A 72089-nucleotide genomic window follows, 5' to 3' on the forward strand; every position below is an offset into this window, starting at 1 on the left:
TGTGAAAATTTTAAACTCTCCCTCATTTTGAAGGAGAGCTTTGCTGGGTAAAGAATTGGCTGGCAATTTTTCTCTTTCAGAATCTTAAATATGTCATACCACTGCCCTCTTGCCTCCATGATGCCCGCTGAGTGGTCAGTACTTAGTCTTATGTGGTTTCCCTTGTGTGTGGTGAATCGCTTCTCTCTTGCTGCTTTCAGAATTTTCTCATTCTCTTCAACATTTGACAATCTGATCAGTGTAGGTCCCAGAGTAGGCTTATTCGGCTTTATTCTATTTGGAGTTCATTGGGCATCTTTGATTTGCATATTCATGTCATTTAGAAGGGTTGGGAAGTTTTCCCCAACTATGTCTTGAAACACTCTTCCTTGCCCTTTATTCTTCTTTTCTCCTTCTGGGACACCAGTGATTCTTATACTGTGCACTTCATGTTGCTCATTATTTCCCTGAGATCCATTTTGAATTTTTCAGATTTTTTCACCATTTGTTCTTCTAGATGTTCACATCCTCAAGTTCACTTATCCTTTCTTCTGCCTCTTCAAATCTGCTATTGTGTGTATCTAGTATATTTTTAATTTGATCAACAATATCTTTTATTTCCATAATATCTGCTATTTTTAAAATTTACTTTCAAATTCTTCTTTGTGCTCTTCTAGAGTTTTCTTGATGTCCTTTATGTCTTTAGCCATCTCGCTGAAGTTGTTTTGGAGATTTGTATGTACTTCTTTTCTGGCCTTTTAATTTGTTTGTTTGGCTTGTCCATGTCTTCTAGATTCTTCAAGTACTTTATGATTTTTTGTTGGCTTCAGGGCATTTGCTTGTCTTGATAAGGTTATTCCGGGAAACGCAGGATTATTTGAGCATTTATATGTAATTTGGCAGAGCTACAGCTTGCTGGAGTGCAGTTTCCCCATCCTGTCAGCAGGTGGCGCTCTTGCCCCACCTTTTACTCTCAAGTCAGCCTTCCCTCAACTTCTATACACTGGGCAAAGTCCAGACTAGGAGGGGAACCAATCAGTTCACCAGTTCTCTGTGTGCACTGGGGACTGTCTGCCCTGGGGGTGCAAGTGGACCCTGTGCAGTTCAGCAGAGAGTCCTTTCAAGGGCACCCTCCAGATCAAATGTGCCCCGTTCCCTGCCTGCCATGGGCCCCTGAGCCTCTGGGGTGTGGAAGGGGCTCCTGATGCTTCGGTATGGCACCCTCTCTTCTCCCCACTTCCTGCCAGTGCATCCCCTGGACTTCTTGCGGGGAGAGTAAATGCTGCCCCCCAGGTTCCCTCCTGGGAGCTCCTGGCTGTATGGCTGTGGTGGATCTTCTCCTCAGCTAACTGCCAAGGTAGTGCACCGGAGTGGAGAGCTATTGCTCACTCCCTTGCCCAGTGGCCATCTTGCTGCTGCCGATCCTAGGAAGCAGTCCCAGCCAAACAAACTCACCCCATCCCTCGAGGTACCATCTCTCCACATTTTTGTCCAGTCCCCACCACATACTGTAGGAGTCTGTCTATGGCCAGTTACACCCTGAAACCACACTCCTGGGTGTTCTTCGTCCCCTCTCTAGTTTCTTTCACAGAAGTCCACTGCCCCATTTTATCTTAGGAACAGAACTCCACTTTTATTCCATGTCGCAGTACACTGCTCAAAGACTGCATTTTCCACTTTTTACAGTTAAGTGTGATCATGTGATTAGATTATGATTATGTATGTAAGCATGAAAGAGATATGAGTGCAATTTGCTGGGTGGGTCAAGCAGGAAAGCTTCTTAAAGGGGGTCAGATAGCTGGCATGTGTCTTTTTAAATCTTTTGATTCTTTTTGCCCTTCTCCCTTCTTCCTGTTTTTTGTCTAGGACACAGACATGAGGGCTGGAGGATCTCTGGCAGCCTTCTTGTGATTTTGAGGCAAATGAATGGATGTCACAGGCTGAGGAGGATAGAACAGAAAAGTATGAGAAGCCAGGAACTTGATGAGTTCCCAGGGACACTATATCAGCCCTGGGCTGCCTACATCCAGATTTCATTACCTTGAGAGAAAAATAAACTTCCATCTTGTTTCTCTATTATTTCCAGTCTCTGTTCCTAGAAGATAAATAAAAGTCAAAATTGATAATTAATTGGTACTATAAATAGGGTACTGAACAGTAACAGAATCTAAAATGTAACATTGGCTTAGGAAAAGTGGTTGGGCATTTGTTAGAAAGCATACACCACTGCAGGCTGGAAAGCTACTAACTCTGGTATTTGCAAATCACTTAGTAAAATAGTTATCCATTGTACCTTAGAAAGCAGTTAGGAAAAGTTTTGTTTTGTGCTGACTCCATTATGACACTTTTAACAAAGTCCTAACTGAGATTTGAAATCAGACTTGTGTCAGTCTATAAAAATAAAAATATGGAAAACCACTTGTGGTAGATTGAGTTATGTTTTTTTTCCCCAGGGGGGAAAAACAAAAACATGTTCTTAATCTTAATCCATTCCTGTGGGTATGAATCTATTGGAAGTAGACCTTTTGAAGATGTTATTTATAGTCAAAATGTAGCCAACTGGCTGTAGCCATTTTCTTAGGCTCCAGCCCACCTGCACACGGCTGGACAATAAAACTCCTTTTGTTCAAGTTTTCGTCTCTTCTCTTCTCAATTGAAAAACCTAACATATTGGTGCCTGTGCTGGTTTGGATGTATTATGTCCCCCCATACGCCATGTTCTTTGATGCATTGTGGGGGCAAATGTATTTAGTCTTGATTAGGTTGTTTCCATGCAGATGTGACCCACCCAACTGTGAGTGACACCTTTGGTTAGGGTGTGACCTCTGAATGTTTCCATGGAGGTGTGGCCCTGCCCATTCAACATGGGCCTTGATTAGTTCACTGGAGTCTTATAAAGGGGCTCACAAACAGAAGGACTTCAGAGCAGCTGCAGCTAAGAGAGGACAAAAAGCCCAAGAGCAACATTTTGGAGAACGCCATTTTGAAACACCATCTGGGAGCAAGCAGACGCCAGCCATGTGCCTTCTCAGCTAACAGAGGTTTTCCAGATGCCAATGGCCTTTTTCTAGTGAAGGTACCTGATTGTTGATGGCTTACCTTGGACACTTTATGGCATTCAGAATGTAACTTTGTAACCAAATAAACCCCCTTTATAAAAGCCAATCCATCTCTGGTGTTTTGCAAATGGCAGCATTAGCAAACCGGAACAGTGCCAAAACCCGGGATCAAGAAAAGGGACGAAATCTCTATCAGATGGGTCAGAACCCACTTGCCTGACTCCAACACACACCACCGGCAAATCGCCTCAGGGTAAGGAGAAAGCACCTTCTCTCTCTCTGGCACTCTCTTTCTGTGTTGCCTGGGACTATATTCATAGGAATCCTAGGGCTAGGTGAGAGTTGCTACTGCTGGGTCCTGGACCCTAGGGGTGAAGAGGATGGTGGAACACCACTATCCACTCCTCCATCACTGCACTGGAGCTTGGAAACTCTCAAGGGGGGATGCACTCTTTGTTCCTAAGCTTGAGAGCTAGGATTTCTCCTTAACCTATAAACCTCAAAGAACTCTGCCTCAGGATAGATCTAAAACCTGAGAAGCTCATTTTCTATTGTAATTCTGCCTGGCCACAATATCCACCTGGCCAGAAAATGGAACCCTTGACTCCCAAAGTCTTTTAACCTTAACAATTATTGTCAGCATCTCAGCAAGTGGAGTGAAATCCCACATGCCTAGGGCTTCTTCAACCTGCACAGGTGCCCCTCCTCTCTCCCCCTCTCTCTGCCCCTTTCTCTGCCAAACTTGTCCACTCATCAAATCCTTCTCCTTCTCCTCCCAACTCTTCCTTCAGTCCTGCTGAAAACCTTCTTCTCATTTCTCCTCCTCCTCCTCCTTACACGGCCCCTCCCGGCCAAGCTGAAATTGCTGTTAAACCACGGCCAGTGAACAAGCCTCCCCCATCTCTAAATTCCACCTCAGAGTCTCAACCTTCCTTTCCTTCCCCACAAAGGACCCACTCCTCTCGACCTCAGTCTATGTTCTCCTTGCGAGAAGTGTCTGGACCAGAGGGTCCCATCCACGTCCATGTTCCCTTCTCTCCCTCTGTCTCACCTTTCTCAAATTAAACAGTGCCTAAACTCATACGCTAAAAAAAAAAAAAAAAAAAAAAAACTGCCCCTTTTTCTCTGCTGTCTCAGAAACGCCCTCCTGCACTATGCTAATCTCTAGCCTGACAAGCCTGAAGCTACCCTACTCCTAAATATACAATTTGTCAATTACTAACAAAGGCCTTTATAAAAACCCTCAAATCCTGTCTGCTTTGCAAACAGTAAAGTCACTCACAGGTCCCCCTCACACACATACACCAACCCCCCCCCAAAAAAAAAATCTAGCCAACTGAATTAGGATGGGTCTTAATCGTATTTACTGGAGGCCTTATAGAAGAAAGTCACAGGGATGAACCATGTGCCAGTTTGAATATATTGTGTCCCCCAAATGCCATTATCTTTGATGTAATCTTGTGTGGGCAGATGTTATCAGTGTTAATTAGATTGTAATTCTTTGAGTGTTTCTGTGGAGATGTGCCCCACTCAGCTGTGGGTGATGACTCTGATTGGATAATTTCCCTGGAAGCGTGGCCGCACCCATTTAGGGTGGGCCTTGATCAGTGGAGCCATATAAATAAGCTGACAAACAGAAGGAATTCAGTGCAGCTGTGAGTGACATTTTGAAGAGGAGTTACAGCCAAGAGGGACACTTTGAAGAAAGCACAGGAGCTGCAGATGAGAAACAGTTCGAAGACAGCCATTGAAAGCAGACTCTTGCTCTGGAGAAGCTGAGAGAGGACAAATATCCCAAGTGCAACTAAAGGGTGACATTTTTGAGGAACTGCAGCCTAGAGAGGAACATCCTGGGAGAAAGCCATTTTGAAACCAGAACTTTGGAACAGATGCCAGCCACGTGCTTTCCCAGCTAACAGAGGTTTTCCGGACACCATTGGCCATCCTCCAGTGAAGGTACCCGATTGCTGATGTGTTACCTTGGACACTTTGTGGCCTTAAGACTGTAACTGTAACCAAATAAACCCCTTTTTATAAAAGCCAATTCATCTCTGGTGTTTTGCATTCCGGCAGCATTAGCAAACTAGAACAAACCATAAGCTGGAAGTCACCAGAACCTGGAAGAAAAAGGAGAGGATGTTGCCATGTGATGGAAAAACCAAGGGAACCAAGGGTTTCCAGCCAATTAGAACACTACCAACCTCGCAAGCAAACAAGCCTTCTAGCCTCTGAAATTGAGCCAACAAAGCCAATCCATTATGGGTTTTGTCAGTTTTGTCATAGCTAAGGAAAGCACTTTCTGCTTAGGGTACACAAAAAAAAAAAAAAAAAAAAGAAAAAAAAAGAAAATCAGGAATAGAAAAGTTGCCTGAGTCTCACTATTTGGAGGCTTTATGGATTAAAAAAGTCAAAAGCTTCTAACCCCAGACTGAAGCAGTTAAGAATGGTAGCTGCTAAATAGCCACCCTCACGGAAGATAATGCTGTGACCCCAAATCATTTTCAAGGACCCTGTTAAGAATTCTGTGCCTTACAATGGTGCAAGACATCCATCAAAGATAAGATTAACGGTATTATATTCCCCTTCAAGCCATCATTAATACACAAAATATGAGAGTTTTTAGGCTTCATATGACTTGTAAGATCTTGGCAGTGGTGAATCATGCTTAATAATTGACAGGAAACCTACCAATTATTCTGAAAACTACATTAAAAGACAAAGAAACAAACACATATACCTGGCCTATAACAGCCTATGACTGTAACTCCCTAAGACATTCTGGGTCCCAAACCCAACCCTCTGAAAGTAGCTGCCAAAGCTGTGTAGCCCCCAAAGAGAACATTAACCACAGTGCCCTCCTCAGATGTGGCTTGAAGGATGATGAAAAAGGAGCAGTCACCACAAGGGCAGACCCAGGGACCATGGAGAACAATGGGGGCTTCCCCAGAGGGCAGAACCTGAAGAAGCTAGAGAGACCAACCAAGGAACTTAGTCCTTCATCGGGGTAGGTAGTCCTCACCCCCTAGATTTGATATATGATGTTGTTCTGGTCATCTATTGCTGTGTAAAAACATAACACCCCAAATCATAGTGACTTAAAATAAGAAATATTTAATTTCTATCATAGTTTCTGTGAGTACAAAAGACTTGGCTAGACATTCTGGCTCAGAGTGTCTCATGCGGTTATAGACAGACAGTAGCTGAAGCTGGAGCAGCTAGGGACTTACTAGGCATTCCCCCCCCCCCCATTCATGTATTCTCAGGGATTCTCTATGCAGTTATCTGTGGGGGGATATTTGAGGGCATAGGAGACTCACAGGGTCCTCCACATTGTAGTTTTCTGATGTTTACAATGCCATCTCCAGCTGACCTTTTGCATAGTACATTGAGCTTCTGGCTCACAAAGTATCTTACCATTGAGGTCTTCTTGCCCCTGTTGGTACCTGTGCTGGTTTGAATGTATTATGTCCCCCAAAACGCCATGTTCTTTGATGCAATCTTGTGGGGGAAGACGTATTAGTGTTGACTAGATTGGAATTCTTTGATTGTTTCCATGGAGATGTGACTCAGTCAACTGTCAGTGAAACATTTGATTGGATAATTTCCATGGAGTTGTTACCCCAGCCATTCAGTGTGGGTGTTAATTGGATCACTAGAGTTGCATAAAGGAGTTCACAGACAGAGGACCTCAGAGCAACTGAGAGTGACATTTTGGAGGACCTGAAGCTTACAGAGACATTTTGGAGAACACAATCCAGGAGCAAGCAGATGCCTAGAGAGGAACGTCGTGGAAGAAATCCATTTTGAAACCAGAACTCCAGAGCAGACACCAGCCACGTGCCTTCTGAGCTAACAGAGGTTTTCCAGACGCCAATGGCCATCCTTCAGTGAAAGTACCCTGTGTTGATGCCTTACCTTGGACACTTTATGGCCTTCAGATTGTAACTTTGTGAACAAATAAACCCCCTTTATAAAAGCCAATCCATTTCTAGCATTTTGCATAACGGCAGCATTAGCAAACCAGAACAGAACCCCTGCCCCTGCAGGGTCCCATCCAGATGGCCCAATCCTGGGTACTTTCCACAGTGTCTTCTCGGTCCATGGGAAAGTCCCATATTTCTGCCATGCCAGATGCTGATAGTGCAGCCTTCTCCATAGTACTGCCATCCCATGTCCTGGCTCCAGCCAACCGCCCACATGTCCCACATACCAAGCCATTCAGCAGGCACTCATATCTATATTTATATACATCTCCCACATGCCAGGAACTCATGTTAAATTCTTCCAGAACTCTCTCACACTGCATTGCTTGTGCTTGCTCTTTGGCAGCATTTGGACAACAGTTTCACCACCTGGAAAACATCCAGCCAAGGAATGAGGTGCACATATCTGTTTCTTGCAGGCACTCCCAGTCTGTATGAGTTGATCTCTTGTTGCTCTCCTTACTTGTTTTTGTGGCTTCCCCTCACCTCCCTAAGAATGGGGAGGGGGAATAACAAGGCACCCCAGAACAGACTGACAGCTCTATCTCTACAACTCTCATCATTCCTTTGTCAAATTTCTAATCTTTTATCTATACTTGAGGTAATGATAGAAGCTATCACTGTTAGAGGAGTTACGCTCTCTTCTGTATGTAAAAAAACAAAGTCTTTCTTCACGATGTGGGGCTACTTAGATGCTATTCTTCTCTTCCTGAAGACTCAGCTCGAACTACAGGACAGCAGGAAAAATCCTTTTCAAAATCATGTAATATATTCACTGCTGCATTTTTTAAAATACATTTTTGTTGTGAAATTTAGGATATATACAGAACAATGATAACTTTCAAAATATGATTTAACAAGGAGTTAGAGACAAATTTCAAAGAATGTTATGGGTTACAGTGCACTACTGCATTTAATTTTCACAATGCACCCTGTGAGTTAGAGAGATGAGATAATTAAGACTTAAGGATGTTAAAGAACTTCTAGTTAATTATAGTGGATTGAGCACACATATTTATCTCTATTCCCCACCCCTGAGAACTCTCATAAAATGGTAGTAAAGAACTAAAAAAGCATAAAAGCACAAGGATAAAGAGAGGAAGGCTAGAGCAAATGAGAGAGAATTTCAAAAAATAGAAAGCCATCTATGTGAGGCAACTGACGTAAGTTTGAAGATTTTCCACTCTACTTGTGAGGTGGTGAGTGGAAATCTAAAAAGGAGCAAAATAACTGGCGTCTTGGAACCCAGAAAGGCTTACACAAATTAAAAGCTCTTAGTCCTCTAAAAGCAGGGGCAGGAGGAATGAAAAATTCTGCTTTGGGCATAATGAATATCCAAGAGAAAAGGACTTCAAGAGCAAAAAACTGGTCCCTCCCTCCCTCACCCATGGTGAGGTCCACCAGATGACAATCTCCTCCTGCTTCACAGAGACTCCTATCAGTTCTTTCATACCTTATCCTTAGTAGGAACAGATGGACAAAAATCATCTGATTGTTGAAGCCAGCCTGAAGTCAAAAAATAGAAAAAGTAAAAGAGCCTTGGGGTAACTGAGATAATGATAATGCATTTAATATCTTCTGAGAATTAAGAGAAGGTCTTACACCCATGATACAAGAAGAGGATTTTTTTTAAGGAAAATTTGACAATAACAAAGATTTCTTGGAAATATAAAGTATGAAAGTAGAAATAACGTTTAATAAAAGGGTTCTAAGGTAAAGTTGAGGAAATATCCCAGATTGTAGAATAATAAGACAAAGAAATGGAAAATAGGAAATAAAAAAAAAAGAAAATTAGAGGTTCAATCCAGGAGATAGAATATCTGACTAACAGGAGCCCCAGAAAGAGAGAAAATATAAGTAGTTGGAAGAAAACTATTAGAAAAATAATTCAATAACATTTACAAAACTGAAGGACATCTATTTCCAGATTGATAGGGCTTATTAAATGCCCAACATGATAAATCTTTTTCATAAAAGGGCCATCATGAAATTTCAGAGTAGTATCAAGAGGAACTTCTAAAGGCTCCCAGAGAAAAAATCAGGCCACATACAAAGGATATTCAGTTGCATACTTAAAATGGCACTAGATTTCTTAATAATACCCCTGAAAACTAGAAAACAATAGGGCAATACATTCAAGTTTTTAAATAAAAAATATTTTTAATCTAGAATTTTATACTCTGCCAAACTATCAATCAAGTGTAATGTGGGAGAATAAAGACATTTTCAGGATAGAAAGACACAAAAAACATACCTTTGGTGTTCCCTTTCTCAGAAAGGTACTAGATGATACATTCCACTCAAACAAAAGGTGAAACAAAGAAAAATGAAAATATGGGATCCAAGAAATAGGTGAACCACACAGAAGAGAAACAAAGGACATTCCCAGGATGAACAGGGGCCAGAACAATAGCTTTACAGCAGGCCTAGAGCAACAATCCAGACTGCAGCAGAGCTCAGGAGGGTCATTGACCAATTCGAATGGAGAGTTACACTTCTCACAAAGGGAATGAAAACAAAACAAAGCCAAAAAAAAAAAAAAAAAAGACAATTATAAATTCCAGGAAAAACAAAAAATGCATAAGAAAGCAAATATAATCACAATATTCATGTGGCTTAGTTATGAGCAAGACTTACATAGTCATAATCATATAAATAATAGATAATAATTTAACCAAAAATTATGATCTACTATTGGGAAGATGGAGTAAGAAGTATAGATAATGGCTAAAATCAAAATATTAAGAAATAGCCATATAAGTATATTATTTAGTAACAAGGAAGTAAATACAGGAAGTAATCGCTAAAGGCTTGAAATTGTTTGCTTCTGGGAGTAGAACTCAAGAGGGCAGAGGGCTTGGAAAGGGGCCCACCAATATTTATTATAAGCCTTTGACTTTTAAAACTATATATATTAATTTGTAAAAAATAAAAATTACAACAAATAAGAAGAAAGCAGTGCATATGGATTACTACCACTTGTGTTTATAAAAGAAGGAATATGCTTATTTATGCAAAGAATATTTTGAAAAGGATAAATGAGAAACCAGAAAAGTAATAGACTTTAGAGAGGGGAACAGTTGGTGAACAGAAGTGGGAAGGAGACATACTTTTCCCTTTCTACCCTTTTTGTCTTTTTGTGGCCATTTGTACTATATTTTGTATTTTTCTTTCAAAATAAATAAAATACTTTTAATTACATATATTTATTTTTAAAAGAGAGGTAAAGGTAAAATGATTTGTCAAAAGCTTTATAAGTCTCTAAGTCACAACTTCAGCCAAGGCATGTCTGACATCAACATAGCCCTTGGTGTGTAGTGTGACTTCTGATGTAGAGAAAATCCCGCTCAGTCTTTAAGACTGAGGGGCCCATTGAAAACTACATGCAGGATGTTGAGGGAATGAACTACCATCCCTCCTCTTCCTTTCCCTTTCAGGCCAAGGCTAAATCTTAGCTCTAGAAAGTCTTAACAACCCTCACTCATCTCAGGCAATCACTTACATCCTCAACTCCTACAACATCCATTTTTCCACTCAAATGACACTTAACCCCAAACTGTTTAAATTGTTAGGCTTTTCATATATTTGTTCAGTTGTATTGTAAGCTTCTCCAGGGCATGGATAAACCTTGGGAGAGCATGAACGTTGTCATCAGACTTGTGTTTGCATACCAGTTCCACCAACTTACTGGGCACATGACATCTCTCTACACTTCAGTTTCTTCTTCCAGAACATGGAGACCATAACAATTCCCACCTCATCAGGTTTCTGCGAGAATTAAATGAGAACGTGAATACGTATCTTGCATCACGCATGGCGCATGGTAAGTATTTGCGCTGCACACTGTGATCCCCTTTCAGGAATGAAGGACTTACTTCCCCAGCTGCTGCAAGTACAGCTGAGCAGACCACCCTCAGCTGTAACACGGGGACTGCTTCAGCTGAAGCGTGCCACCTTGCCCCAAGTCACCCCTCTTCCCTGGAGGACCGAATCTGATGATTTGACATTGGGGTATTAAAGGCCAGTCACCTCTCCCTCAATTTGGGACAGCTCCGAAGGGCATTCTCAACCTCAGAACTACTTGAAGGGTTGGCTGAGGACTCCCTCAAGCCTGCATGACAGCTCAACTTCTACATCTGCCCAATCCTGTTTTCTTCTTTTTCCTTCCACAGATATTCACTACAAGAGCATTCCCAAGAAATTATGCCTGTGGATAAGGGTTGAGTGAAATTGAAATTTAACATGAGCCTGGCTTAAAATATTCCAGGGTTGGAGTGTAAAGTGGCACACACTATCTGGAAAGCATTTTAGCAACACGTACTTCAAAAAAAAATCTTTAACACGTTCCTGCTCTTTGACCCAGTACTACCACTTCTAGAAATTTGCCCTAAAGAGAAAATCAGGGAAATACAAAGATGTACACACACAAATGTCTATTGAAGTGCTTTTATAATAACAAAAAATTGTGAATAATCTCAATACTCACAAAGAGAGGTTAAGTAAACTGTGGTACAACCACATTATCAGGTCATTAAGAATGTTCCAGTCTGCTAATGCTGCCATTTTGCAAGACACCAGAAATGGATTGGCTTTTATGAAGGTTTATTTAGTTACAAAGTTACAGTCTTAAGGCCATAAAGTGTCCAAGGTAAGACATCAACAATAGGGTACCTTCACTGGAGAAAGGCCATTGATATCTGGAAAACCTCTGTTAGCTGGAAGGCACGTGGCTGGCGTCTGCTTGCTACCAGGTTGCATTTCAAAATGGCTTCCTCCTGGGACATTTCTCTCTGGGCGTCTGGGGGTAGTCTCTCAGCTTCTCCCAGGCAAACTCTGGAGTAGCAAAAGTCTACTTTAATGGTCATCTTCAAAATGTCTCTTTCGGCTGCAGCAGCGAGCTCCTTCTATCTGAGCTCTTACAGGGCTCCAGTGATTTAATTAAAACCCACACTGAATGGGTGGAGCCATACCTCCATGGAAATAATCCAATCAGGGTTACCGCCTGCAGTGGGGTGGATCACATCTTCATAGAAACAACCCAATCCACAGGTTCCAACCTAATCAAGACTAAATACATTGGCCCCCACAAGATTGCATCAAAGATCATGGTGTTTGGGGGGACATAATACATCCAAACTAGCACAGTAGATAAACAGGATAAATGTCACTGATTGAGAACTTACTGTGTCTCAGGCACTGTTCAAAGCCATTTTTATACATATTACTCTTTTTTAAAAGGCAGCTTTATTAAGATATATTCATATACCATACAATCCATCCAAACTGTACAATAATGGCTTTTAGTATAATCACAGAGTTGTGCATTCAGTACCACAATCAATTTTAGAACATTTTCTTTACTCCAAAAAGAAAAACTCCATACCCTTTAGCAGTCACCTCTCAAAAAATACACCTCAAGTCACCTCATGTAAAAAATACAGCATTCCCCAAAAAACCCCTGTTGTTGATGTTTTGCATTGGTGTGGTAACTCTGCTATAATTGATGAAAATATTAAAATATATAAAATAGTTTGCATAAGGTGTATTTTCCCATATACCACCCTATAAACACCTTGTAATAGTGATATACATTTGTTATAATTCATAAAAGAGCATTCTTATATTTGTACAACTACAGTCATCATCCACAACAGGGTTCTCTATGTTATACAGTCCATATTTTAGCCTCTAACTTTCCTTCTAGTAACACACACAATCCAAAAGTTTCCCTTCAACTACACTCACATACATAATTCAGAGCTGTTAATTGCACTCATGATAATGTGCAGTCATCACCACCACCCATTTTCAAACCTTTACAATCAAACTAAAAAGAAATTCTGTACCAATTAAATATTGGCTCCCCATTATCTACCCCCAATCTATCCCCTAGTGACCTATATTCTACATTCTAACTCTATGAGATTGTTTATTAGAATTAGTTCATATCAGTGAGATGATACAATATTTGTCCTTATGTGTCTGACTTATTTCACTCAGCATAATATCCTCAAGGTTCATCCATGTTGTTGCATAACCCAGAACTTCATTCCTTCTTACAGCTGAATAATATTCCATTGTATGTATATACTACATTTGTTTATTGATTCATTGGTTGATAGACACTTGGGTTGCTTCCATCTTTTGGCAATTGTGAATAATACTGCTATGAACATCAGTGTGCAAATGTCTGTTTGCATCCCTGCTTTCTGTTCTTCTGGGTATATACCTAGTAACAAAATTGCCAGACCATATGATAATTCTATACTTAGCTTCCTAAGAAATTACCAAACTGTCTTCCACAGCAGCTACACCGTTCTACAATCCCATCAACAATGCATGAGTGTTCCTATTTCTCCACATCATCTCCAACACTTGTAGTTTTCTGTGTTTCTTTTTTTAAAATAGTGGCCATTCTAGTATGTGTGAAGTGATATCTCATTGTGGTTTTGATTTGCATTTCCCTAATAGGTAGTGATGTTGAGCATCTTTTCTTGTGTCTTTTGGCTATTTGTGTTTCCTCTTTGGAGAAATGTCTATTCAAGTCTTTTGCCCATTTTAAAATTCGGTTGTCTTTTCACTGTTGAGTTGTAGGGTTTCTTTATATATTCCAGATATTAAATCCTTATCAGAAATGTGGTTTCCAAATACTTTCTCCCATTGAGTAGGCTGCCTTTTCACTTTCCTGACAAAATCCTTTGAAGCTGAAAAGTTTCTAATTTTGAGGAGGTCACATTTATCTACTGTTTCTTTTGTTGCTTGTGCTTCGGGTATAAAGTCTAAGAAACTATTGCCTACCACAAGATCTTGAAGATGATTCTCTGCATTTTCTTCTAGGAGTTTTATGGTTCTGCTTCTTATATTTAGGTCTTTGATCCATTTTGAGTTGGTTTTTTAAATTCGTGCCCCATGGTAGCCAAAAAGAAAATATCAGAAAAACATGCACAAAAGGAAATGAGAAGGGAATCCCCAAAGGATGGCCTACAAAAAGTCAACTAAATACAAAAATGGAAGTAATGGAAGAATTGGGGGACAAAAAAAGGTGTAAGACATCAAAGACCAAAGAGAAAATGGCAGAATTAAGTCCTCCATTATCAGTAGTTACTTTAAATGCAAATGGGTTAAACTCTCCAGTCTAAAGGAAGAGATTGGAAGAATGAATAAAAAAGAATGACCCAAGTATATGCTGTTTACAAGAAACTCAACTTTAATTCAAAGATGCAAGTAGGTTGAAAGTGAAAGGATAGAAAATATAACATGCAAATAATAACCAAAGGAGAGTAGGTGTGGTTATACTAACATCAGACAAAACAGACCTTAAGTTAAAAAGTCAAAAGGGGGAGTCGGGCAAGATGGCGGCATAGAGAGGAGTGGAAGCTAAGTAGTCCCCCTGGAACAACTACAAAAAACCAGAAACAACTAGTAAATAATCCAGAATAACTGCGGGGGGACAAACGAGACCATCCATTCATCATACACCAACCTGAATTGGGAGGAATGCCCGAGAACACAGCATAAAATCTGTAAGTAAAACCTGCGGAACCAGGTCGGGAGACCCCCTCCCCCATAGCCCGAGCTGTGGAGCCGCGTGGTGCCAGAGAGAAGCTCTCTCCCAGCAAGTGAATACAGCTCAGCTGAGCTCCAACTGGGGTTTTAAGTAGCGAGTGTGAACTGCTCACTACAGGTACGCAGCCCCAAAAAACAGACAGAGGCTTTAGGTGACGACTGACCTGGGAGAGCCGGAGGGTCGCCTTGGACTGGGTCTGAAGGGGACTACCTGTTTCTTTTTTGGCTCAGTGGAGAAAGCCCCAGTCATTTTCAGTTTCCAGGGCTGTGACTCTGGGAAGGGTGGAGACACCACAAGCAGAGAGCGAGACCATTGAAATGCTAATGACCTCCACCTGAGGGGTCTCTCTTCTCTAGGAGGAAAGGGGTGGGGCCCTTTCCATTCAGAACCAGACCCCAGAGCCTGGGGGAACACGGCCATACCTCCTCACACCAGTCAAGAATTACAGGCTAACAGGCGTCACCTGCTAGGCAGAAAAGCACAGTGACCCGAGGCATCAAAGGGTGGAGCAATTTTCTAAGACACACCCTCAGGGAAACCAGATACTGAATATTTCTTCCCTCTGGGACCTGAGCCTGTTCTGGTCTTGGAAAACCTGATTTGGATAACCAAGGAAACTATGCCTAGACAACAGAAAATTACAACCTACGCTAAGAAAAACAAAGTTATGGCCCAGTCAAAGGAACAAACGTACACTTCAACTGAGATACAGGAATTTAAACAACTAATGCTAAATAAATTCAAAAAGTTAGAGAAGATATTGCAAAAGAGATAGAGGCTGTAAAGGAAGCACTGGACATGTATACGGCAGAAATCAAAAGTTCAAAAAACCTGCTAGTAGAATCTATGGAAATGAAAGGCACAACACAAGAGATGAAAGACACAATGGAAACATACAACAGCAGATCTCAAGAGGCAGAAGAAAACACTCAGGAACTGGAGAACAAAACACCTGAAAGCCTACACGCAAAGGAGCAGATGGAGAAAAGAATGAAAAAATATGAGCAACGTCTCCGGGAACTCAAGGATGAAACAAAGTACAATAATGTACGTATCATTGGTGTCCCAGAAGGAGAAGAGAAGGGAAAGGGGGCAGAAGCAATAATAGAGGAAATAATCAATGAAAATTTCCCATCTCTTATGAAAGACATAAAATTACAGATCCAAGAAGCGCAGCGTACTCCAAACAGAAGAGATATGAATAGGCCTACGCCAAGACACTTAATAATCAGATTATCAAATGTCAAAGACAAAGAGAGAATCCTGAAAGCAGCAAGAGAAAAGCAATCCATTACATACAAAGGAAGCTTCATAAGACTATGTGCGGATCTCTCAGCAGAAACCATGGAGGCAAGAAGGAAGTGGTGTGATATATTTAAGATACTGAAAGAGAAAAACCACCAACCAAGAATCCTGTATCCAGCAAAGCTGTCCTTCAAATATGAGGGAGAGCTCAAAATATTTTCTGACAAACAGACAATGAGAGACTTTGTGAACAAGACACCTGCCCTACAGGAAATACTAAAGGGAGCACTACAGGGTGATAGAAGACAGGAGTGCATGGTTTGGAACACAATTTTGGGAGATGGTAGCACAACAATGTAAGTACACTGAACAAAGGTAACTATGCATACGGTTGAGAGAGAAAGATGGGGAGCATGTGAGACACCACAAGAAAGGAGGAAAGATAACGACTGGGACTGTGTAACTTGGTGAAATCTAGAGTATTCAACAATTGTGATAAAATGTACAAATATGTTCTTTTACGAGGGAGAACAAGCAAATGTCAACCTTGCAAGGTGTTAAAAATGGGGAGGCATTGGGGGAGGGATGCAATCAGCATAAACTAGAGACTGTAACTAATAGAATCATTGTATTATGTTTCCTTTAATGTAACAAAGGTGATATACCAAGGTGAATGCAGATAAGAGGGGGGGATAGGGGAGGCATGTTAGACACTTGACATTGGTGGTATTGTCTGATTCTTTATTCTACTTTGATTTAAGGTTATTTTTCCTTTTGCTGCTTCCTAGCTGTCATTTTTTTTTTTTTGTTTCCTCTTTCTTTTCCCTCTCTACCTTCTTTGACTCTCCCTCCTGCCTTGTGGAAGAAATGTAGATGCTCTTGCTTAGTATGAGCAGAATGTTCAGTTAGGATGAACTTAAATGTTTGGAAATGAACAGAGGTGTTGGTAGCAAGATGTGAGAATAACTAACAGTGCTGAATGGTGTGTGAATGAGGTGGAAAGGGGAAGCTCAGAGTCATATATGTCACCAGAAGGAAAGTTGGAGGTCAAAAGATGGAAATGTATAAAAGTGAATCCTATGGTGGGCAATGTCCATGATCAACTGTACAAATACTAGAAATCACTTCATGAACCAGAACAAATGTATGACAATACAATTAGAAGTTAATAATAGAGGGGCATATAGGGAAGAACTATATACCTATTACAAACTATATACTACAGTTAGTAGTAGTTCAACATTTTTTCATAAACAGTAACAAACGTACTATATCAATACTAGGAGTCAACAATTGAGGGGGATTGGTTAGGGATAGGGGAGGTTTAGAGTTTCCTTTTCTTTTTTTCTTTTTTCTTCTTTCACTTTATTTCTTGTCTGGAGTAATGAAAAGTTTCTAAAAATTGAACAACAATTAAGTGTGATGGATGCACAGCTGTATGAGGGTACCCAGGGGCAAGTGATTGTACACTTTGGATCTTTGGATAATTGTATGGTATCTGAACAATCTCAATAAAATGAAAAAAAAAAATCAATAGCAAAAAAAAAAAAAAGTCAAAAGGGGCTTTCACAGGATAATATCTCTACTGGGGAATCTAATAATGAGGATGCTGACTCCTCCTCTCTATGCTGCTCTCATATTTTCTGTTCTAATAGTAAAGAACCAGTTATTCCTTCTGATATAGAAGCATATTTAACAGAACTTTTACCTAAAAACACTCAAGTACAATTTCCAAATGATAAAAAGTGGAAAGGCCTTACTATAATTACTGGAACAGACATTTAATACTATTCAAGTCCCATATTAGAAGACTATATTGAAGGAGAAGCTAAACAGTTAAAAGAACTGTGAATATTTTCAAGAAAGCAGAAAGGCCCTCTCAACCTTCTTAGATATAGATAACATGTAATCCCCAGTCCTCTGTGAAAACAGGATGGGCTGCAGCTGTTACTTTAATCATAGAGAAGTCGTAAATAATGTAGCAAAGTTGAACACAATCCTAATCAAATGTATGTTTATTGATATGATGTAATTGCTAAACTTATCAATAGAATAAAATAAAAAAACTATATTAACAAGTTAGAGACAAGTAATAGTAATCTCTTTTCTAATTTTTAGGTTTTATACAAGTAAAACTATGCTATGTTGCTCTTACAGAAATCATAACTTAACTAATAAAAATTTTATCAGTAGAGTTTTACAGGCATTCAAGGCTAAGTCTCTGATAATGTGGATACTTTCCTTTGATCTTGAACCACTCATGGATTGAGATGCTTCGCTTTGTAAAACATTCATGTTCATGAAGCATCATTTAATGTAAAAATAGAATATGATTTGATTGAATGTAAATCAAAAGTGCTATAAGTTCTTTGTAACTGAGACAAGGGGGAGCTCTCTGATCTTATGTCCAGCTTTGTCTGGAAGAACAGAGGATCTCAGGCTTGATAATGTATCAATTAATTTTTGTATTATAAATTTGTTTCTTTTACCTTAAGTGCTCCTTTAGTAAAAATATGTTAAAAGTGAATTCTTGTCTGGAGTGCTCTTTTAAACTATTGTCTGTCCCTATACTCTTAATCGAGTGGAAGGTTACTTGATGAAGCCCAAACCAATAGAATCACCACCCGATTAGGCTCAGGCCTTTTCTAATGGAGATCGTAGGTTTGAGGTATAAAGAGAGGAACCATGACAGGGCAAACTACACATTCTTGAAGGGGTCAATTCATCCAGAAGATATAACAATTATAACCACATACGCACATGACAACAGAGCCCCAAAATACATGAAGCAAACAATAACAACTCTGAAGGGAGAAATAGATGGTTCTACATTAATAGTAAGAGACTTCAACACTCCACTTTCAATAATGGATAGAACATCTAGACAGATGATCAGTAAGTAGATAGAGGATTTTAACAATACTATAAACCAACCAGACCTCACAGACACATATAGAAAACTTCAGCCAACAACAGCAGAATACACAATCTTTTCTAGTGCACATGGATCATTCTCTAGGGTAGACAATACGTTAGGTCACAAAACAATTCTCAATACATTTTAAAAGATTGAAATCATCCAAAGAATCTTCTCTGATCACAATAGAATGAAGCTAGAAATCATTAACAGTGAACTGTATAATTCACAAACGTGGAAATTAAACAGTACACTCTTAAACAACCAATGGGTCAAAGAGGAAATCACAGGGGAAATTAGGAAATATCTTCAAATGAATGAAAATGAAAACACAACATGCCAAAATGTATAGTATGTAGCAAAGGCAGTGCTCTGAGGGAAATTTATAGCTGTAAATTCTTACATCAAAAAAGAAGAAATTGTACCCGGCCAGCGCGCGCGCGCCTCCTACCTTCCCTCACCCTGCCGAGGAGGCTGCACCATGGGGGCGCCCTTTCCCCACTGCGACCTGTCACCCACCTCATCTTTGACATAGGTGGCCTCCGTCTGGATACCGAACGGCTCTATTCAGTGGTGTTTCAAGGAATATGTGGTCGCTATGACAGTCAATACACCTGGGATGTAAAATTCCTCGTGATGGGGAAGTCGGTGTTAGAAGCAGCACAGGTGATAATCGAAGTCTTGCAACTTCCAATGACCAAAGAGGAGCCGGTGGAAGTGAGACAAATGAAGCTAAATCAGCTGTTCCCCAAGGCTGCCCTGTTGCCAAGTGTGGAGAAACTCACCATCACCTACCAAAACACAACATACCTTTTGCTCTTGCTACCAGCTCAGGGTCCGCCTCGTTTGAAAAGAAAACAAGTAGACACAAAGAGTTTATCAGTTTGTTTCACCATATCGTTTGGGAGATGTTCCTGAAGTGACGAGTGGTAAACCCGATCCTGCCATGTTTAACTTGAGCCAAGCGATTTTCTCCCGCCCCGGCGGAGAGGTGCCTTGTGTTGCAAGACGCCCCCAATCGGGTGGAAGCGGCCCTGGCAGCTGTGTTGCAGGCGGTCATGGTCCCCGACGGGAACTTACACCGTGACTTGATGCGAAAGGCCACCGTCGTGCTCAGCTCCCTGCAGGACTTCCAGCCGCAACTGTTCCGTTTGCCGCTCTGTGAGTGACAGGGTCACCGCCGCCGCCCTCCGCGCCCTCCGAGCGCTCTGTCCTGTCCGGTACAGCCGAGGAAGTGATGAAAGCTCCCGGAACGCAACCTACCCAGCCTTCCCTGCCTTCTCTGAACCCACCCTGTCCCCTTGCCCCAGGAGCTGTCCAAGTCCTTGGGAAGGTTACCTTCCTGGCCGGGCTGGCCTGGCCCACTCTCTAAAGGGTTGGTAAACCCTCACTTGACAGTTGAGGGAAGCAAAGGAGAGACAGCCCCAGAAATTAAGATCAGTCTTGAATCGCCATTGGAATAATCAAACTGATTCCACTGTGCTAAAGTGAATATACACACGAACATATTCATATCTACATACAAATGTGTATATATATGCATTCTTATATGTGCATATATCTGTGTGTATATGTATTGTTATATATATGTATATTTATAATTTACTTTTCCAAGACTAAATGAAATTATATTTGCATTCAATTATTTTCTTTTTAGTTTGTTAAACACTGGCTGGAAAATGTAAAATACGTATATATATTTATATGCTTTTACGTGTATATATATGTATATGTACTTATGTATGTATATATTATACACTGCTTCATTCTCCTCAGCAACTGAGAAAAATGAGATGGTAATTCTACTGAAAAAGTCACGTTATTGATGACACCTAAGAAATCATTTTCCTTATTAGCAAAAATTAAAATTCTTTTTTGCTCCCTCAAAATGTGTTTTGGACCTTTACTCAGAGACTAACTCTGAGTCTATCCTCAATACTTTTAGTCTGAATATAACTCTAGCATATGCCTTGTATCAACACCCTTGCCAAGTAAACATACTTGAGAATGTTTACTACCTCAGAAAAATTATTTTCCTCTTTTAAGAACATTGGTTTCCTAACATGTTCTTTGGTAGAAATGTGTTTTCTTTCAGAATGAACACTTGGTAAAACCAAGCAACAATTTATTCATATTGAGAGTTGAGTGGTTAACCCCTTCTTGTCGATTTGCTCAGCCTTTGGGATTTGTCTCTAATATGTCAGGGGAAAAAGCAAAGACAGAGGGATTTCAGGGTGTTCATCTGGGCCACCCCTCTAGTGTTCTGGCGTGTATTCTAAGTTATAGAAACTGTAGTGGCTCATGTGCTTGTCTGTCCAGCAAACTCATTTCAGGTTTCTTACAGTCAGTGCTCATGCCTGCTCTTTGAATTGTCCTTCAAACCAGTTGCAGTATCTTATCAGTCCCCTCACTTATTTTGTGAAATAAAATCTTTGACACACGTTCTTGTTAAAAAATAAATAAATTACAATAAACACATTTATATAATAAAAATAAAAAATATTTCAAATCAGTAGCCTAAACCTCACACCTGGAGGAACTAGATAAAGAAGAGCAAACTAAACTCAAAGTTAGCAAAAGGAAGGAAATAATAAAGATTAGAGTGGAGATCAATTAAATAGAGAATAGAAAAAACAATAGAGAGAATCAGTGAAACCAAAAGTTGGCTCTTTGAAAAGATTAATAGAGTGACAAAACTTTAGAGCGACAACAGAAAGAGAGAACACAAATAATAATCATCAGAAATGACAAGGGGGACATTACTACTGACCTTACAAATAAAAAGAATTAGAAGAGGAAACTGTGAACAACTGTACACCAACAAATTAGATATCCTAGATGAGAAAGGGAAATTCCTAGAAATGCACAAATTACCTAAATGACTCAAGGAGAAATAGATTGCAACAGACCTTCAGCAAGTAAAGAGATTGAATCAGTAATCAAAAACTTCCTAACAAAGGAAAGTCCAGGCTTCACAGGTGAATTTTACCAAACATTCAAAGAGGAATTAATACCAATCCTGCTCAAACTCTTCAAAAAATTTGAAGAGGAACCATTCCTAACTCCTTCTAGGAGGCCAGCATCATCCTAATGCCAAAGTATGATAAAGATATCACAAGAAAATTCCAGGCCAATATCCCTTAGGAATATAGATGCTAAAATTCTCAACAAAATGCTAGCAAACTGAGTCTAACAGCACATTAAAAGGATTTTACACCATGACCAACTGGGATTTATCCCAGGAATGCAAGGATGGCTCAACATAAGAAAATCAATTAATATAATACACAACATTAATAGAATGAGGGAAAAAACACATGATCATCCCAATTAGTGCAGAAATGGCATCTGACAAAATCCAGAACCCCTCCTTGGCAAAAGTCCTTAGAAAACTAGGAATAGAAGGAAATTTTCTCAACATGATAAAAAGCATATATGAAAAACCCACAGCTAACATCATACTCAATGGTGTAAGATCAAAAGCTTTCCCCCTTTGATCAGGAAAAAACTTGCTTTCATCACTGCTATTCAACATTGTACTGGAAGTTCTAGCCAGAGCAATCAATCAAGCAAAATAAATAAAAGACATTCAAATTGGAAAGGAAGAAGTAAAACTATCCCTATTTACAGATGACTTGATTCTATATAGTGACAATCCCAAAGAATCTACAAGAAGACTACTAGAACTGATAAAAGAATTCAATAAAGTTGTAGGGTACAAGATCAACTTGCAAAAATCAGTGTGTTTCTATATAACAGCAATGAACAATCTGAAAAGGAAATCAAGAAAACAATTCCATTTACAATAGCATCTAAAAGAATAACATATCTAGGAATAAATGTAACCAAGGAGGTGAAAGATTTGTACATTGAAAACTACCAAACATCGGGGAAAGAAATGAAAGAAGACCTAATAAATTCAATGGATTTAATCCTATGTTCATGGATTTTAAGACTAAATATTATTAAGATGTCAATACTACCCAAAGTAGTGCTCATCTGAGCTACAGATTCAACACAATCCCAGTCAAAATTCCAACAGCATTTTTTTTTGCAGAAATGGAAAAGACAACCATCAAATTCCTATGGAATTGTAAAGGGTCCTGAGTAGTCAAAACAATATTAAAAAAGAAGGAAGTTGGAGGACTCACACTTCCCAATTTCAAAACTTACTGTAAAGCTATAGAAATCAAAACCGTGTGGTACTGGTATAAGGACAGACATATAGACCAATGAAATAGGATTGAGAGTGCAGAAATAAATATCCATTTCCAACTGATTTTTTACAGGGATGCTGAGTCAATTCAATGGTGAAAGAAAAGTCTCATCACACACACACACAAAATAAAGTTGGATACCTACTTCACATCAAATGCAAAATATAACTCTAAATGGATTAAGGGCCTAAACATAGTACTAAAACTATTAAACTCTTAGCGGAAAACAGGAAAATCTTCATGACCTTGGATTTGGCAATGGATTCTTAGATGTGACACCAAAAGCACAAGCAATAAAATAAAAATAGATTAATTGGACTTCATCAAGTTTAAAAACCTTTGTGCATCAAAGGACATTATCAAGAATGTGAAATGACAACCTATAGAATGGAAGAAAGTATCTGATAAGGGCTTTATATCCAGAATAACTGAAGAATTCCTACAATTCAGTAATAAAAAGAAAAACGACCTAATTTTAAAGTGGCCAAAAGACTTGAATAGACATTTTCCAAAGATGGTATCAAATGACAATAAGCACATCAAAAGCTGTTCGACATCATTAATCATTAGGGGAATACAAATCAAAACCGTTATGAGATACCACTTCATAATCAGTACAATGGCTATAATTAAAAATCAGAGAATAAGTGTTAAGTATGTCAAGAATTTGGAACCCTCATACTCTGCTGTAGAGTGGTACAGCTCCTGTGAAAAACAGTTTGGCAGCTTCTCAAAATTTAAACATAGAATTACCAAAAGACCCAACAAACTCACTCTGAAGTATATACCCCCAAAGAATTGAAAACAGGGATTAAAAGAGATACTTGTATACCAACATCATAGCAGCATTATTCACAATAGCCAAAAGGTAGAAATAATCCAATGCCCATCAATGGATGAGAGGATAAACAAAATAGTATATACATGCAGCATACTATTATTCAGCCATATAAAGGAATGAAGTTCTGATACATGCTGCAACATGGATGAATTTTTAAAACATTATGACGAGTGAAATAAGCCAGACTCAAAAGGACAAATATTGTACCATTCCACATATATGAAATATCTAGAATAGCAAAATCATAGAGACAAAAAGTAGATTAGAGGTTACCAGGTGCTAGGGGGAGGTGGGAATGAAGAGTTATTGTTTAATGGGGACAGAGTTTCTGTTGGGGTGATGAAAAGTTTTGGAAATAAATAGTGGTGACGGTTGTACAACAGTGTGGAGATAAATAATGCCGCTTAATTATATTAAGTTAATTAGTTAACTTTAAAATGGTTAAAAGGGCAAATTTTATGTTGTATATATTTACCACAATTTTTTTTAATGGTGTCATAATGAAAGCAAAATGGAGACATTTTCAGGCCAATAAAGGTTCTTCAGGTTGAAAGAAAATGATCCCAGATGGAAAACTACAAGAAGGAATAATGACCATTGGATAACGTGTCACTCTTATATAACTTAAATTATATATATATATATATATATATATATATATAACTTAAATTATATATATATATATATATATATGAAATATGACCCATTAGATTCTGAATTAAGTGACATGTGCCCTTTTATGATTCCTAGAGACTTCTCTCTCACCCAGGGCATGGTGCAGCTAATGCTGAAATTTGAGGAGCCTTGGTGGACCTGGCTGCAATAGGTGACATGACATCTGGGAAATTCATCTGGAATCTACAAGAAGAAATATCCAGCATCAGTTTAAGTCACAGCTTTTATGACTAGAATCTATAGAGCAACAAAGTAATTAATTCCTGACCCTTAGATATGGAAGGAAACCCCATTTTGTGCCATGTAAGATTGGTATCACCACATCTTATTTGGAGGTTTCTGTTGAAACTTAATGTTATTTAGTGGAATAATTTCTATGACACTCTGAAGTTCATATATGATACAAATGATATTCTAGATTTCAAATCTTTCCTCAAGAAAGAAAACCCTGTGAAATATCCAGACTATATTTTCTTAAATACTTCTGATATCAGCTTTTCTGTATCCATATTTAGGACATTCCATTGACCTTCTAGGGTGAGAGGACTGCTTCTTTAGAAACTTTCCTTGTACTACCTTAACATGGCTATATCTGTTCTGAGTTACACTTATTACACATATAAAAGCACACCACTTTGTTGCTCAGATGTGGCCCTCTCTCTCTACCTAAGCCAACTTGAAAGGTGAAATCACTGCCCTCCCACCTACGTGGGATCAGACACCCAGGGGAGTGAATCTCCCTGGCAACGTGGAATATGACTCCTGGGGAGGAATGTAGACCCGGCATTGTGGGATGGAGAACATCTTCTTGACCAAAAGGGGATGTGAAAGGAAATGAAATAAGCTTCAGTGGCAGAGAGATTCCAAAAGGAGCCGAGAGGTCACTCTGGTGGGCACTCTTACGCACAATTTAGACAACCCTTTTTAGGTTCTAATGAATTGGGGTAGCTGGTGGTAGATACCTGAAACTATCAAACTACAATCCAGAACCCATGAATCTCAAAGACAGTTGTATAAAAATGTAGCTTATGAGGGGTGACAATGGGATTGGGAAAGCCATAAGGACCACACTCCCCTTTGTCTACTTCATGGATGGATGAGTAGAAAAATAGGGGAAGGAAACAAACAAACAAACAAAGGCACCCAGTGTTCTTTTTTACTTTAATTGCTCTTTTTCACTTTAATTATTATTATTGTTATTTTTGTGTGTGTGCTAATGAAGGTGTCAGAGATTGGTTTAGGTGATGAATGTACAACTATGTAATGATACTGTGAACAATCCAATGTGCAATTTGTTTTGTGTGACTGAGTGGTATGTGAATATATCTCGATAAAATGAAGATTTAAAAAAAAAAAAAAAAGCACACCAGCATGAGATGCTTCTGAACAATTAAAACTACAAAGCCATAAAATAAATAAGAATTTTGGGTCACATCCATGGCAGGTAATATTTATCACAATTGATACATAAATGAATAGATGGATGAATGAATGGATGAATGAATGAATGAAGTCATACTGGATTTGAATCTTGACATTCTTTGACATTGTTCTCAAACTGCTATCATCTTTGAAACACAAAGCAAACTAAGGATTTTATTGATTTTATTACCAAAATTTGTGATAAAATGTCAAAGTGACATTTCCTAAAAGCAATAGGTCATTAGAGACATTTATTTTGTTTCTGATGTGCTATTTTTTCCATAAAATGCAGAAATTTTCTACACATGTTATGGCATTTCACAGAGGTCTCTGTGCATTAGAAGCATGTATTAAATGTGTATAAATTGCCCATTCTCTCACATATGAAAATAATGTTTTTCCAATATCTGTCAGTTTACCTGAGATGTTGATTTTAAAATGTAGATTATTTACCCTGCCCAAGATGTGCTGAATCAGCATGTCTCTGAAAACCAGAAGTGACATTTGACTGATCTCCCCATGTTTTTCTACATACATGGACTATTTCCCTAGGCCTGCCATACACGTTACCACAAACTGGGTCTGTATTCTCTCAGGTTCTGGAGGCCAGCAGCCTGGAATCAAGGTGTCGGCAGGGTGTGCTCCCTCTGAAGTCCCTAGGGAAGTATCTGTTCCTGCCTCTCTCCTAGCTTCTGGTGGTGCTAGGCAATCCTTAGTGTTCCTTAATTGTAGATGAATCGCTCCAATGTATTTTCAATTATAATCATTTATATTACATTAAGCTTATGCTTCCAGGACAGGAGGTTACTTTTCTTTCATAGCACCAATGTACATTTAGTATTAATTTTATCCATATTACAAACAATACCTCATTTCATTGTTTCATCATAGTGGTCCAGACTCATTTGTTGTATTGCTCTGAGCTCTCTATCTGTACTTCCCAGATAATAGCCTCATACTTTATTCATATTTTAACTCCATTTGATTCCCAGGAATATCAGTAGAAGAAAAGTATTGCTGAAAATATGACATTGGCGTATAAGATAAAATCTGAGGAAAAATTATGATGTTAATAAAAGCTATGTGAAAATTGAAAGAGGGAAATTACAAAGATTAGAGAGTAATGAGCTAATTATCCAACTCAAGGAATTAATAAAGTAGTGTAAACCCAAAGAAAATGGAAGAATATGATAGAATTCCAGGCTGAAATGTATTTTCCCTCAAGATTTTTGAATACAATTTCAATGTGTTTTTATATTTATTGTTGCTAACTATAAGCCGGATTTTTTTTTCCTTTCTTTGATTAGTAATCTATCTTTTCTTGCACTCTACTATGCCTAGGTGGGATGAAAGGAGAGGAAGAATTAAAACTTGTAGGGGGGTATAAAGGGCAGGATTTCAACACTACTTGACAATAAGGATGGAAGAAGAGAGAAATACCAAAGATGATTTATCCCATTAGAAGATAAAATAAGAAGAATAGGTATGGCGGGGGGAATAAGACAAGATCAGATCTGGGTTTGGGGTGCTGCGGGGCACCCAAGTGAAGATTCTTATGGCAGGATGGCCCTATGGGTACAAAGCTCTGGATGGGGAGCTAGGTTGAAGGTACAGATGGAGGAGTCATCCACATAAAAATGTGACAGATGGAGACCAGTGATCAAAGAGCAAGAGAGTATCGAGTTAGAAGTAAATCCAGGAAGGAATCCTCAAGGAATACTAAGCCTCAAGGAAAGAGCAGAGAAAGAGGAGCCTAAAAAGAAGGTTGAAAGAGAGGGGCCAAGAAGATGGGGGTGGAAAGAATGGAAGGAGTGCCTTACAGAAGCCTGGAGCAGAAGTGAGTTTTAAGAAGAGCATGCCCACCAGTATGTAATGGTATGAAGAAGGCAAGCAAGATAAGGGTTAGATTTAGTGAGGATGCCATGGCCAGAGGGGTTCCTTCAAGGATGGAGGGGGTGGAGGAAGAATGATTGTAAGGAGTTGAGGAGTGACTGGAAGATGAGGAGGTGAGAAAGGAATGAGACTGCTCTTTGCACTAGCTGAACTGAGAAAAAGAGAATGCTGAGGTGGTGGCTAAAAACAGGAGGGGGGCACTTTGTTGTGTTTTTTATAGGCAACGTTTGAGTTTTTCTAACTACAAAAGTAGTTTCATATTCTTTTCATAATATTGGAAAGGACAGAAAACCACAAAGAATACACAATTCTCCTTCAAACCCAGCTGACAGAGGTGACAACTGTTCATCCTTAGGTCTTTTAATTCACCCAAACATTTTTGAATCAAAATTGGCTACTTTGAAGACAGTTTGTTTCATTTAATCTATCATGAACATTTTCCCTTTGAATAAATTATCTATAATATTTTGATTTTTATCATAAAAGAAATAGATGTTCGTTGTAAAATAAAATGACAAACAGAATATGGAGAAACTTCCGGGAAGATGGTGGAGTAGGTGAGGCAGAACGCGCTTCTTCTCCATGAAAGTAACTAAAGAGAGGCTGGAGACACCAGGGACTGCAGTTCCAGGGTGTGACCGCCCATAGAGGGTCCCCCACAGTACGTGAAAGGGACACCAACAAAAACGGAGCTGCTGGAGGGATGCAATGTGTTCCCGCTGGTCCGCCTCCCAGCTGACAGCAGGAAAACCACCACCCGGCAAGGGAGTGAGCAGCGCCTCTCCGCTTCCATGCACCTACCTTGACAGTTTGCTGGGGGGTGATCCTCCACGACCAGACAGTGGAGAGCTCCCATGAGGGAAACTAGCTGGCAGTGTTTTCTCTCCCCCATGAAGTCCAGGGGTGGGTGCAATGACAAGCAGGGAAGGGAGAAGCACCATACCTGTGATCAAGAGCCTTTCCCACACTCCAGAGACTCCCGGGCACATGGCAGGCAGGCAGAGCCTACGTTCCATCTGCAGGGTGCCCTTGAACAGACTCCCTGACTACCTGCTCTGGGCCCACGTTGCAGCCCCAGGACAGGGATTCCCCAGTGCAAACCGAGAATGCGTGAACTTATTGGTTCTCCATGCGGTTTGGACTCCGCCCACCACATACGAGTTGTTCAGGGAAGACCTACTTGAGACTGCCCCCTGCTGGTAGGTTATGGAAACTGCACTCCAGCAACCTGTGCCTCAAGAGTACCACCTCCTAGTAGGATTGGGAAACTGCATGCCAGCCAACCAAATAATTCCTAATGTAAATGCTCAAATAATTCTGCACATCCCAAAATAACCCTATCAAGACACACAAATGCCCCAAAGCCAACAGAAAATTATAAGTCACTTGAATGATCTAGAAGATACGGACAAGCCAAACAAAAAAATTAAAAAAACGCAAGAGACACAAAATTTGGAGCAATTAATTAAAGAAGTACAAAAAAATCTCCAAAAGAGCTTCAATGAGATGGCTAAAGACATCAAGGAAATCAAGAAGACTACAAGAACATAAAGAATAATTTGAAAGAGCAAACAAACAAAAAGCAGACCTTATGGAAATAAATGACACTGTGCCTCAAATTAAAAATATACTAGAGACACACAATAGCAGATTTGAAGAGGCAGAAGAAAGGAAAAGTGAACTTAAGGACAGAGTAATTGAATGTGAGCACACAAAAGAACAAATGGGGAAAATTTGAAAAATTTGAAATGGATCTCAGAGAAATGATGGATGTGAAGTGAAGAAATATAAAAATCATTGGTGTCCCAGAGTAGAAGAGAAGGGTAAAGGGCTGGGAAGAGCATTTCAAGACATAGTTGAGGAAAACTTCCCAAACCTTCTAAATGACATAAATAGGCAAATCAAAGAGGCCCAATGAACTCCAAATAGAATGAATCCAAATAAATCTACTCTGAGACATAAACTGATCAGATTGGCAAATGCTGAAGAGAAGAAGAAACTTCTGAAAGCAGCAAGAGAGAAGCAATTCACCACATACAAGGGAAACAACATAAGACTAAGTACTGACTACTCAGAAGGCACCATGGAGGTGAGAAGACAGTGGAATGACATTTTTAAGATTTTGAAAGAGAAAAATTGCCAGCCAAGAATTCTTCATCCTGCAAAGCTCTCCTTCAAAATTGAGGGAACAGGAAACTACAAATGCTGGAGGGGATATGGAGAAATTGGAACTCTTATTCATTGTTGGTGGGACTGTATAATGGTTCAGCCACTCTGGAAGTCAGTCTGGCAGTTCCTTAGAAAACTAGATATAGAGTTACCATTCGATCCAGCGATTGCATTTCTCGGTATATACCCAGAAATTCGGAAAGCAGTGACACAAACAGATATCTGCACGCCAATGTTCATAGCAGCATTATTCACAATTGCCAAGAGATGGAAACAACCCAAATGTCCCTCAACAGATGAGTGGATAAATAAAATGTGGTATATACACACGATGGAATACTACGCGGCAGTAAGAAGGAACGATCTCGTGAAACATATGACAACATGGATGAACCTTGAAAACATAATGCTGAGCGAAATAAGCCAGGCACAAAAAGAGAAATATTATATGCCACCACTAATGTGAACTTTGAAAAATGTAAAACAAATGGTTTATAATGTAGAATGTAGGGGAACTAGCAATAGAGAGCAATTAAGGAAGGGGGAACAATAATCCAAGAAGAACAGATAAGCTATTTAACGTTCTGGGGATGCCCAGGAATGACTATGGTCTGTTAATTTCTGATGGATATAGTAGGAACAAGTTCACAGAAATGTTGCTATATTATGTAACTTTCTTGGGGTAAAGTAGGAACATGTTGGAAGTTAAGCAGTTATCTTAGGTTAGTTGTCTTTTTCTTACTCCCTTGTTATGGTCTCTCTGAAATGTTCTTTTATTGTATGTTTTTTTTTTTTAATTTTTTTTCATACAGTTGATTTAAAAAAGAAAAAAAAGTTAAAAAAAAAAAAAACAAGGAAAAAAATATGTAGTGCTCCCTTGAGGAGCCTGTGGAGAATGCAGGGGTATTGGCCTACCCCACCTCCATGGTTGCTAACATGACCACAGACATAGGGGACTGGTGGTTTAATGGGTTGAGCCCTCTACCATAGGTTTTACCCTTGGGAAGACGGTTGCTGTAAAGGAGAGGCTAGGCCTCCCTATAATTGTGCCTAAGAGCCTCCTCCAGAATGCCTCTTTGTTGCTCAGATGTGGCCCTCTCTCTCTAGCTAAGCCAACTTGAAAGGTGAAATCACTGCCCTCCCACCTACGTGGGATCAGACACCCAGGAGAGTGAATCTCCCTGGCAACGTGGAATATGACTCCCGGGGAGGAATGTAGACCTGGCATCGTGGGACGGAGAACATCTTCTTGATCAAAAGGGGGATGTGAAAGGAAATGAAATAAGCTTCAGTGGCAGAGAGATTCCAAAAGGAGCCAAGAGGTCACTCTGGTGGGCACTCTTACGCACAATTTAGACAACCATTTTAGGTTCTAAAGAATTGGGGTAGCTGGTGGTGGATACCTGAAACTATCAAACTACAACCCAGAACCCATGAATCTCAAAGACAATTGTATAAAAAGGTAGCTTATGAGGGGTGACAATGGGATTGGGAAAGCCATAAGGACCACACTCCACTTTGTCTAGTTTATGGATGGATGAGTAGAAAAATAGGGGAAGGAAACAAACAGACAGACAAAGGTACCCAGTGTTCTTTTTTACTTTAATTGCTCTTTTTCACTTTAATTATTATTCTTGTTATTTTTGTGTGTGTGCTAATGAAGGTGTCAGGGATTGATTTAGGTGATGAACATACAACTATGTAATGGTACTGTGAACAATCGAATGTACGATTTGTTTTGTATGACTGTGTGGTATGTGAATATATCTCAATAAAATGAAGATAAAAAAAATTGAGGGAGAGCTTAAATTTTTCACAGACAAACAAATGCTGAAAGATTTTGCTAATAAAAGACCTGCCCTACTTCAGATACTAAAGGGAGTCCTACCAATAGAGAAACAAAGAAAGGTGAGAGAGAGAGAGAGAGAGAAATTTAATACACACATATAGAACATTACATCCCAAATCACCAGGACACACATTCTTCTCCAGTGATCATGGATCTTTCTCCAGAATAGACCATATGCTGGGACAAGAAACAAGCCTCAAAAAAATTTAAAAAATTGAATTTATTCAAAGCACATTCTCTGAACACAATGGAATACAAATAGGAGTCAATAACCATCAGAAACTTAGAAAATTCACAAACACCTGGAGGTTAAAAATGAGGGGGAGATGAAAACATCCCTGGATAATCAAAAGCTGAGGGACTTCATCACCAGTAGATCAGTCCTATAAGAAATGCTAAAGGGAATTGTGTAGGCTGAAAGGGACACTAAACAATTGACTGAAACCACATGAAGAAGTAAAGATTTCCAGTGAAGATCACATGGCAAATATAAATACCAATACCACTGTATTTTTGATTTGTAACTCCACCGTTTACTTCCTACAGGATCTAAAATACATAAACTGTAATGATAAATCAGTGGTTTTGGACTCAACGTAAAATATGTAATTTTTGACAAGAATTACATAAAGGTGGGGGAAAGGAGGAGTATAGGAACATAGCTGACATGTCCTATTGAAGTTAAGTTGGTATCAAAGAGAAACAAGACTGTTATAGATTTAAGATGTTAAATTTAAGCCCATGGTAAACACAAAGATAGTATCAGAGAATATGACCATAGAGATGAAAAGTGGAGTATGGGTTATGAGAAGTGGGGGAAGGGGCAATGGGGAGTTAAGAAATGAGTGTAGGGTTTCTGTTTGGGGTGAAGGGAAATTTCTAGTAATGGATGGTGGAAGGTGATAGCATTGCAACATTCTAAATGTGATTAATCCCACTAATGGAAGGCTAGGGAGGTGTTGGAATGGGAAGATTTAGGCTGTATATATGTTTCCACAATTGAAAAAAAAAGAAAAAAAGACAGTCTAAATAGATAATGACAATTAAATGCCAAGAATGATCCTGGATGGGATTTGAGGATGGAGGAGAGGCGGCTCAAAGGGACACAGTTGGGACATAAGAAATAAAAAAGGAAATATAGAATGTAAGCTTTGCATCAATATTGAATTTCTTGAACTTCTTAGCTGCGCTTAATGGGATTGCATAAAAGAATGTTCTTGTTCATGGGAAATGTATATGTGAATTATATTGTTTGTTCAAGATGTGTGCAGTTTGCTCTCATATGTTCAGAAGACAGAGCAATAGATGATGGATGATAGGGAGGGAGGGAGGGAGGGAAAGAAAGAAATGGTGGTGTGACAGGATGTTAAAGTTGGTGAATCTGGGTATCGGGGGAGGAGGGCCAAGGTATGCTGGAGTTCTGTGTATGGGGTTTGTATTGTTTTTGCAACTGTTGCCATAAGTTTTAATTTATGTCAAAATAAAATTTTAAAAAAATTGAGAGTTAAAAATTTTCACAGACAAAAAAAAAATGTCACAGTAAAGTATAAAGGCTCAAGGTAAGGTAATGTGTAGATTGAACTTGGTGCTTATACACTGACAGGAAAGCACCAGAAGGCAGATGTTGAAGACTAAGGAGACTGGAGAGGGGGCATACTTGATGAGCCAGGATCGGGGGGGGGGGGGGCTGGAACGAAGGGGATCCAGAGCTTCTTGCCTAATGGCTTTGTCTTCTGCTGAGAGTGATAGGGGAGATGAAGGTATGATGTAGTTGCTGCAGAGAAATGGTGATGGACTGATCAGGGTTACTGAGGGCTGCTAAGCACGAGGGAAAAAGCCATTTAATGGTGGCTCACCATCCAGTGAGATGGAGCTGAGTTTTGATCCTAGTTCTGCCCTCTAAATAGCTAATGTCTTTAGCCAAATTATATAACCTCTCTAAACCTTAGAAGTTAAGGTGAAAAAGTTGAAAATGTAGATGGCTGAAGAAGAACTCAAGTCTGAGGTTTAGCTGGGTGAGTGTGGAGTAACAAGTTGCTTGGGAAATGAAGTTTTTTGCAAGATGGTGGTTTAATTTATAGATTATGAATGCTTTGCTCATTAGAGATGGAAACAAACCAAGGAAGAAGCTGATAGTGAAAGAAAAAAGGGGGCGAGTTCAAATAATTGGTTATTTTCACTTGTTTTCCTGTATACAAAAATAACATTTTTTACTGTGAACATTTTGAAACATTCATAAAAACAAAAGCCCCTTGTGTCAGTTTGACTGTATTATACCCCCCAAGAAAAAGCCAGCATCTTTAATCCAATTTTGTGGGATATTTGGATTAAGTTGTTTCCATGGAGATGTGATCCACTCAACTGTAGGTGATAACTCTGAATTATTTCCAAGGAGGTGTGGCCTTGATTTAATCATTGGAGTCCCATATAAAAGCTCAGACAGAAGGAGCTCGCTGCTGCAGCTCAGAGAGACATTTTGGAGACGGCCATTGGGAGCAGACTTTTGCTGATGTTTTGGAGATACTAGCACAGAGTTTACCCTGAGAAGCTAAGCCTAGAGACATTTTGGAGGATGCCATTTTGAAACACAACATGGGAGGAAGAAGATTCCAGTCACGTGCCTTCCAAGCTAACAGGTTTTCAGGATGCCAATGGCCTTCCTTCAGTGAAGGTATACTCATGTTTATGCCTTGGTTTGGACACTTTTATGGCTGTAGAACTAACTTTGTAATCAAATAAACCTCCTTTATAAAAGCCGATCTATTTCTGGTATTTTGCATAACAGCAGCATTAGCAAAACAGAACACTCGGCCTTCCCAAATTGTATTCCACTTCCCAGAAATAACTGCAACAACATTTTCATTTATGTCTTTCCAGTCCTTTTATTAAACTGGGATACAATAGGTATTGCTTTGTGACCTACAGTGTGATTAAATGTTTAATAGCACAGACATTAGAGCCAAACCTCAAGTCCAGTCTTCCACTCCATCACTTCCAAGCTATAGAACAGTGATTCTCAAAGTTTTTGGTTTCAGCACCTCTTTACACTCTCAAATACTGAGGACTCCACAGAGCTTTTGTTTATATGAATATTGGTATTAATCATATTAGACATTAAAACTAAGAAAAATTTAAATACGTATTAATTCATTTAAAAATAACAGCAAACCCTTTGCATGTTAACACACATAAGTTTTTATGAAAAGTAACTATTTTCCAAAATAAAGTATATAAGGAAAATATGGCCTCACAAAAATGACTTGAAAAAAGAAAGGAATATTTCAAGATCTGTTTCAGATAATTGTGGATATTCTTCGATACTACACCAAAACTTTTACATAGTAGTTTCTGAAAGATTAGTTGCAATGTGGAATCTAAAACTATACCAATGAACTTTTTGTAAACTGCTAATTTGCATTCATTGCTCTTTCATACACTTGGAATAGGTCATTTGGAGAATATTGGCTCACTGCATAATGCAGATTTTCCAAATGCTGTCATATTACAATATACAATTATTATATACAATGTAAAAATTGTTAATATCATCATCCATCTCAAAAAATTTTGAGGCTGTCAAATAGCTCACAGTGGTACATACAAGTTTTCCAAAATTCAAATGTTCACTTGACAGCTCAAATTTTCTCATTAACCACAAAAACTGTCATTTGTTTTCCTTAAAGTCAGAGGTTCATTTTGTTCATTTTTGAGAAAACGCTTGCCAAAAATCCAAGTTTGAATAAACATAGTTTGTCTGGCAGTCATTCCTTTAGTAAAAATGCTGTTCCATGAAAAAAAGTGACTAGTTCATTTTCAACTCAATCACATAAGTTCTTTTCCTCAAGACAATCATTGTACTTTGGTATGCAGCAAAAGTGCTTTGTGATACTGCAGACTTTATCTCAGAAAATATTAAAGATGTACTCAAGGGTCAGGATTTAATAATTTAATGTTTCACTGCTTCATCAAGGAAAGCTTTTTGTTCTGTTTTACTGTATGGGGGGAGCAGGGAGGATACGACTACCACTGCAATTTGGTGCACCTGCCTTGGATTTGTGCTAAAATACCAGAAGTTTGTTTTTTTTTTTTTAACCTGCAGATTTTATTGAGATATACTCACATGCCATATATTCCAAAGTATACAATCAATGTCTCACAGTATCATCACTTAGTTCTGCAATCATCACACTCAATTTTACACCATTTTCATTGCACTAAAAATTAAAATACCAGATAGACACAAGACAAGAAAACCCAAAACACCCTATATCCCTTATCCCCCTGATTACTGACCCTAGTATTGGTGTGGTACACCTGTTACTGTTGATGAAAGAATATTAAGGTATTACTGTTAACTATAGTCTGTAGCTTGAATAGGTAGTTTTTCCTCATATATAACTCTATTATTAACTTTTTGTACAAGTGTCAACATAGTTCATGCAAGACTTTATATTTGTAGCCTTAATTGGTGACATACATGACTCTAAACAACCCCTTTCAACCAGATTCCCCTACAATACAGCACTGTTACTTATAATTCCAATAACAAGCTACCCTTACCTCTATCTATTCCCAAACATTTAAGTTCAACCTTGTTAAAAATTTTGTACGTATTAGGTAACCATTTCCCCTTCTCGAGCTTCTGTCTAACTCTAGGTACCCTATGTTCCACATTTTAAGACTCTTGAGTTGACATGTTGTAGTTAGCTCATATTAGTGTAATCATACAATATCTGTCCTTTTCTGTCTGCCTCATTTCACTCAGCATTATGTTCTCAAGGTTCATCCATGTTGTCATGTTTCAGGACCTCATTCCTTTCTTACTGCTGCATAATATTCCATCATATGAATATACCATGTTTGTTTATTCACTCGTCTGTTGATGGACACTTGGATTGTTTCCATCTTTTGGCAATTGTGAATAATGTCACTATGAACATTGGTGTGCAAATGTCTGTTCATGTCCTGGTTTTTAGTTCTTCTGGGTGTATACCAAGTAGCAGAATTACTGGGCCATGGGGTGACTCAGTATTTAATTTTCTGAGGAACTGCCAAAGTGTCTTTACATCCCCACCAGCAGTGAATATGTTCCTTTTTCTCCACATCTTCTCCAACACTTACAGTTTCCTGTTTGTTAAATAGAGGTCATTCTTGTAGGTGTGCGGTATCTCATTGTGGTTTTGATTTGCATTTCCTTAATACCGAATAAAGATGAACATATTTTCATATGCTTTTTAGCCATTTGTATTTCTTTGGAGAAATGTCTGTTCATATTTTTTGCCCATTTTATAATTGGGTTGCTTGTCCTTTTATTGTTGAGTTGCAGTATTTCTTTATATATACTGGATATCAAACCCTTATCAGATATATGGTTACCAAATATTCTCTCCCATTGAGTTGGCTGCCTTTTCACCCTTTTGACAAAGTCCTTTGATGCATGTAAGTGTTCAATTTTGAGGAGTTCCCAATTATCTATTTTTTCTTTTGTTGCTTGTGCTTTGGGTGTAAGGTCTAAGAAGCTACCTCCTATCACCGTCTTGAAGATGTTTCTCTATATTTTCTTCTAGGAGCTTTTTGATATTGCCTTTTAGATTTAGGCCTTTGATCCACTTTGAGTTAATTTTTGTATAGGGTGTGAGGTAGGGGTCCTCTTTCATTCCTGGATATCCAGTTCTCCCAGCTCCATTTATTGAAGAGACTTTTCAAGATACCAGCAATTTTACCCAACATTGCTTTTGCATCATCAGTGCAAATGTCAACACAGTGGAAACTGCAAATAACATCCTATTATTATTATTATTATAAAGTTTTGACCTCACAAGCTGAAAGGGGACCCCCAAGGGTTCCTGGACCACACTTTCGGAACTACTGCTATAGAGTAAGTTAACTACCTTCTTCATGTTTTACTTTCCTTATTATAAAATGAGATTAATACTTTCACAGCTTCCTCTTAGGATTGTTGTGAGAAATAAATTATTTAAAACATGTAAAGTACAGAGAACAGTCTCTGGCACATTGTGCTATGTAAGCATTTGCTAATACAATCACAAAAACAGTATCATTCACATTATGTAATGTAATCAATGTCATTAAGCGTTCTTCCAAACATGAATTTATTGACAGCATATTGTTCCACATTAATGCACCATAATATTTGGACATTAGGTTGTTTCCAATTTTTCAACATCCTCTGTGGCATCCTTTGGCACTTTTCTGATTTTCTTAGAGTAATTTCCCAAAGCTTCAGAACTGCTCATTTAAAAAGTGTACATATTTCTTGATGGATTACTGGAAAGTGTACAGGGAAATCAAAGTGAGAGAGCTGAAAAGATAGGAGTCTATGGGCCGGGGGATATATGACTTCAGCAGGAAGGCCTTTTTTTCAGCTTTTTATTTTGAAATATTTCCAAACTTATAGGACAGTTACAAAATAACACAAACCCCAAACAGAGAATTCCAACATACCTTACACTGCCCCACTCACCAAATACCCAGATCCACCATTTAAACAGTTTAGCACATTTGCCATATCATTCTATCCTTCTATTTACCAATCGATTTTCTGAACACTTGAATATAGGTTGTATACATCATGCTCCTTGAACACTTAATACTGTCATGTAGATTCCCTAAGAACTAGGATATTCACTTAAGTAATCACCTTAAGTGCAGCTACCAAGTTCAAGAAATTTAACATTGATATACAGCTTACAGTCTATATTCCAATTTTTTCTTATGTCCCAGTAATGTCCCTTTGAGCCTTTTTTCCTCCCCTGCTAGATCCCAGATTCCATCCAGGATCATGCACAGTATAGCATTTGATTCATTTGATTGTCATTGTCTCTTTGGTTGTTCTCTCTCCCTCTCCTTTTCTTTTTCTAATTGTGGTAACATAAACAACATAAACTTTCTGATCTCAATCACTCCCAAGCCTACCATACAGTGGGATTAATCATAGTCACAATATTGCAGTACCTTCACCCCCCTCCCTTATTAAAACTTTCCCATCTCTCCAAACAGAAACCTTATACCCATTATGCATTAACTCCTCATTTTCCCTGCTCCCTGTCCCCTGGCAACCTGTACTCTTAATTTTTGTCTCTATGAGCTTGCATATTCTCCCACATTTTCTTTGTGGTTACCATGGGCTTAAATTTAACATTCTAAATCAGTAATAATCTTATCTGCTTTGATACCAATTTAACTTCAACAGTATATACAAACTGACTTCCAGGAAGACAGCAGAGTAGGTGAGGTGGAACGGGTTTTCAACTAGAAAGCAACTAGAAAGGGGCCAGAGGACACCAGGGACCATGGTTCCGGGGTGTGACTGGCCATAGAGGGTCCCCCACAGTACATGGAGGGGACACCTGACAAAAACAGAGGAGAGACGGCAGCTGGAGGGACATGGTGAGTGTATTCCCCATTCAGACCACCCCCCCACCCCCCAGGCCAGCAGCAGCAAAACTGCTTCTGGGAAAAGGAGTGAGCAGCAGCTCTCCACTCCCGTCCACTTACTTTGAGTTTGCTGGGGGTGATCCTCCTCAGCCAGACAGTGGGGAGCTCCATGAGGGAAGCTGGCAGGTGGCCAGCAGCAAAGAGCAGGGAAGGGAGAAGCACCATACGGGTGACTGGCAGCCCCTTCACACCCCAGAGACTCGAGGGTGCAAGGCAGGCAGTGACTGGCAGGCAGGGCCCACATCCCATGTGTGAGGTGCCCTGCCTACCTGCTCAGGGCCTATGCTGCAACCCCAGGAATGAGATTCCTCAGTGAACATGGAGACCAGTGCACTGACTGGCTCCTCACACTATCTGGACTCCACCCACTGCACAGGAGAAGTTCAGGGAAGACCTACTTGAGAGTGCCACTGGTGGGTAGATAGGGAAACTGTACTCCCACAAGCTGTGCCTCAGGAGCGCCACCTGCTGGTAGAATTGGGAAACTGCATTCCATCAAAACAAATTATACATAAATGCTCAATTAATTCTGCACTTCCCAAAATAACCCTATCAAGACAAGCAAATGCCCCAAAGCCAGCAGAAATTACAAAGCACTTAAAGGATATAGAAGACATGGATAAGCCAAATGAACAAATTAAAAAGCCACAACAGACATAAAATTTGAAGCAATTAATCAAAGAGGTACAAACAAACACCAATATTATGGCTCAGGACATAAAGGACATGAAGAAGACTCCAGAAAAGCATAAAGAATTGTCAAGAGTAAATTTAAAAATAGCAGATCTTATGGAAATAAAAAATAGTCGATCAAATTAAAAATATTCTTGAGACACGTAACACAAGATTTGAAGAAACAGAGGAATAATTTAGTGACCTCGAAGATAGGGTGATGAACGTGAAAGCTCAAAAGAACAAATGGTGAAAAAAACTGAAAAACTTGAAATGGATCCCAGGGAAATGATGGACAACATGAAGCACACAAATATAAGAATCATTGTTTCAGAAGGGAAAAGAAAAGTAAAGGGCTAGGAAGAGTATTTGAAAAAATTATTGGGGAAAACTTTCCAAGCCTTCTAAATGATACAAATATGCAAATTAAAGATGCCCAATGAACTCCCAAAAGAATAAATCCAAATAAACCTATTCCGAGACGTACACTGATTAGATTGCCAAATGCCGAAAAGGAGAAAGTTCTGAAAGCAGCAAGAGAGAAGTGATTCACCACACACAAGGGAAACAACATAAGACTAAGTACTGGGAGAAACTAAGATGGCGGCTACCTGAGACAGGGCGAGAAAACACCTTCGTGAGAAACACTAGCTAAAAACCAGAAAGTGACCCAGAATACCAGTTACAGCGATACACCAGCTGGACGAGGTCTCCTAGCTCCAGAGGGGCCATATACTTGGTGAAACCGGGAGTCTGCATTCTGAAACGAGTGAGTAAGCTGGCTGGAAGACCCGCAGCCACGCGGTGGTCTGGGGAAGCCAGGGCTCAGCGTATGGAGACCGGCTGGCTCTTTTTTTTTAAAAAAAAAAAAAAGGGAAAAACCCAGGAGCAACCACAGCTGCAATAGTGGGAACCACACAGTAAAACACAGCAAGAGGGGGCTGGGCCAGCCTCTTGGTGTCTGGCCAGGAAGATAGCCCACTGCAGATACCCTTGGGTCCAGGGGAATGGAGGGGAGAGCCGGAAGCAGAAAGAAATCCCATGACTAGCAGCTGGCCCCCCAGAGGGCTGGGTAAACTCCTGCCTGGGGCCATGCCCACAGCCTAGAGCCCCGCCAGTTGTCCCAGAGCTGGGAAGGAGGAACTGTGTGAGGAGGGGGTTGTTGAGATGCCCCGTTCGGCCATTTTTGCTTCAGGCTGAGAGCGTGCCGCTGCACGGCCCGGCAGCCCAGGGCTTCCCTTGAGGGACGGCGTGCACTGGTGACGTAGCACGGCATTCCCTCAGCTGAGCTCCTGGAGGATCGCGGCTGGGGGGGGTACCCGCTTGGAGAACCCAGGGATGCTATGCCAAGTCCGGTGGTTTGTGGATCAGCGAGAGAGAGGGTCTGGGGCTGAAATGAAATGAAGGCTTAGACTCTTGCGGCGGCCTTGAATCTCCGGGAACCTGGGGGATTTGAACATTAAAACTGCCCTTCCTCTCTGGCCACCCGTACACACGCCCCACATTCAGGGCGGACGGCTCCAGCAACACACCCAAACTGAGTTCTCCAACTGAACCCACAAGAATCATTTCCCCACACACCACAGGAACAAGGTGGAGAACTGACTTGAGGGATATAGGTGACTCACAGATGTCATCTGCTGATTAGTTAGAGAAAGTGTATGTCACCAAACTGTGTTTCTGAAAAATCAGATCGATATCCTTTTTTTTTTTTACAACTTGAAAGAACCCTATCAAGCAAAACAAATGCCAAGAGGCCAAAAACAACAGAAAATCTTAATGCATATGATAAAACCAGACAATATGGAGAATCCAACTCCAAACACACAAATCAAGATATTGGAAGAAACACAGTACCTCACAAAATTAATCAAAGAACTACAATCGAGGAACGAAAACATGGCAAAGGATTTAAAGGACATCAAGAAGACCATGGCCCAGGATATAAGTGACATAAAGAAGACCCTAGAAGAGCATAAAGAAGACATTGCAAGAGTAAATTAAAAAATAGAAGATCTTATGAAAATAAAAGAAACTGTTGGTCAAATTAAAAAGACTCTGGATATTCACCATACAAGACTAGAGGAAGCTGAACAACATCTCAGTGTCCTAGAAGTCCACAGAACAGAAAATGAAAGAACAAAAGAAAGAATGGAAAAAAAAATCAAAAAGATCGAAATGGATCTCAGGGATATGATAGATAAAATAAAACGTCCGAACTTAAGACTCATGGGTGTCCCAGAAGGGCAAGAGAAGGGTAAAGGTCTAGAAAGAGTATTCAAAGAAACTGTTGGGGAAAACTTCCCAAACCTTCTACATAATATAAATACACAAAGCATAAATGCCCAGCGAACTCCAAATAGAATAAATCCAAATAAACCTACTCCAAGACATATTCTGATCAGACTCTCAAATACTGAAGAGAAGGAGCAAGTTCTGAAAGCAGCAAGAGAAAAGCAATTCACCACATACAAAGGAAACAACATAAGACTAAGTTGTGACTACTCAGCGGCCACCATGGAGGCAAGAAGGCAGTGGCATGACATATTTAAAATTCTAGGAGAGAAAAATTTCCAACCAGGAATACTTTATCCAGCAAAACTCTCCTTCAAATTTGAGGGAGAGCTTAAATTTTTCACAGACAAACAAACGCTGAGAGACTTTGCCAATAAAAGACCTACCCTACTTCAGATTCTAAAGGGAGCCCTACCATCAGAGAAACAAAGAAAGGAGAAAGAGATATAGAAAATTTTAACAGACATATATAGTACCTTACATCCCAAATCACCAGGACACTCATTTTTCTCTAGTGATCACAGATCTTTCTCCAGAAGGGACCATAAGCTGGGACATAAAACAAACCTCAAGAAATAAAAAAAAACAAAACAAAACAATTGAATATACTCAAAGCACATTCTCCAACCACAATGGAATACAAACAGAAATCAATAATTTTTCAACTGTAACTCCACTATTTACTTCCTACATGATATAAAATACACAAACTCTAAGGACAAATCAGTGATTTTGAACTCAATGTAAAATATGTAATTTTAGACAACTATACAAAGGTGGGGGAATGAAGGAGTATAAGAACATAGTTTATGTGTCCTATTGAAGTGAAGGTGGTATCAAAGAAAAACAAGATTGATATGGATTTAAGAGGTTAATTTTAAGCCCCACAGTAAACACAAAGAAATTATCAGAGAATATGACCATAGAGATGAAAGGCAGAGTTTGGGTTAAGAGAAATGGGGGAAGGGCCAATGGGGAGTTAAGAAATGAATGTAGGGTTGCTGTTTGAGGTGAAGGGAAATTTCTAGTAATCGATGGTGGGAAAGAGCGTTACAACATTCCAAATGTGATTAATCCCACTAATGGAAGGCTAGGGAGGGGGCGGAATGGGAAGATTTAGGCTGTATATATGTTTCCACAACTAAAAACAAAACAAAACAATAGACAGTCTAACTAGATGACAATTGAATGCTAAGGATGAACTTGGATGGGATTGGAGGATAGAGGACAGGTGATCAAAGGGGCACAGTTGAGACATAAGGAAAAGGAAATATAGAATGTAAGCTTTGTATCATTGTTGAATCTCTTTTACTTCTTAGCTGCGCTTAATGGAACTGCATAAAAGAATGTTCTTGCTCATGAGAAGTGTATACGTGAATTATAGTGTATGTTCAAGGATGTGTGCAGCTAACTCTCATATGTTCAGAAGACAGAGCAATAGATGATGGACGATAAGGAGGGAGGGAGGGAAAGAAATAGCGATGTGACAGCATGTTTAAGTTGGTGGATTGAGCTATCGGGGGAGGGGGGTCAGGGTATGATGGAATTCTGTGTATGGGGCTAGTATTGTTTTTTCCAACTGTTCATATAACTTTGAATTTATTTCAAATATATATATATATAAGTAGTTCTTCTTCCAAAAAAAAAAAAAAAAAAAAAAAAAGACTAAGTACTGACTACTCAGTGGGCACCATGGAGGCAAGAAGGCAGATTCTGAAAAAGAATTTCAGATTCTGAAAAAGAAAAATTGCCAGCCAAGAATTCTTTATCCAGCAAAGCTCTCCTTCAAAATTGAGGGAGTTTAAAATTTTCACAGACAAACAAATACTGAGAGAATTTGTTAACAAGAGACCTGCTCTGCAAGAAATACTAATGCGAGCTCTATCAGCTGAGAAAAAAATAACGGAGGGAGGTCTGGAGAAGAGCACAGAACTGAAGACTTATTAGTAAGGGCAACTTAAAGAAAAAAAAGAGGAAAAAAAAATCTAACAACTAAAAACCATAGGATTAAGATGGCTGGTTCAAGAACTCCCTTCACAGTAATAACTTTGAATGTGAATGGATTAAACTCTCCCATCAAAAGAAACAGTACACACAAACTATGTTCCTACACCCTCAGTCCCCCCACCTATATATTGCTCTTGTCACAAATTACATGTTTTATACATGAGTCCAAAACCACTATTTATCATTACATTTCATGCATTTATCTTTTAGAACCTGTAGGAAGTAGAGTTACAAAGCAAAAATACAATCATACTGGCATTTATATTTACCTACATCATGAACCTTACTGGAGATCTTTATTTCTTCATGTGGCTTCTACCTATTGTTTAATGTTCTTTCCTTTCAACCTGCAGAACTCTAGCATCTGTTGTAGCGCTGATCTAGTGGTGACAAACTCCCTCAGCTTTTGTTTACCTGGCAATGTCTTAATCTCTCCCTCATTTTTTGAAAGATGGTTTTGTTGGATAGAGAATCATTGGTTGGCAACTTTTTCCATCCAGCACTTCAAATATGTTGTCCCACTGCCTTCTTAGCTTGATTTCCAATGAGAAGTTGGTAATTTTATTGAGGCTTCCTTGTATGTGACACATGGCTTCTCTCTTGCAGTTTCCAGTATTCCTCTATCTTTGGCATTTGAAAGTTTGACTAAGATGTGCAGTGCCATAGGTCTGTTTGGGTTTATCCTATTTGGACACTGTTGCACATCTTGGATATGTATATTCATATCTTTCATTAAATTTGGGAAGTTTTCAGCTATTATTTTTTTTAATGTTCTCTCTTTCCCTTTCTTTCTTCTCATTCTGGGTCTCTTGTAATGTGTATATTGGTACACTTAATGGTGTACCATAGGTTCCGCAGGCTCTATTCACTTTTCTTTGATTTCTTCTTTCAGCTACTCAGCCTGGATGATTTCAATTGTCTCATTTTCAAATTCACTGATTTTTCTTCTGCCAGTTCCAATCTGCTGTTGAACCTTTCTAGGAATTTTAAATTTGTTACTGTGGTCTTCAGCTCTGTTTTTTTCCTTTTTATAATGCCCATTGCTCTTTGTGTTCATCTATTGCTTTCCTGATTTCCTTAGTTCTTTGTTTTTCTTTAGCTCTTTTAGACTATTTAGGACCACTTTTTTAAAGTCTTTGGTATGTCCCTGGTTGGTCTTCCTCATTGATGCTTTCTAATGCTTTAACCTTCTCCTTTGCCTGGACCACCACTTTTTGTTTCCTTGTATTTTGTAAACCTTTGTTGAAACTTGTACATTTTATCTACAATTTAGACTCTGAGTCATATGCTTCTTAAACTTTTATCCAGCTAGTGTTATGACACAGATTTCCTTGAATGCCAGGAGCTTAAAAACAGAAAACAAAACAAAAAGCAAAAACAAAAACAAAACAAAAAAAACTTTCCTAGTCTTTGCAGATTGACCTGTGTGAGTGCTCTCTTCAGGGTTTATCCATACGAGTTTAGAGAACAGCTGCAGGCCAAAATGTAGGGGCTTCCCTGATCCTTTCTGTGCATCTGGGGCCTCTGCATTTGGTCCTAGGAATTCACCCATTTACATGGTTCTGAATGTCCCCTCTTCCCTAGGAAACCGTTTCCTCATGGTCCTGGGCACTGCGCTGTGTATCTTACAGCCAGCAGTCTCTTGCCCTGGGCAGCATGACTTGACTACCCTCCCACAGCATTCTGTAGGAGAGTTCAGCGAGCCATCTTCTACACACAAAGCAAGTTCTGAGATGGTGAGTACCTCAGGCCACCACCAGATAGACTGGGCCAGACATACACGCTCCAGGTATGTACACATGGGTTACTCTGCCCCCTGTGGAATCAGGACCAGGGACTCACACTTACAGTATGGGCTGGCTCCATGTCAAGCCGGCAAGGGGCCAGTCAGGGTGCCACTAGATACTACCACTTTAAATAGCCTTTTTCTTCATTCAGCATTCACTGTTATTGCAGTCATTTAACTGTTTTCTGGAGCTTTGAGAATGAAGCTTCTGCCAGTTCTTACTGGTTGTTCAAAGCGTCTGTGGGAAGACAGAGCCCTGAATTGTCTCTCTGCCATCTTGATTTTGGAGCAGGGCCTCCATTCTTTCCTTCTTTATAAAATAATACATGTTTTAGAGTATCTTCCTCCAGAAGACCTATACACTATGGTGTGTTTCTAATAGCCTTATTTATCAGTGACAACTCTCTCCTTCCCTACTTCCAAATTTGGTCTCACGCATGGCAACAGGATCGAGGATAAGTGATGCGTTATGACTCGGCATTCCTTATTCCAGCTTTGAATACATATCATTGTAAAAGGAAAGGTTTTTCAAATAGAAATTCAAGTAATATTCACCTCGCACCTTGGGTAACTTGGCTGCTCATGACCAGAAACAACATAGAGATGTGGATATTGCACAAGGTGGCTGCTCTGCCTCCGTCACTCTTGCTCAGTGAGTTAGGGCTTCTGTTTCTGTTATCATGAAGCTGCCCCAAGCCCTGCACTTATGGCCCGTCATCACAGGCTCCTCTTCATTCTCCTCATCTCTGGGAAGCATTTCTTAAGTTGGACACAATCCAGGGTACAGCTGTTGAGAGAAGGAACTGTGACAATGATCCCTGAATTTGAAGAGGTCAAGGCACTGTAAGGCCAAGGTGTTGGCACAGACATCCTTGTGAACACTGAAGTCGCTCAGCTGGTGTGGAGAGTACTGGAAGACTGGAACACAGTTCCTGTCATTACTTGGTGGGTACATGACTTTGCTTGGGGAACCACATCCAGGCTGATGAAAGCTGAAGTGACTAGTATCTTTGTAACCTTAATCTTTATAAAAGATTCCCAAGCACTAGATGATGGGCTATTTCTTTCAAGCAACATCTGATTTAAAAATTACTAGTTTCCTAAAATAATTTACAGTATCTGCAAATTCATTATTCAGAAGTGGAACTCATCCAATTATATAAATAAAATCTAAGCAAAAGCAGGTTTTCTAATTTCTTATTTGTGGAACCTTATTACATCCAAGTTTTAAGATCTATGAGATGCTGGAAAGGAAATTCATGGAATCTTAGCCCAGGCAGAGGTAATAGTGTAGATCACTGGCAAAATGAGGGATTTTTCAGTAAATGGTGCTTTAAAACTGGTTTTCCATGTTAAAAAACTGAAATTGGATACTTATCTCAATGTACACAAAAACTGATTCCAGATGGAATAAAGAATTACTATATGAAAGGCAAAATCATAAAACTTTAGGAGAACAGAGACTATCTTTTTGACTTCTGGATATGGAATTTTGCTAAACAAGACACAAGTAACACTAACCTTGAAAGAAAAGATAGAGAAACTCAACTGCATTAAAATTAAGGATTTTGTTCCCCAAAGGACAACTTTTTAAAAAAATGAAAAAATAAGTCATCAACTGGGAGAACATATTTGCAGTATATATAACCAATGATTTAGTAGCAAGAACATTTAAAGGACACTTACAAAATGCTAATAAAAAGAGGCAAACAACAATGGAAAAATGGACAAAAAGACCTGAAGAAGCATTTCACAAAAGTGGAAATACACAGGCCTATTTAAAAAAAAACAAGAAACAGAAAAAATGTTCAAGCTCATTACTAATCAGGGAAATGCAAACCAAGATCACAGTGAGTTATTTTACCCTCACTAGATTGGCAGAAATTAACAAGTCTTAATGATAACAAGGGCTGGACAGGATGTGGTCAATAGGAATTTTTATACCGAGGCACTGCAAATTTGTACAACCACTTTGAAAAACAATCTGGCATCAACCTGTAAAGTATCCTAAGGAAACTCCTGCACAGGTGCATCAGCAGGTAAGTACCAAAAACTCCAATGTCACCCTGTTGATAACAGTAAAATAACTGCAAATACAAATGCCCTTCCAAATGGATACTGTGGTATATTCACACAATGAATACTATACAACCATGAAAAATGAATAAACAGCTACATGTAACAACTTTGCGGAATTCTAGAAAGAAAAATGTTTTGTTAAAAAAAGCAAGTCTCAGAAGACTTATAGGATAAAACTATTTTTTTCATAAAGCTCAAAAACAAGCAAAATTAAACATATTCTGGTTAGAGGTCTATATGTATATGAGAAAACTGTAAAGGGGGTAAAACACACACAAAATTCAGGGTAACAGTTATCACTGAGGGGGATATAGAGGGATGGGATCAAGAAGGCACACATAGGCAGATGATGCAAGGCATCAGTAATGTTCTAGCTCTTGAACCTAGTGGCTTCTGGGTATTTATTTTGTTGTTATGCTTTATAAATTTTATTTATACTTAGGTTAAGTATTTTCTTTGTTCATGTAAGATATTAATTACCCCTTTTAATAAAATAAACAGGGGGAGGGGTGTGAATTCTGCATTCTACTCCATTACACACAAAAAAAGCATCCTCTAAATTTAGTACTCCAGGAAGATACACCATTATACCATGTTTATCATGTGGTTGCAAAGGAGCCCCTGCCTTCCCACCCCTCCACATTTTGCTCCCCCCCATAAAAGTCAGGCCTAGAGGATCCTTGATCCTTGATCCCTATCTTGTGCAACTTTCCCAACTAGTGTGAGTTATTCAATTCCTCAAATGTGTCTCCATGCAATCAGAACATGCTCTTAATGCCTGGAAACATTCCCATCTCTTCATTACCTGCTGATGAATGCTTTGCCCATTTAGAGGGCTGAAATGTCACCTCCAGGAGCCTTCGCAGGGGCTGCCAGAATTTGGTTCTTCTTCTCTGTTCCCATGGTTCATACTTCTCTTGGCACTTATCAGACTTACATAATCACTCAACCTACCAGCTTCTTCCCTAGACTCTGAGTCCCCAAAAGCCAGCACAAAATGTTTTCTATTTAACTCAGTAGTCCCAGGGCCTAACACAAAGCAGGCTCTCAACAAAGCTGCTCTTGAAAAGAAAGTAAAATAACCCCAGGGCCATAAAAATGGGAGGAGGGACTGTCATGGATGAAGATGGAAGGAAGAGGAGCTGGTCACCATTAGAGACCACAAAGTGGAAACAGAGAGAACGCAACAGGAAATGCTCCCCTTCATACCATGCACTCCTCCCCTCTCTCACACTCAGAGCTACCACTATTTGAAGCAACAAGGAAAAAAAAAGTTGCCAAGTTTTATTTAGGTTGTAATGGTTACAGATAACGTACCTAACCCTGCACCCACCCCACACTATGAAGCCCTCTGAGCAAGCTCAACTACCCTTTTCCTCCAGTCTCATTTCTTGTCCTCCTCCTTCTTCTCCTTTTTGCCATCCTTGGGGGCCTGGGAGGCCAGGGAGCCCATGGCATTTCGAATGGCCTCATTGTTGGGATCCACACCTGGAAGGTTCTCCAGGACACTCTGAAGGAACTCAGGGTCCTGCATCACATCATAATCATCCTCCTCCTGAAAAAAGGCAGTGTTAGAATTGGGTGGAGGGTGGGCTGGCCGGGGAGCAAGGGAGTGTAAGACATGAGAATGCTGCTGCCTGAGTCCCTCTCTTCACCTGTCTGGGGTGGAGGGCACTACTGAAAAGGGTAGGAAAGAACGATTCAGCAGAATACCCAGTGCCTATACATGACAAGAATTCAAACACTTATTACTGTACTGACCAAAGAGAAGAAATGCTTGAGAACTCTGCTTCGTGAGCTCAGAGGGTAAAAGCAGATGCTGTGATGTCCAGGCCTCCTGCTATCAGGCACCACCCTTCCTTTTTCTTTTTCCCTGGTCCTCTTTTTATTCTCCTGGGCAGCTGGTGCTCTACAGAAATGTCCAGACTTCTCCCACCAGCAAGGAAGGAAAATGAGAGAACACTAGGACACTTCTCAGTCTCTGACCACTAGCATTCTGATGCCTTAGCAAGGTTTACATGCAAGAAATGTTTATCTATGTGCTCCTTCTGCTCCTCATAAACCTCATATGAAACCCCGAGAGAGGAATGGTCCTAGGCATGGAGGGCTGGGGATCTGAACACAAGGGATTTTAAGCCTGATGGGGATGGGGGAGAAATCGTCGTTAGCCCTCACCTTGGCGGGCTCAGATGTGTCCATGGCTGAGCTGGCATCAATATCAGCTGATTCTGCCTGGCCAAACTCTGAGGAAAGGAGATCAGTTATATCAGTTTAATTTCCCCACCCCACCTTCTCTGCCTAAGCATGACCTTGGCTTACCTGCTCCCTGCAGGGACATCTGCATGGCATAAGCAATCTGCTCTTCTTCAGTCATACTGCTCAGGTCAGGGAGCCCAGTGCGGCCAAACTCCTGCTGGCTGATAGTCATCTTCAGCAGGGCAGCATCTGAATCTGGAAAAAGGAAGAGCACAACAGGGTCAAATTGGTGCCATATTCCCCACAGTCTAGCCCTTCCATATATTCTTACCCTGCCTGACCTTCCTGCTCCCACTCCAATGTCTACACCCAGCTTCCGCTGAACACCCTGCAGTCCTAGGACCTCAGATTCCACCACATTCACCTTCAGTTCCTGTTGTAGCAATCCCAGCCTCAGCAGCAGAGGCTGCAGCTGCTCGCCGTGCCTCCTCTTCCTGCCGCTGCCGCTGCTCTTCCATGGAAACACGAAGGGCCTGGCGAAGAGCAGGGCAGGGTCATACATTCCCAACCCTCACTCCTACCCGGTGCAGGGGGAGTTAGCCAGGGTGATGGGAAAGGAGTATAAAGAGGTAGCTTCTAATTTATGCATATGGAGAAGACACTGGAGAAATATAGTGGTATGGGAAAAAAGAAAGGACTTGGGGGAAGCCTAGAGTTTAATCAGTAGAAGCTAACAAGAAAGAGTCTGACACTGGTACCTCTGGAGATCAGACAGAATTAAAGGGAAGAAGCAGCAAAAGGGGATCTGGGAAGATGAGTGAGGGCTGTGGGGTTGTTTGGGACTGTCCTGCCCTAGAGAACCTATGTGATGTGTATATGTCTGTAGAAAAGGACAGAGAAGGACCCCTGGGCTCTACCTGGGGTCAAGGTTAACTCACCAGAGCCAGCTCAGGATCAGCACTGGGATCCACTCCAAATTCAAAGTCACTGGCACCAAGCCCCAGCATGGCACCACCTTCACCAGCCAGAATCGGAGAACTGATGAGGGCATCTGCCAAGCTAGGCCCAGGAGGCACTGTCACCAGATGAGAACCGGTTCCATCTTTGCCATTCAGTGTGTTTACAAAGGCTGTCAGCTTTTCTGTATTCACCTCCTGTGGGAAGGAAGAACCCTGGAGGCTCAGCTTCATGCTTGCTTCCCATTCTCTGCCAGTTCAGATCTTGTCTGGAACTATTCTCTCACACAGCAGGCACTCCTCAGGGTAAGGATGGTTCTCTGTTTATAATCAATTCAACCCCTACTCACCTCTTCCCCAAAATTGATAATGTCAACATTTACTTTCTCCTTCTTGAGGCGTTTGGCCAGTTTCACCAGCTGGGAAGAAGGGAACAGAAATGAGGAAATCTGTCTCACACCATGAGGGGGAAGTGACACGCCTCATAACAGCACAGAAATCTGTTGACCACCCCAAGGTCCCAGCAACAGAAACACTGAGTTCTACACATCCCCCTTACCCCAAAGTGATGAACATTCAAAGCCTCTGCTAGGTTCTCCTAAGGGCTGAAGGACTCCATTCCCAAACATCCTACCCGCATTCCCCACCTGTTGCTTGGACTCACATCCTTCTCGTTGTCCTCCACGGGACTTCCCACAAAGGCAATGATGCGCATTTTATGATTCTTGCCTTGTCGGTGCTTCAGAGCCAGCTTGAAAGGGAAGAGAAATTTCTCAGAGTCAAGCAGAGCAATCACTTAGCCTTTCCCTCTGTCACTCAGTTCCCTTTTTCCTTATGGTGTCTGTGTACCTCGAGTCTCCCATCAAACTTACACAAGGTCTATACAACCTCCCCCACCCTTCTCCTCTTGCTGTGCTTCTCTGCGGATAAGGAGAGGGAGTTACTTCTCAATTCTAGGGATTTTTCCCTTCACAATCCCCATTGATCCTGGGATTCATCCCACCATCCCCTTTCTACTCCAGTCTAGCGATCCTTAGGCCACCTCCCTTCCCTTGCTCTGGTTGTAGCTCAAGATTCCAGGGGAGAAATGAATGAATCTGAGAGCAGGAAGGACCAATCAAAGGGATCCTGCAGGACTTACATGGGCCACGCGGATGCCGGTGCAGAAGGTGATCTTGCCCTTGGGTTGGACGGTGTGAAGTTTGGACAGAATGCGGCCGGTGTCAGGAGTCAGTGTGGTCAGCACTTCACAGTCACTGGCATGTGGGGAGAAGCGGGTGAGTGACTTTATGTCAGTACAAATGCCTCCAAATAAGTCTGACTCGTCTTTTCTCTAGGGACCTTGATACTAACTGTAATCTATTCTTTGTCAAACATGTAGTGTTTAGTACATACCAAGCACAGAAATGATAAGTGATTGATTTGTCAGAAACCTGCCTTCTCCCTCCCAAATGTTTTCCCCTAATCCTTTCATTGTATCTTCCTCTCAGGGCCCGGAGAATTCTTCATAATAACTGGATGGTACTTTGCATTTCTTCCCACCTTCTCCATTTCTAGATCCATTTTTCAGCTAACATGAATATTGGGATGGGTGGTTCCTCATTAGAGGGTTATTACTTCCTAAAACAAATCACTTATGGGTAACAGGATATGTAATGTATGCCCAGAGGCTCTGATCCAAAATCACTTTTCACTGACTTTCAAATATACTGTGAAATTTCACCCCAGAAGACTTAGCTGTATAACTATATTAAATTCAGGTTAATATTAAAAACAAGTTGCTATTTACATTTACAATGAATAGTAAAGAAAGTAATTTAGGAAGGTAACGGGCAAAAACAGGCTCATGGAATCTACAAAACAGCAGCTGCCTCTATCCCTGCAGGTTTCATGCACGAAAACAAGCACCCACCCACCACATACTTGGCCAGCGTGATAAGGCCCACGTTGTTCTCAGGGTTGCTGCGGGTTTTGGAGTGACATACTATGTTGACGGCGTCCTGTTGGGCCTGCAGCCGGGTGGGCAAGAAGTCCCCATTCCGCATATACTCACTGTTATCCACACTGTCAAATTAAGGGTCAAGGAAGAGGGAGAAGAAACATTCTAGGATCTCTCTGAAACATTTCTCTCCAGTCCAGGAACCCCCTTAACATATTTCCTGTATGGTGCCCTGTGGTGTATACAGCAGTGGCTCTCAGTCTTTGAAGAACAGAATCACCTGCAACATTTTTTTTTTACACCTACAGCTGATTACGCCTTACCCCAGACTGACTCAGAATGACCAGGAGATGACATTTTTTTAAAGCTCCACAAATGATCCTGATGAACAGCAAAGGTGATCTACTGATGTATGAGCACCATTTTATAAACTGCATTTGAGCGTTACTAAGGTTTGTCCTATATGAATATCCTAAGACTGCCATTAAAATGGGAGTACTCCAAAGGGAGGAAATGAAGACGGCAACTTAAAAATATTTATAAAATCACACACTAGGCAACAGGAAAACATTCATCTAGCTAAATGCTTAACTGCTTTGGCAGCTGGATTAAACTGCAAAAACAAGGTTTCATGGGTTTGATGTCTCCAAGTTTCCTCACCTCTTCTATCCCTGCAATTTTTCACAACCTAAGATAATCCAGATAATATGAAGTACAAGCTCTAGCTGCTCAGAAACCAAAAGAAGGCAGGTAAGGGAAGTGGTTATATAAGCCCCCACACAGGATCAATTCTTGATTACTTCTGAAATCCCTTAGAGCTCTAACAGTCAATGATTCTATCTGTGTTAATGGAAGGAAGCAATGTCCTAGATGAGATACCTCATTTCTATTAGCAAGCAAAATACAGGTTTGGGGGCAATTTTTTTTCTTTAGTACGCTCTGTCTGGCAGTAAGTACAAACTAAAAATGTGAAGAGAGGTAATTAACAATCTACTAGAAAACAAGAGGCAATATAGGGTAGCGATCAGGCACTTGAAACAGGGTTCAAATCTCTACCCTGCTACTTTGCTAATTCTATGACCCCGATGAAGGTGCTTTCTCTAGTCTGGTTTCCTCATTTGCAAAATGGGTTTTATTGTACTTACTCTTATACGATTGCTATGAGGATTAGATGCATGAAAAGTACACAGTTCCTGACAATCAGAACAAAGCACAAACTAGTTCTTATAGTGGAAATCCAATCAACCATCTCTAAACAATCTATTAAAAGGAGGTCAAAGGCTGATTCTGCTGACCATTCATTATATTCTTTTTTTCCTTGATACATTATTTCCAATTGTTCTCTCAGTAGGGAAGTAACTGACTCTGTAGCTTCAAATACAATGATAAATCCAAATATGAAAAACAATGAAGGCTTTGAACATAGACCAGATTGAACAGCTACTACGTATTTGGAAAAGACTGGATTGTGGACAAGACTGGCAGACGGATGGGGGCTGGAAGAAAGGCATCAGATTAAGAAAGGGGGCTTGAGAGTTAAACTAATAAGGAGAAAAGGCAGTAGTTCTCACACTGTGTCATGCATCAGAACCACTTTGCAGTGAGGTGAGATTAAAAATAGATGCCTTACCGCCTATGTATGCATCCCTAAAAAAGACAGTGTTTCATTTTCCTGATTTTGAACTTGATCTGAAGGAATAACATATCTATGTATATTTTTGTGCCTACTTTTGCTCAACAGTATGTAATCCCCCTCATCCCAACTTCATATCAAAATAATGGCTTAAGATAATATCCAGCTATTCTTCATTAAAAATAAATGAATACAGATACCTGGACTCACCTGGCTAGGAGATTCTGACTCAGGAGAGTTAGAGTCAAATATCTGCATTTTTAATAAGCTCCCCCAAAGGATTCTGAAGGATGGCAAAGTGTGAGGCCCCATGGAAACAAGAGGGTGGTCTTCACCACCACTCTGTGCCTACGCCATCACAATAGGTTGCCAGTAAGTCTTTTTGTGATTAAATTTTCCTCCTGTGCATCGAGTCAGATCAAAATTCTTAAATGCCATTTTGTTTATAGCTCTGCCTCCACCACCCTCAGGACTTTTTCAGTAGTCCTCTATTGAAGGGTACAGAACAGAGGTCAAGCTCCTGAGCTTGATATTTGTGGTCTTCTATCTGGTCCCATCTACCTTTCCAAAAGTAAAAAATAAAACAGGAAGTATCTTAAACCAACTTTATATTCAAGTTACACTAGTCTATTCCCTGCTTCTAAACATGTCTTGGGCAGTTACACTTCAACAGTTTGTTTATGCTCATCCTCCTACCTGTAATGACTTCCCCTCAGCATTTGTCTAAGTCCCTTCAAGGTCCCTATTAAATTCTTTTCTGAGAACTCTCCAACTACCTCTGCAACCAATATATGCACAGTGCTCTACAGTTTACAAAGCACCACCATATTCATTTTACCTTCACAATAATCATGTGCTATTGGGCTAAGTAAATATTACTATTATTTCCATTTTATACATAAAGAGAGGGATTAACTAACATTCTCAAGAACACCCAGCTAGTAAGTACCAGAAAATATACACAACTTGGGATTCCAAAGCTTATCCTTTCTACTGTAATATGCTCTCCCCCAGAGGCTGCCAGATTTAGCAAACAAAAATACAGGCTTCCCAGTTAAATTTTAATTACAGATAAACAATAACTAACTTTTTAGTGTAGTACATTCCATGCAATACTTAGGACATACTTATAGTGATTTTTTTATACTAAAAATTTTTCATTATCTAAAATTCAAACATAACTGGGTAACCTGTATTTTATCTGGCAACACTATCTCCCCCACCCACCCCACTCTACCCCCCCCCCAAAAAAAGGAAAAAAAGAAGAAACCTCTTAGGTGCCTGTTCCACCCATTTGGCAATCTGTGTGTGTCTGTGTACTATTCTGTATTATATTCTATGCTCACAATTAGAAGGAACTCTTGAAATCTCGTATAAATTTCTGTTCCCAGCTTCTAACCCTACATATAATAGATATTCAGCCCAAATTTGAGACTGATGAAAACAGGAGGCAGCCTATTCACCGGATAAAAACCTTTATGTCAGCTAGCTCTGGGTTTCAATCTTGGCTCCATCATTTACTAGTTGTGACTTTAGGCAAGTCATTTAAAAATCACTGAAACTCAGTATCCTCATCTGTAAAATGAAGGGATGGATATTTATCTTGAAGTGTTGCTGTGAGGTTTAAGTGACACAAAGTAAACGAAATACCTAACAGAGTAAACAATCTGTAAATAGTACTTGGGAGACGATACCACAGTGGAAAGGTAGTAGAGTTAGGACCAAATGAATGGGGCGAGAAGGGGTTTATAATCTCTCTTCCTAATATCCATTATTTTGAGGAGAGCAGAGGAAGGCAGAAGAATCAGGGATGAGTCCGAGAAGCAGGACTCTGGCTACAGACAGAAGTGAGGCTGACCTAGAGAAGACGCTGGAATACAGAAAGGCAGTAGAAACCCGCAGGTCAATGACTGAACGCAGGTGGGGGACTGAAGTCCTCCTCTTCCCGGCTTCGGGATGACTCAGGGAGTCGACAGGGCTCCTTCCCTCCGGGCCCGAAACCACATCCCGCTCATCAGAACCCAGCCTCTACCCCTACACCCGCCCGGCCTCCGCGCTACATGCACCCCGGATACAGCCCAGCCCCCGAAAGGGTCCCGGAATACTTCCTCACCAAACCATAGTGCTTTCCAACACCATCTTGCCACCTTCCTCCCTCCCCGACCGGTTCTAGCGACTACCAAACAAAAACGTCTCCAATTGGCCCAGCGCTCATCACCAATCACAGACCTCGGCTCAGCAAGCTTTTTCCGCCTCCATCCGCCGAATTGCGTTCTGGGAGTTGTAGGCGCAGCAGAAATAAAAGGGATGTTTGATAGCAATCTTGGTAGCACTCAAAAACGAGTCCCATCTCCATCTCCCCTGCCATTCTTGTTGTCAAGTTATCCTTGCAGCCCGGATCTAAGTGAAGCTGTGGAGGGACTTTTGAAAGTGCTGTGGATGTGTCTGTTCCAGCATTGTCATTTTTAAAAAGTGGCAGGATCATTAATGATGTAACTCCCTCTGTCCCCCATAACACTTTGTTCATCTAATTCTTACAGCCCTTTATCTCCCTAAATTGAATTTACTTGCATATCCATCTCCCCCATTTAATTAAGGGCAGGAAAGGTGTCATGCTTTTCAATCCCTGAGCCCAGTACACATGGCAGGAGCACAGAAAAAGTTTGATAAATCAATAATTTACACTATTCTTCCAAGGAATGGGAGACAAACTAGCAAACCATTTCGATTTATTGACCAAGGATAACATTCAAAATGCTGTGGATTACCCTTGCCCCCCACCCCCCAAAACACACACAAGCACATCAGCAAGTAAAACTAGAAAATCACTGATATCTACTTAGGAGAGTGGCCACATAACAGCACACCTGAAGATAGGAGAGAGGAGTGTTGTAGATATTATGTAGATGTCAGTAAAGTTTTAATGGGTGTGTTCAAAAGATATTGGTAACTACCACAGCTTGTAGAGTAAAATATCCATACTGCTAGAGAGAGAGAAAAAAACACCTGTCAATATAACTATATAGGAAGGGTGGGTGGAGGTGGGGAGGATAGGAAAGCATAGAAAAAATTAGTGACAAGATAAGTTCAAATGTAACAACAAAAAGTTATTTCAACAAGGTGAAAATTGTTTAAAAAAAACAGCTACATGTCAATAGAGATGCACCAAACTGAGTGACAATAATAGTTGAAAATAAAGGTTAGGAAGAATCCATATATTAGGCAATAATAATAAAAGAAAGCACATGTAGCTATATTAATATTGTACAAAATAGAAATCAATACAAGTAGCTGAAATCAGATCAAGAAAAGAATATTTCATAAAAGATAAAATTCACCAACCAAAAAATACTCTGGGTTAATCAGGATAATGCAACCATAAAAACAAGTTGCACATGAGGGATAATTATAAGTTAGTGTTCTTTTAAATGAAGAAGTAAACAAAAACAAACACGCAACCCAAACAAACTAACCAGGAGCTGAATGAATAATGTCATCACTGTTCTGGGAAAACATGATGCATGATGTCTGTGCAGGAAGGTGTCTCATTCCACCAAAACTCAAGCTTTAATCATAGAATTAAATAGACTGTGACCAGTTTTTATTACTAAACTTTTAAAAGTCTATGGAGAAATCAGAAAGAATAAAAAACATAGCGACCATAAAAAATGAGATAATGAAAAATAGGTCTGTGCCAGTTTGAGTGTATTGTGTCCCCCAAATGCCATTATCTTTGTGGTCTTGTGTGGGGCAAACGTTTTTGGTGCTGGTTGGATTTGCTCGGAGTGTGCCCCACCCAGCTGTGGGAGATGATTCTGATGAGATGTTCCCATGGAGGCGTGGCCCCACCCATTCAGGGTGGGCCTTTATCAGTGGAGCTATATAAATGAGCTGACTCGGGGGGAGGAAAGAGAGTGCAGCTGGGAGTGATGTTTTGAAGAGGAGCAAGCTTGCTAGAGAGGAACGTCCTGGGAGAAAGCCGTTTTGAGGCCGGAGCTTTGGAGCAGACGCCAGCTGCCTTCCCAGCTAACAACGGTTTTCCGGACGCCATTGGCCATCCTCCGGTGAAGGTACCCGATTGCTGAGGTGTTACCTTGGATGCTTTGTGGCCTAAGACTGTAACTGTGTAGTGAAATAAACCCCCGTTTTATAAAAGCCTATCCATCTCTGGTGTTTTGCATTCTGCAGCATTAGCAAACTAGGACAAGGTCCCATAGAATTGATTCAATTCAACCTGGGAAAGAGAGAACTAATATTCTATTCAAATAGAGAAGGCCTGTTAGACATGTATCAGAAACTTTTCAATTGAGAGACATGTGAATTACAACAATGCACACAAAAGGTGGAATCTGATAGAATAAGAAGTAAAACAAGAGCTCTATAATGAAAAAAAAACAAAAAAAAAATTCATCCATTTACCTCTGCATTGGGCACTATTCTAGGCAGTTGGAAGGGAAAAAAAGTTCTGCTCTCTTGGACTTACATTCTATGGGGGAAGACAGACAATAAGTCTGTAAGTAAATATATATGTAGTCAAATGATGGTAAGTAGTGTGGAGAAAAGTAAATCAGATGAAAGAGAAAACCAGAGTGGGGGTGGTTATGACTGTAAATAAATAGGATATTAAGGAAGCCTTATATATGAAGAGAGACCTAAGGGATATCTGGGGGAAAGAGCAAGTGCAAATGCCCCGAGGCTTGCTTGTACTTGGCTTGAAGAGCAAACAGTCCAATAGAGGCTGGAGTAGAGGAAGAGTGAGATGGAGGGAGGGAAGGTAGGAGGGAGGGAAAAAGAGAGAGGAGATGAAGTAAAGAAGTCAAACCAGGAACTCGGGCAAGATGGTGGCATAGAGAGGAGTGGAAGCTAAGTAGTCCCCCTGGAACAACTACAAAAAACCAGAAACAACTAGTAAATAATCCAGAATAACTGCGGGGGTACAAGCAAGACCATCCACTCATCATACACCAACCTGAATTGGGAGGAATGCCCGAGAACACAGCATAAAATCTGTAAGTAAAACCTGCAGAACCAAGCCGTGAGACCCCCTCCCCCATAGCCTGAGCTGCAAAGCCTCGTGGTGCCAGAGAAAAGCTCTCTCCCAGCAAGTGAATACAGCTCAGCTGAGCTCCAACTGGGGTTTTAAGTAGCGAGTGTGAACTGCTCACTACAGGTATGCAGCCCCCAAAAACAGACAGAGGCTTTGGGTGACGACTGACCTGGGAGAGCTGGAGGGTCGCCTTGGACTGGGTCTGAAGGGGACTATCTGTTTCTTTTTTGGCTCAGTGGAGAAAGCCCCAGTCATTTTCAGTTTCCAGGGCTGTGACCCTGGGAAGGGTGGAGACAGCACAAGCAGAGAGCAAGACCATTGAAATGGTTATGACCTCCACCTGAGGGGTCTGTCTTCTCTAGGAGGAAAGGGGTGGAGCCCTTTCCATTCAGAACCAGACCCCAGAGCCTGGGGGAACACAGCCAAACCTCCTCACACCAGTCAAGAAATTATAGGCTAACAGGCATCACCTGCTGGGCAGAAAAGCACAGTGACCCGAGGCATCAAAGGGTGGAGCAATTTTCTAAGACACACCCTCAGGGAAACCAGATCCTGAATATTTCTTCCCTCTGGGACCTGAGCCTGTTCTGGTCTTGGAAAACCTGATTTGGATAACCAAGGAAACCATGCCTAGACAACAGAAAATTACAACCTACACTAAGAAAAACAAAGTTATGGCCCAGTCAAAGGAACAAACGTACATTTCAACTGAGATACAGGAATTTAAACAACTAATGCTAAATCAAATCGAAAAGTTTAGAGAAGATATTGCAAAAGAGATAGAGGCTGTAAAGGAAGCACTGGGCATGTATACGGCAGAAATCAAAAGTTCAAAAAAACAACTAGTAGAATCTATGGAAATGAAAGGCACAACACAAGAGATGAAAGACACAATGGAAACATACAACAGCAGATCTCAAGAGGCAGAAGAAAACACTCAGGAACTGGAGAACAGAACACCTGAAAGCCTACACGCAAAGGAGCAGTGGAGAAAAGAATGAAAAAATATGAGCAACGTCTCTGGAAACTCAAGGATGAAACAAAGTACAATAATGTACGTATCATTGGTGTCCCAGAAGGAGAAGAGAAGGGAAAGGGGGCAGAAGCAATAATAGAGGAAATAATCAATGAAAATTTCCCATCTTTTATGAAAGACATAAAATTACAGATCCAAGAAGCGCAGCATACTCCAAACAGAAGAGATATGAATAGGCCTACGCCAAGACACTTAATAATCAGATTATCAAATGTCAAAGACAAAGAGAGAATCCTGAAAGCAGCAAGAGAAAAGCAATCCATTACATACAAAGGAAGCTTCATAAGACTATGTGCGGATCTCTCAGCAGAAACCATGGAGGCAAGAAGGAAGTGGTGTGATATATTTAAGATACTGAAAGAGAAAAACCGCCAACCAAGAATCCTGTATCCAGCAAAGCTGTCCTTCAACTATAAGGGAGAGCTCAAAATATTTTCTGACAAACAGACAATGAGAGACTTTGTGAACAAGACACCTGCCCTACAGGAAATACTAAAGGGAGCACTACAGGGTGATAGAAGACAGGAGTGTGTGGTTTGGAACACAATTTTGGGAGATGGTAGCACAACAATGTAAGTACACTAAACAAAGGTAACTATGAATACGGTTGAGAGAGGAAGGTGGGGAGCATGTGAGACACCGCAAGAAAGGAGGAAAGATAAAGACTGGGATTGTGTAACTTGGTGAAATCTAGAGTATTCAACGATTGTGATAAAATGTACAAATATGTTTTTTACGAGGGAGAACAAGCAAATGTCAACCTTGCAAGGTGTTAAAAATGGGGAGGCATTGGGGGAGGGATGCAATCAGCATAAACCAGAGACTGTAACTAATAGAATCATTGTATTATGCTTCCTTTAATGTAACAAAGGTGATATACCAAGGTGAATGCAGGTAAGAGGGGGGGATAGGGGAGGCATGTTAGACACTTGAGATTGGTGGTATTGTCTGATTCTTTATTCTACTTTGATTTAAGGTTATTTTTCCTTTTGCTGCTTCCTAGCTGTCATTTTTTTTTCTTCTTTCTTTTGCCTCTCTACCTTCTTTGACTCTCCCTCCTGCCTTGTGGAAGAAATGTAGATGCTCTTATACAGATAGTGGTGAAGGTGGTGAACACATAAATGTATGACCATGCAGAAAACCATCGATTATTTACTTGGGATGGAATGTATGGTGAGTGAACAAAACCATATTAAAAAAAAATGGGTTGATGACAAAACCTCGAGGGCAATATACTGAGTGAAATAAGCCAAACACATTAGCACAATTATTGCAGGGTCTCACTGATAGGAACTAATTATAATATGTAAACTCATAGACATGAAATATAAGGTACCAAGATATAGGATGAGGCTTAAGAATGGTGAGTGGTTGCTTAGCATGAGCAGAATGTTCAATTAGGATGAACTTAAATGTTTGAAAATGAACAGGGGTGTTGGTAGCAAGATGTGAGAATAACTAACAGTGCTGAATGGTGTGTGAATGAGGTCGAAAGGGGAAGCTCAGAGTCATATATGTCACCAGAAGGAAAGTTGGAAGTCAAAAGATGGGAATGTATGAAACTGAATCCTATGGTGGGCAATATCCATGATCAACTGTACAAATACTAGAAATCACTTCCATGAACCAGAACAAATGTATGACAATACAATTAGAAGTTAATAATAGAGGGACATATAGGGAAGAACTATATACCTATTACAAAATATATACTACAGTTAGTAGTATTTCAACATGTTTTCATAAACAGTAACAAATATACTATATCAATACTACGAGTCAACAATTGAGGGGGGTTGGTTAGGGATGGGGAAGATTAGAGTTTCCTTTTCTTTTTTTCTTTTTTCATCTTTCACTTTATTTCTTGTCTGGAGTAATGAAAAGTTTCTAAAAATTGAACAAAAATTAAGTGTGATGGATGCACAGATGTATGAGGGTACCCAGGGGCAAGTGATTGTACACTTTGGATCTTTGGATAATTGTATGGTATCTGAACAATCTCAATAAAAATAAAATAAAATAAAATAAAAAAAGAAGTTGAACCATGTAACAGCCTTGTAGGCCGTTTTAAGGACATTTTTGTTTTTGTTTTAAATTCAGTTTTATTGAGATATATTCATATACCATACAATCATCCATGGTGTACAATCAACTGTTCATAGTACCATCATATAGTTGTGCATTCATCACCCTAATCTATTTTTGAACATTTTCCTTACACCAGAAAGAATCAGAATAAGAATAAAAAATAAAAATAAAAAAAAGAACACCCAAATCACCCCCCACATCCCACCCTATTTTTCATTTAGGTTTTGTCCCCATTTTTCTACTCATCCATCCATACACTGGATAAAGGGAGAGCGATCCCCATGGTTTTCACAATCACACTGTCACCCTTGTAAGCTACATTGTTATACAATTGTCTTCAAGAGTCAAGGCTACTGGGTTGGAGTTTAGTAGCTTCAGGTATTTACGTCTAGCTATTCCAATATTTTAAAACCTAAAAAGTGCTATCTATATAGTGTAAGAATGTCCACCAGAGTGACTTCTCGACTCCATTTGAAATGTCTCAGCCAGTGAAACTTTATTTCGTTTCATTTCGCATCCCCCTTTTGGTCAAGAAAATGTTCTCAGTCCCACGATGCCAGGTCCAGATTCATCCCGGGAGTCATATCCTGCGTTGCCAGGGAGATTTACACCCCTGGTAGTCGGGTCCCACATAGTGGGGAGGGCAGCAAGATCACCCGCCAAGGTGGCTTAGTTAGAGAGAGAGGGCCACATCTGAGCAACAAAGAGGTACTCAGGGGGAGACTCTTAGGCACAATTATAAGCAGTTTTAGCCTCTCCTTGCAGCAACAAGCTTCACAGGGGCAAGTCCCAAGACAGAGGGCTCAACGCATAAAGCCGTCAGTCCCCAATATTTGTAAGAACGTCAGCAACAATCCAGGTGAGGAAGAAGAACATTGTTTGTAACTCTGAGTGAAATAAGGAGCCATTGGAAAGTTTTAAACAAAGGATCGATGTGGTCTGACTTAATGTTTTTATAGGATCACTCGGGCTGCTGTGTTGAGAACAGAAATGTGGAAAAGAGCAGAAGGAGAGAAACCAATTAGGAGAGTGAACAGATGATATGATGGTGCTTACTCTAGGGTGGTAACAAGAGGTGAAAGTAGTGACACATGGTTGGATTCTGAGTATCTTGTAAAGATACAAAGCTAATGGAATTTGCTGATGGATTTGATGGGGGGCTTAAGAGTGAGGGAGTGCTAACAAAGATGCCAGTGCTGTTGCTCTACAAAACTATAAAAATGGAGAGACTATTTCCTAACATGGGTTGGGAGGGGCAGGAATCAGAAATTCAGCTTTGGACATGTTAGATTTGAGATGCCTATTAGACATTTAAATGGAGTGTCAAGTAAACAGTTGGAAATATGAGTCAGCAATTCAGGAAAGAGGTCTGGACTGAAGATAGAAATTTGGGAGTTTTTAGGTAATATTTATGGGGTATTTAAATTATGAGGTAATAGAAGAGTTAGAAGATTTATGTAGGGCCTTTAGGCCATTGTAACAACTTTTTAAGATTATCTAGAGAGCGAATATAGACAAAAACGAGAAGAGGTCTACAACTGAGCCCTGAGATACTTTAATATTAAAATATTAGAAAGGAAAGGAGAAAACAGAAAAAGGGATGGAGAGGGAGCAGCCCCTTGGTAAGGACAACCAAGAGAAAGTAAGTATCCCAAAAGCTAAATGAAGACAATGTTTCAAGAAGGAGGGAGTAATAAAGCATCAGATGCTGCTGACATGCCAAGTAAGATGAGGGCTGATATATTTAGCAACATGGAGGTCATTGGTTTGACCTTAACAATAGATGTTTTGGTTTGGTGGTGGAGGCAAAAACTTGGAGCAAGCCCAAGAGAGAATGGGATCAAATAAACTATTGGTAAAAATTCATTTGTGAGACAATTGGGTAACTTTGAACATTGGCTGGATATTTGATATAAATGAATTGTTGTTAATATTTTAGGGCATGATAATGATGTGATGGTTATGAAAAAGAGTCCTTATTTCTTAGAGTAATATGTTGAAGTATTTATGGATCAAAGGATATGATGCCTGGAATTTATGTTACCTTAATCCTGTCGAGGTACAGAGGGAAAGTGGGGGTGAGGTAGGAATTATGGATGAAATAGATTGGCCTTATTTATGATGATAATTATTGAAGCTGAGTGATACGACATGGGGTCCACCATACTATTTCTCTATTTTGGGTTTGGAAATTTCCATAATAAAAAGTTATTGAAAAAAAAAGAAATGAGAGGAGAGAAATTGGAAAGAGGAAGTAGTTGCTTTATAACAGACTTAAAAAAATAATTTTAGGGGAGAGGATATTGAACTGCTTTTTGTGTGAAAAACTAAAGAATAAACAGTTTGATCTGTAATCTATTTTAACTGTTCAATATTTGTTGAAAGATGAATGAGAATCCAACTCTGATGAATGTATACCTAACACAATAGCTAACACTGACATGCTTAAGAGTAAATCAGACCAGATGAGGCTATCCATCTTTATTATCTGATTTTTATTTCACTACCTTTTTTTTTGCAAAAGTCCTAACGTTTTCTTTTTTTTAAATGCAATTTTATTGAGATATACTCACATACCATATAATCCATCTAAAGTATACAGTCAGTGGCTCACAGCATCATCATATAGATGCATTCATCGCCACAATAAATTTTAGAACATTTTCATTACTCCAAAATAAAGAAAAAATTAAAAATAAAAAAGAACACCCAAAACATCCCATATGCCTTATCACCCCCCCCTTATTTATATGTTTTTGTCTTTATTTTATTACTCATCTGCCCATACACTGGATAAAAGGAGGGTCAGTCACAAGGTTTTCTCAATCACATGGTCACACGATAAAAGCTATATAGTTATACAATCATCAACAAGAAACAAGTCTACTGGATTACAGTTCAACAGATTCAGGTATTTTCTTCTAGCTATTCTAATACACTAGAAACTAAAAAGGAATATCTATATAATGCATAAGAATACCTCCAGAGTGACCTCTCTACTCTATTTGATTTCACAAACTTTTAATTATAGAAGTTGTACACTAATAGGACCCATTTGCATCTGAATACAGACTGCCCTGTACAGCTGAAGGACAAACAGCATCTGCTTCTCACCGCTAGAGGGAGCCTCTGACCATAAAAGGGTATCTATCCCACCAACTCAGCAATTGAGCAAATGCAACTCAAAGGGAGTAACTGAAAGACTGCTCTGCCTAAAGCATGTTCAGATTCAGTTCTTAAAAGGGAAAAGTTTTCTTCTTATCCAGCCTAACGGAGGGCCAAGCCTGAGGCTTAAACTCTAATTCAAAACTGAGAATCTCCAAGTCCTCTTTCATTCCCTTTACTTGTTCTATCATAAAATTATTTTTCTTTCTTACCACCTTAATTCCCTTCCTCTCCAATTGTTATCACCATTATCCTAGACCCACATAACCTCCCACCTGAAATTTTTTTTCATTATTTATTCTGGTAAAATATACATGACTTAAAAATCAGTTTTAGGGATGGGGAGTGGGAAGGAAGCCCAGTGTTTGGACCTTCCAGTTTTTTCCCTGAACAGGCTCTCATTCTTGGTTCTCCTGACTCCCCATTCTAGGTTTGTTTTTGTTTTTTTTTCCTAAACAAACATTACCCACCTTGCTCCCGCCTAGAAATCTACTTTCTGTCTCTGCAAATTTACTATTTCTAGTCATCCCTTATAGGTGGTATCATACAATTTTTGTCCTTATGTGTCTTACTTATTTCACTGAGCATGTTTTCAAGGTTCTTCCATGTTGCAGCCTGTCCCATAACTTCATTTATTCTTATGGCTGAATAATATTCTATTCTGTGTATATCCCACATTTTGCTGATCCATTCACATGTTGATGGACACTTGGTTTGTTTCCAGCATTTGGCTATTGTGAATAACGCTGCAATAAACATTGATGTACAAATATCTGTTTGTGACTCTGTTTTCACTCTCTTTGGATATATACCTAAAAGTGGAATTGCCGGGGAAAATGGTAATTCTATATTTAATTTTTTGAGGAACCGTCATATTGCTTTCCACAGTGGCTACACCATTTTACATTCCCACCAACAATGCACTAGAGTTCCCATTTCTTCACATGGCCTCCAACTCTTGTTATTTTCCATTTTTTTTCTTTTTTTTAATAATAACTAATCCTTGTGGGTGTGAAGTGGTAACTCATTGTGGTTTTAATTTGGATTTCCTTAATGGCAAATGATGTTGAGCATCTTTCCATATGTCTATTGACCATTTGCCTATCTTCTTTGGAGAAATGTCTTTGCCCATTTTTTAAAAATTCCTGTCTTTTTTTAAGCTTTAGGTGTTCTTTATACAATTTGGATATTAAACCTGTTTCTGATATATGGTTTGAAACTATTTTCTCCTATTTTGTAGGTTTTCTTTTCACTTTCTTGACAATTTCCTTTTATGCACAAACATTTTTAATTTTGATGAAATCAAATTCATCTATTGTTTCCTTTGTTCCTTGTGCTTTCGGTGCCATATCTAAAAATGCATTACTGAATCCCAAGTCATGAAGATTTGTCCCTATATTATCTTCAAAGAGTTTTATAGATTTAACTCTTATATTTAGGTCCTGATGCATTTGAGTTGATTTTTTTTTTAATATTGTGTGACTTCATTCTTCTGCATGTGGTGTTTTCCCAACACCATTTGTTGAAGAGGCTATTCTTTCCCCATGGCATATATGCAGCACCCATGTCAAAAATTAATTGTCCAACATCCCAGAGTAATTTGGGTAGATAATAAAAAATATATTTACAGCCTCCCCATCCCCAGCCCCGAGGATCTGGGGGAAGGTGCGGATGTGTTGGACATCCTCATCTGGACTGGTGTTGATGTTGTCACAAACATTGGGACTGGCGGTTTGATGTGCTGAGCCCTCGAGCATGGGACTTGCCCTTATGAAGCTCATTACCACAAAGGAGAGTCTAAACTTGCATGTAATGGTGCCTAAGAATCTCCCCCTGAGTACCTCTTTGTTGCTCAGATGTGGCCCTCTCTCTCTCTAACTGAGCCATCTCGACAGGTGAACTCGCTGCCCTCCCCACTACGTGGGACCCGACTCCCAGGGGTGTAAACCTCCCTGGTAATGCAGAATATGACTCCCGGGGATGAATGTGGACCTGGTATCGTGGGACTGAGAGTATCTTCTTGACCAAAAGGGGGATGCAAAAATGAGATGAAATAGTTTCAGTGGCTGAGAGATTTCAAATGGAGTCGAGAGGTCACTCTGGTGGACATTCTTATGCACTATATAGACAACACCTCTTAGGTTTTAATGTATTGGAATAGCTAGAAGTAAATATCTGAAACTACCAAACTCCAACCCAGCAGCCTGGACTCCTGAAGACAATTACATAATAATGTAGATTACAAGGGGTGACAGTATGATTGTGAAGACCTTGTGGATCACACCCCCTTTATCTAGTGTATGGATGAGTAGAAAAATGGGGATAAAAACTAAAGGACAAATGGGGTGGGATGGGGGAATGATTTGGGTGTTCTTTTTTCACTTTTATTTTTTATTCTTGTTCTGGTTCTTTCTGATGTAAGGAAAATGTTCAGAGATAGATTGTGGTGATGAATGCGTAACTATGTTATCATACTGTGGACAGTGGATTGTATACCTTGGATGATTGTATGGTGTGTGAATGTATTTCAATAAAATTGAATTTAAAAAAAAAAAAAAGAAAAAAAATTAATTGTCCATAGATGTGTGGATTTATTTCTGGACTTTCAAGTCTGTTCCACTGATCAATTTGTCTACCTTTGTGCCAGTATCACTCTGTTTTGATTAATGTTTTTTAATCATTTTTTTATTGCAGAATATAACATATATACATAGAAGTGGTAACTTTCCAAGTGCAATTTAACCAGTAGTTAGAAAGCAAATTTCAAAAAATATTATAGGTTACAGCTCCACAGTTTCAGTTATTTCCTTATTATTAAATATAACATATATACAAAAAGGTAATATCTTTCAAAGTATAAATTAACAAGTAGATATATAGGAAATTTCCAAAGTTGTGAGTTGTAGTACCATAGTTTCAGTTATTTCCTTATTGTGAAATATAACATATATACAAAAAGTATAGCTTTCAAATTACAATTTAGCTATAGAACAAATTTCAAAGGATGCTATGTGTGACAGTTCCACCATTTCAATTCTTTCCTTCTAGCTATTCTAATACCCTAGCAACTAAGAAAAAGAAAATTATTTAAAGATTCAGTATTCATAATCCTTTGTTAAATTCTATCTTGTCTGTTGCTATCCCTTCCTCTAGTTTAATCACTTTCCCGATCTTCGGGGATGTCTAGGCAGTGACCACACTAACCTGTTCATGTTGAAAAGGGGTGTCAACTTTATGAGTAAAGGGGACACATCTAATTGATGTTCTTGAAGAGGCTATTGCCTCTGGGTTTTGGGACTTGGCTGACATAGGAACACTCTAAAGGTTTTAAGTCTCTGAAGAATAAATGAGTGAAACGTTATTTTTAGAGACCTAGATGGGGATCCAGGTATTCTTTAAGGTTTTCAGGACTACTGTTGAATTGGGCTTATCATACTGTGGTCATTTAGCATATCTAGGTGGAGCTTCCATAGGAGTAACCTCCAGGACAACCTCTTGACTCTATTTGAAATCTCTTAGCCACTAAAACCTTATTTTGTTGCCTTTCTTTCCCTTTTATGGTCAAAAAGGCATTCTCAATCCCTTGATGCCAGGGTCAGGCTCATTCCTGGAATCCGTGTCCCATGTCACCAGGAAGGCTCATTCATCTTGGGGATCCTGTCCCATGTCTGGGGGAGGGTGATGAATTTATTTGCAGAGTTAGGCTTAGAGAGAGAAAGTCCACATTTGAGCAACAAAAGAGATTCACTAGAGGTGACTCCTAGGCATAATTATAGATGGGGTTGGCCGCCCCTTTATAACCATAAGTTTCACCTGAGCAAGCCTCAATATCAAAGGCTTGACTTATAAAGCAGAGGGTTCCTAAATTCACACAGCATATGTTGCGTCTATGATAATCCACCAGTATCTCACATTATCGTCAGATAGCTGTACAATCTTCATCACTCTCCACTCTAAACAATTCTCATGACCCAAAACATCTTGTAGTTCCTGTCAGCCCTCAATTATTTGTCCCTAGTATTTGTGTAATACTAGTATGGTACTCCTATTAATTTTAGTTCCTGGTATACAAAACATAGATTTTTCCCATATACCCTTCTGTTGTCAACTCTCTGAGCTAGTGTCATACCTTAGAGGTACATCATGCAAGCACTTGTCTACATTTGAGGTGCTGATCTGTGGGAAACATGTCTTTAAACAACCCCTTTCAATCCTACTGGCTTTCAATACAGCTCTGATATTTATAATCCGCATTAAGAAACAATCGTCATCTGTATCCATTACCATACCTTTGAATTCACCATCATTAACATATCTGAACATATTAGATTATCATCCCCCCTCACCAGCTACTGTCTATCACTAGGGCCCCAATATTCTACATTATAAGACATTGATTTTACATTTTGCAGATAGTTCATAGAAGTGGTAACATACAGTATCTCTCCTTTACTGTCTGACATTTCACTCAGCATTGTATCTTCAAGGTTCATCTATGTTGCCATATGTTTTAAGACCTTGTTGCTTCTTACTGCTGCATAGTATTCCATTGTATATATATAGCACATTTTGTTTATCCACTCATCTGTTAAAAAACACTTGGATTGTCTCCATCTCTTGGCATTTGTGACCAATGCTGCTATGAACATTGGTGTACAAATGTCTGTTCATGTCGCTGCTTTCAAATCTTCTGGGTATATACCGAGAAGTGGAATTGCTGGATCATGGGGTAAATCGATATCTAGTTTTCTGAGGAACCACCAAACTGTCTTCCAGAGTGGTTGTACCATTAAACAGTCCCATCAGCAATGAATAAGAGTTCCAATTTCTCCACATCCTCTCCAGCATTTGTTGTTTCCTGTTTGTTTGATGGCAGCCATTCTTATTGGTGTGAGATATCTCATTGTGGTCTTGATTTGTATCTCCCTAATAGCTAGTGAAGATGAACATTTTTTTTCATGTGATTTTAGCCATTTGTATTTCCTCTTCAGAGAACTGTCTTTTCATATCTTTTGCCCATTTTATAATTGGGCTGTTTGTACTATTGTTGAGTTGTAGGATTTCTTTATATATGCAAGATACACGTCTCTTATCAGATACATTGTTTCCAAAATTTTCTCCCATTACATTGGCTGCCTCTTCACCTTTTTGGCAAATTCTTTTGAGGTACAGAAGCTTTCAATTTTGAGGAGTTCCCATTTATCTGTTTTTTTTCTTTTGTTGTTTGTGCTTTTGATCTAAGTTCTAAAAAGCAACTTCCTAATAGTAGGTCTTGAAGATGTTTCCCTATGTTATCTTCTAGTAGTTTTATGGTACTGTTTCTTATATTGAGGTCTGTGATCCACTTTGAGTTACTTTTTGTATAGGGTGTGAGGTAGGGGTCCTCTTTCAATCTTTTTGGTATGGCTATCCAGTTCTCCCAGCCCCATTTGTTTAAGAGACTATTTTGTCCCAGTTCAGAGGATTTTGGGGCCTTATCAAAAATCAGTCAACTGTTTATCTGGGGGTCTATTTCCAAACTCTCAATTCAATTCCATTGATCAATATGTCTGTCTTTATGCCAATACCATGCTGTTTTGACCACTGTAGCTTTATAGTAGGTGTCAAAGTCTGGAAGTGTAAGTCCTCCCACTTTGTTCTCCTTTTTAAAGATATTTTTGGCAATTCAAGTCCTTTTCCTTTCAAATAAATTTGATAACTAGCTTTTCCAAGTCTGCAAAGTAGGTCATTGGAATTGCATTGAATCTGTAGTTCATTTTGTGTAGTCTTGTGTTTTTTTTTATTTTTTTATTTTTCTGCACCTTTTAATTCATTATACAGGGATTTCCCATTTTTAATAGTGTTCTTGTTGACACAGAATTTTATATTATCAATATAAAATGTATGAAAAAAATACACAAGGAAGAATCAAGTAGA

At 39.7% G+C, this 72089-nt stretch overlaps 1 protein-coding gene and 1 pseudogene across 1 annotated transcript; one reads left to right on the forward strand and one right to left on the reverse strand.

The window, feature by feature from the left end:
• Positions 1–5959: 5959 nt before the first annotated feature.
• LOC119513049 lies at positions 5960–19919 on the forward strand (annotated as a pseudogene).
• Positions 19920–49372: 29453 nt separating this feature from the next.
• PSMD4 (proteasome 26S subunit, non-ATPase 4) lies at positions 49373–57028 on the reverse strand. Its single transcript, XM_037826015.1, has 10 exons — positions 56951–57028; positions 53189–53329; positions 52407–52521; positions 51930–52016; positions 51616–51684; positions 51248–51463; positions 50734–50842; positions 50433–50564; positions 50289–50356; positions 49373–49668 (listed from the first exon to the last, which is right to left on the reverse strand). Exons 1-10 carry the CDS (start codon positions 56974–56976, stop codon positions 49498–49500), a joined length of 1134 nt encoding a protein of 377 aa, XP_037681943.1. The 5' UTR covers positions 56977–57028; the 3' UTR covers positions 49373–49497.
• Positions 57029–72089: the final 15061 nt, after the last annotated feature.

This window comes from Choloepus didactylus, chromosome 2, assembly GCF_015220235.1.
Source record: "Choloepus didactylus isolate mChoDid1 chromosome 2, mChoDid1.pri, whole genome shotgun sequence".
NCBI lineage: Eukaryota > Metazoa > Chordata > Mammalia > Pilosa > Megalonychidae > Choloepus > Choloepus didactylus.

Bases quoted from the DNA above. Each gene is read 5' to 3' on its own strand.
- PSMD4 (XM_037826015.1), bottom strand. From the start codon at position 56,976: ATGGTGTTGGAAAGCACTATGGTTTG. The intron at 53,330-56,950 runs GTGAGGAAGTAT...TTAATTTGACAG, and splicing joins TTGGAAAGCACTATGGTTTG to TGTGGATAACAGTGAGTATA. The intron at 51,685-51,929 runs GTGAGTCCAAGC...CCTTCTTCCCAG, and splicing joins TGGAGGACAACGAGAAGGAT to CTGGTGAAACTGGCCAAACG.